Source organism: Protopterus annectens, chromosome 9.part0 (genome assembly GCF_019279795.1).
Source record: "Protopterus annectens isolate FY-2018-M chromosome 9.part0, PAN1.0, whole genome shotgun sequence".
In the NCBI taxonomy this organism is placed as follows: domain Eukaryota; kingdom Metazoa; phylum Chordata; order Ceratodontiformes; family Protopteridae; genus Protopterus; species Protopterus annectens.
The window spans coordinates 1,031,064,959-1,031,137,047 of record NC_056743.1 but is presented as its reverse complement, the minus strand read 5'-3'; the positions used below and the strand labels follow the sequence as shown (position 1 = coordinate 1,031,137,047).

The following is a 72,089-nucleotide window of genomic DNA, read 5'->3' as shown; positions in this document are numbered from 1 at the left end:
TTGCACAAAGACCCTTTCGCCAACAGCAAAAAACAAACAAAAAAACAAACAAAAAAACCCCCCACCAATATAAAGAATGCCACAAACTTACTAATTTTATCATAGATACATTTAACCCGATGCTCTCCTCAATAAACTGGTCTTTTCACCATGACCTCCCCTTGGAAGAAGCTGTCCTAAAATTCAACAGGATCTTCCTAAATACTCTCAACTACGTGGCCCCCTCTAGGAAAATCAGGTTAAAATGCCACTATGCTCCTTGGTTAACTCAAGCCACTCATACCCTATCCTGATGTACTGTAGGGATACTGCCTGGAAAAGCTGGAAAAAAAAACAACTCATCTTCTCTCCTTCAAATCTATAGGGAGCTCCACAACGTAAGCAAAAAAACAGGTCTTCCTACATAAGAAGATTTTTTACCAAAGCCATTCAATAACCCACACTCCAATCCCCAAAAATTCTGGCATTCTGTAAGCAAACTACTACATCCAGGTAACCCTTCATCACCCAACCCCTGCCCCAGCAGCTCCTGCCTAGAAACTGCCACCTTTCTTAATTCCTTCTTTATAGAATCTATTCAAAAGCTAACCAAACAAGGCACTAGTATCTTCCCTAGTAACCCCACAAGTTCCCTCTCAACTTTTTTCTTTCTTACACCTGTCCCAACTAATTACATTAGGCCACTTCTCAGTAAACTGAAAGCATGCTCACCATCAACTGACAGTCTACCCCCATTTCTGAAACATGCTGCTAATTCAATTGCTTACCTCATCTGCATATTTATAAATAGATCTATCCAAGAAAATACAGTTCCAGACATCTGGAAAAAAATTCTATGTTTTACCCCTTCACAAAGATGGTAATTCCACTGAGCCCTCAAATTTCAAACCTATTGCCATCCTTTCTCCTCTCTCAAAAATACTTGAAAAGTGTATTCACAAACAGCTCCTCAATCATCTGTTACATAAAAATATCCTGATCCCTACCCAGCATAGATTTCGTTTTAAGCATAGCACATCTACTGCACTAATATCTTTCACACACAGTATTGCTAAAGCTTGGGATGATAATAAATTAGTCTCCTGTCTATTCCTCGACCTCTCTAAGGCCTTTAACACTGTCTCCCATCCACTACTGCTGTCCAAACTCACTAGCCTCAATCTCTCTAAATCTACTATAAACTGGTTCAGAAGCTACCTGTCAAACAGATGTCAATCTGTCAAATGACTATCATCATTTTCTCCCTTCCTAACTGTAAAAACTTGGGTTCCTCAAGGCTCCATTCTTGGTACTCTTCTGTTCAACATCTTTACTAACTTCCTCTGCACCTCGTGTCCCCTCTCTACAGCAATACAATATGCTGACGACTCTACCACCATCTCCTGCTCCAACAATTTAGACAACCTGCACACCCTCACTCAGCAGTTTCTAAACTCTGTTGAAAAATGGCTAACATCTAACCAATTACTGCTAAATCCTAAGACAACCAAACTCCTCCTCTTTCTACCAAAAATACTTGAACCGCAAAAATCTAATTTCACAGTCACATCCGTAAACAACACAACAATCGCTGTTGAAACTCACACTAAACTTCTTGGTGTGACAGTAGATGAACTCATATTTGACCTCCATATTCAACAAAGCATTAAAAAAACACCAGAAATTAGACCTAATATATAGGCAAAAAAATTCCTATCAGTCAAATCCAAACTCACCCTTGCATAAGCAGTCCTACCTCCCACTCTTTTCTATGCTGCCCCTATCCTCACTAACCTGAAATCCAATCTCATATCTAAATTGAAGCTCACATACAACACAACTGCAAGATTTGCTGCTAATAAGCCCTATCATTCTCACCACTGTCTATCTCTGAAAAGCCTCCAATGGATAGAGTTCTACCATCAACTCCTTCTACTTCAGCTGTACCTAACTCAATCCATTCTTAACAATCCCACCTCTTCTCCTGCTCTCTCTCCTCTGATCTCCTACTACTCTCCAAATCAAGTTCTTCCAAGCTCACAGCAGCACCTTCTAGAGATATACATGCCTAAGAAAAACATTGGCAAACTCCTATACAGCCACCCCTTAGCCAGTGCTTGGAACACACCACCTCTATACTTACTCTCTATTACCAATACTAATTTCTTCAAAAAGAGCTAAAAGCCCACTTGCTTAACTCATGGTCATGTTTATGACATGATCCAACTTAAAACTCCTACTAATTACCAACTTCCTAAACTATTCCTGGTCTCTCACTTTCATAGGTTAAGTCTACTTGCTTTGTTTTCTAATTTGTACACTGTAGAATAATGTTGCTTAGTATTTGTATATAGTATTTTTCAACTAATTTATTTTACTATATATGATAATCTCTTTCTAACATTGTACCTGTACTTGCTCATAACTACACTGAAGTGTATCAACTTTGTGTATAATATCTATTGTAATTTGCTAAACTGGAGCTTTTCTCCTTGGGCCTCCGTTGAAAAAGTTCTTCCTGCCCATTCAGACTAACCTGGTCAACAAATGTGAAAAGTAAATAAATAAATTAATTAAATACAGTAATTACACAGGGGAGCAAGGCAGCTTTTTGATGCAGTTCTTGACACTCAGAAGCCCAAATTCTGAAGTGCAGTAGCCTTGTTATATACTAAGTTTGAGTTGCAACATCTTGGAGAGCTCTCCCCTCTCTGAGGTGCAATGATTTCTGAGTTAGTATAAATAAGTAGAAGGGGATGGGTGTTCAGACCCTACATTGTGGGTGCAGAAGGTGTATGGTAACTGTGGTCATAATTTGGTTACTTAGTAGAGAAAAATATAAAGAATAGTTTTGTTCAGTATTGTTCGCAAAAAAAAAAGTAGTAATTATACTGTCTCAAAACAGTACACTGCATGTTTTAAACACAAACTACTCACTTTTGCAAAGATAGAAAAAAAATAAGAAATATAGTGCTAGTCCGCTAACAGAAAACACAAACATACTAGAACACAGAGGTAATAAAATACCATTAACTGGGCCAACATAGATTTAGCAATTACTCAAGCTATGGGTCTAACAGGACCATTTCCTCAGGAGTTTGCAAAGTAATTGTGAATAGTAATATGCAACATTGCACGAAAGTATCTTTAGCATAAGTGGCAGTGGTTACCTATTACAAAATTGAAGTTACAGAACTTTGAATACCATATGGTCGACACCATATGACTGAAGTTCCGTAACTTCGAAATTAAAAAAAAAAAAAAAAAATACAACAAAGAAAACGTACCCTGACGGGTTAAAAGCAGGGTGAAAGCCCCCCTGCACCCCCCACCCCCCGCTACTTAAATATACCAACTCCGATATCGCACTTTAACAAACCACAGTGCGGAAAGGGAAGATTTCCCTTTCCTACACTGCAGCGCAATGTCGGAGTTGGTATATTTAAGTAGCGGGGGGTGTGGGGAGTGCAGGGGGCTTGTCCCACTGCCTACACCCTTTACTTTTTATTTTTTTTTTTTTAATGTTAATTTTGATGAATTCGAATTTCCAATTGTTCGATCATTAAAGGTCGACCTGTAGTTATTCGAACAATTGGAAATTCGATGTTCCAATAGGAACCCAGTGGCAGTATAAGGAAAAAGAGAGTACATATAATAACCAGGTATTCTTTTACACTTAATCTGATATTTTTGAAAACATTGTAGAAAATAAAGCATCTAATATACTGACAAATATTAGTCATTTAAAAGTAGCCTTTTTCCATATTCTTTCTTTCTGTGTCATCTGTTGTAGACCAATAGTTTTTACAGCAAAGAATATAGAGCAATATGTGTATATCTCTCTCTGTACACACATACACACATATGTATAAATATATACGTGTGTGTGTGTGTGTGTATGTGTGTGTGTGTGTGTGTGTGGTGTGTGGTGTGTGGTGTGTGTGTGTGTGTGTGTGTGTGTGTGTGTGTGTGTGTGTGTGTGTGTGTGTGTGTGTGTGTGTGTGTGTGTGTATATACATATATATATATATATATATATATATATATATCCGTGTATACATATATAATATACATATATGTAGGTAATACATATACACACAAAAACACGCACACGAGAGTGAATGTGTGTGTGTTTAAGAAAGATACCTGATTTTGTGCTAGCCTTTTTCTCATAACATTTTTGATTTTCTAACAAATTATTGAGGATTGCAGCCACTAAATAATAACAGATGTGTTGGTTTCAGACTTCATAACCTTTAGAAAATGCATACTAAAGCAAAACATGTTATTCCTCCTTCAGCTTTATAAGTATATGAAAGCAATGCTTACACTCTATACTAAATTACATTTTAGTCCCCGATTTTTTATTTGTCCCTCCCTGATTCTTAAGCTAAGAAATTGAGAAGTATGCTGTGTGTATGTGTGTGTGTGTGTGTGTGTGTGTGTATGTACGTGCATGTGTGTGTTCTCCCGTGTGCATATATGTGTGCGAGTGCATATGTGTCTGTTTTATTTCACATTCACTTATTTCATTTTCATTTTAATTTTATCTCTTAACCTTTGCTATGAAGTTAAATGTAAAATTGAACATTGTTTTAGTGAATAGAATCTGATACAGCAAGAGTAATCGTTATTAGCTTGCCTGATACACAACAAATGTATAGACAAGTATTTAGGGGATACCCCATTTAGCATGCAGCATTTCCATCATTTTTGGGTGGGTTAGATACTGTTAAAGTAGGTTAATTGTTAACTGCTTGCCCAATACTTATATGCCTGTTAACATGTCTGGTATTTGCCAAAGCAGATCGGTGAAAACACTTGAGAGAGAAAAGCCTAACTGGGTACTAAGTAAGCACAGAAATTAAAAAGACAGGAGAGATATGAATGGTACAGGAGGAAATGATCAATGGAAATAAGAGGAGAGGTAAAAAAAGAGAGAGGTGGTTAAGGTTTTCAGGGTTTAGGGTATGTGTTTGGTTCAGACTTTTGGGTACGTGTTTAGTTCAGGGAGCATTAGGATGGTAGAGGATGTGTGGTCTGGAAGAGAATGTGGAGCTGTTGGGGACAATATGGGAGATGGATATGTGAGATAGTTGGCTAGTCTGTTGCGAATGGACAGAGATGGATTGGAGATGTGTAGATAATAGTAAATCATGAGACATAATGACACAGAAAAGGATAAGAAGGAAACAAACAGGAGTTAGGAAAATGTTGTCAGAGGGCATTAAGCCAGAGGGCCAGTACAGAAGTGAACAGCTGAGGAAAGCAGGAGGAAAGGTAGTAGGTAGGAGACAAGGTATGAAGAAGAAGTGAAAGATGCACCCAGGAAGAGACAACAAGAAGAAAAAGAAAGACAAGAAAGAAGGACAGGGGAAGGTAGCAGTGACAACTGATGAAGGGATGTCAGATCCAGGTACAGTCAACATATCAGGGGTGGGGGATGGACTTGATGAGCACATAGCCAGAGAGGAAACAGGAGGGAGAGCCAAATGGTACAGGTGTTCAGGGTGAGAAGCAGAACAGGGAGACACAGGCAAGTAGACATAGGATAAAGCACTGGATGTAGGTAGAGCCTAGAGCAGTGGGGGAATTATCAGGGGGGTATCAAGTGGGCAGGGAGAAGGAAGAGTTTAATGACAGCAGGCAAATGGGAAAAGAATATGGTAACCAATACAAGGACATCATTGAGACGGATCACCAGGAAGATGAAGAGATGTGGAGAGGCAGAAATGCTAAAGGAGCAGATGACTAAAGGGAATACGAAGAGGGAGAGAGAGGGGGAAAAGTGAAGAGAGAGATAAAGAAGTGGATAACATTTGTTAGAACTTGTAGAAAGGCAATAGGAAGGATGGGCAAAAGATGCAGGGATGCTGGGGGCAAAGTCTCATACAAGAGGGTAATAACATTGAGAAGCTATTGATGCAAGAGAGGTGACAAATTACAGAGATTTTTATTGACTGGAAACTAAGTTACCAAGTGAATTAAGACTCAAGGCAAGGGAGAAAGATGAGAGTAACTTAGAAAGAAGCGTGTTATCAGGAATAGACTTCATAATATGTAAAGAGCTGACCGATGTGTTCACAAAATGGGAGTAGTAGATGCGTATTTTGATGCACATGTTCAGGAATGAAATGTCAAAATGGCATCTTGGGTGGTAGCAAGGGAGATGGCAACCAGATGTTAGTTTAAAGGCCTAGAAGAAGCATTTTCAGAATTGTTACTTGTGCCAAAAGCCAGCACAGTGAGGGAGGGAGGGAGAGAGAGGATTGGATGCACAATAACTGGCTGTGGCAGTGGGTAAGGAAAGAAGAGATTCAGAGAGGTAGGAAAATGTGAAGATCTGAAAGAGACATCTGTGATGCCAGTGCCCTGGCCCAGCAGTCAAGGAGCGTCAATCCTCACCACTAACACCGTAGAGGGTGTCTCATATATAAAGGAAAGGATAACAAATACACACAGTAAAGTGCAATTTCCCTTAAGAGCACACAGTGATCACAGTCAGTCTGAGACTGGTAGTTCCCTTGTTCTCCAGGTCCCCAGTAAGACTCCCCGCTGGGACAGCTATAGGTTCAACACACACACACACACACACACACACACACACACACACACACACACACACACACACACACACACACACTTTGAGATAAGAGTTTATACAACCACACAGACACTCCTGGGAAAGGCTGGCACAGGTTCTCCAGCTGTGCCCCTATTACCCAGACTATACGGTAGTTCTGCCTGCCACCACCCAGCTAATATTTATCAGCTACTCAAAGGCCCTTAAAAGGGTGTCCAATTATTGCTGTGCAATATTATTATCCAATTGGTAGTATAACCAAACAGTCAAGGCTTATTAGAGTGACTTGGTACAGTAATCACTATAAATATGCAATGTACTCTAGAGCTTAAATTATCTGTACACAAAACAGCCACAGTTGAAAGGTTTTAAAATATTTAATAATAAATAATAAAAACACAAGACAATACTTCTTACTACACAGTGCTAGTCAAGAGTTCAGAGATCACAGATAAATACTTAAAATAATTCAGTAGTACAGTTCTGACATCACAGAAAAAAGTACAGTTTTGTACCTACCATAAATGTAGATGTTCGAGGATCTCCATTGCTGCAGTCCTGACAAATGGGTACTCCGCTGCCCACCATCGGCCCGAATACCAAAGGGCTAGATCCGGCGTCGGTCACGGGCGCCTGAGACTGACGTAAGTACTTGTCAGTACAAATGCGCATGACTGACGCCATAACCTCAGTCTTTCTTGCCTCAGACGTCAGAATGCAAAAAAGAAAACACCACCCAAAAACCCCGATCCAAAAAGAAAAAGGGGGAAGGAGGGAGGGAAAATAGGACTGCAGCAATGGAGATCCTCGAACATCTACATTTATGGTAGGTACAAAACTGTACTATGTTCGTCGTCTCCCATTGCTGCAGTCCTGACAAATGGGTAGAATCCCAGAGCAACGGAAAAAGGGGGGCTGGCCAACTAAATAGCAGGAGGAGCTGCAGACATGCCCTGTAAGACTGCAGTGGCAAACCCAGCCCTAGACCTAGAATAAAGAGGCAAATGATAATGCTTTGTAAAGGTATGTACAGAACTCCAAGTAGCTGCCTCTAGAATGTCTTTAGTAGCTACCCCTCTCAAAAAGCAGTAGAGGTGGCCGTAGCCCTAGTAGAATGAGGCCTGATCCCAACTGGAACCTCCTTACCATGATGAGAGTAACAAAAAGCAATACAATGGCCGATCCACTTGGAAATAGTTTGTTTCGAGACAGCTTTCCCACTTGAAGCCACAGCAAACGAAACAAATAACTGTTGAGATCTCCGGAACTCATTGGTTCTGAACAAATAATACCGTAACTGCCTATGCACATCCAAAGAATGCAAAACTCTTTCCCCTTCATTTTGGGGGTTAGCATAAAAAGTAGGCAAATGTATAGATTGGTTCAAAGCCACATTAGAAACAACCTTAGGCAGAAAAGTAGGATTAGTACGCAAGGAAACTCTGTCCTGGTGAAAAATCAGAAAAGGTTCCACTGCCATGAGAGCCTGTAATTCAGATACCCTTCTAGCAGAAGTAACAGCCAATAAAAAAGCAGTCTTCCAGGACAACAACTTCAATTCAGCCATAGCTGCAGGTTCAAAAGGAGGCAGAGTCAGCTTTTCCAAAACAAAATTAAGATCCCAGGCAGGAGTAGGAGCCCTTCGTGGGGGTCTTATATTCTTTGCCCCTCTAAGAAACTGTTTAAGCAAAGGATGTGAAAATAAAGGAGGATCACCATCATAGTGAGCAGAAATAGCTGCAGCATGCACTTTTATAGAAGAGAAGGACAAACCCTTGTCTAGTAACATAGTCAAATATTGCAAAGTACAACTCAAATTAGGCAACGTGACATCAAGGCCTTTAGCCGAACTCCAAAGAAAAAATCTCTTCCATTTATCAGCATAAACTTTTCGAGTACTAGGACGCCTGGCCTCCAAAAGATCATCCAAAACTTGTTGAGGGAGCTGAAGGCCCTCATCCTCTAAAACTGAATGCGCCAGGCTGTCAGGTGTAGGGATTGCACCCTGACATTGAGAAAATGATTGTTTTCTTGAGACAATAAGTGAGGAATCCGTGGTAATGGCCAAGGTGTCCCGTGAATTAGGCTCCTCAGCAGAGGGTACCAATGTTGACGAGGCCAATCCGGCGCTATAAGGATCATGCAAGGTTTGTCCCTCCTGACTTTCAACAGGACCTTTGGAAGAAGAGGCAGAGGAGGAAAGGCATACACGTGAAGGTTGCTCCAACTGAAGGATAGTGCATCCATTTTCCAGGCTTTCGGATGAAACAGCCTTGTGCAAAACAGAGGTAGTTGGGAATTCAGAGGAGAAGCGAACAGATCTATGTCTGGAGTTCCCCAAGCCATGGTCAACTGACGAAATATCTGAGGGTCCAACTCCCATTCGTGAGGATCCACCATCTGTCTGCTCAGAACATCTGCTAACGAATTTTGTGCTCCTGGCAGAAACTGTGCTCGAAGAGTGATGTGCAGATCCAAAGCAGTTTCCCATAATAGCATTGCTTGTCTGCAAAGAGGGTAAGAATGAGTTCCCCCCTGCTTGTTGATGTACCACATGACAGTTGTGTTGTCTGTTCGAATCAACACCAGTCCCGGTCGAAGTAGATCCTTGAATGCTTTCAATGCAAATTGAACTGCCAGCATCTCCTTCATGTTGATATGCAAGTGAAGCAGCTCCGGGGGCCAAAGGTCTTGAATCCGTTTTCCTTTGAAATTAGCTCCCCAGGCTGACTCCGAGGCATCTGTCGTTAATATCTGACTTGCCTCCGGTTGGGTCACAGAGAGTCCCTTGTTTAGGTGACATTCCTGAGCCCACCACACAAATTCTTTCTGAATGCAAGGTAGAATCCGAATGACAGTATCCAAATCGTGGCTGTGTTGAGTCCAAATGCTTTTGAGATACCACTGTAGCTTCCTCATATGCAGTTTGGCATTGGGAAGTACTAGAATGCAAGATGCCATGAACCCCAAGGCTTGAAGGACTGTCCTTGCAGTCAGCCTGGACATTACGGATAGCTGTCGGAAGTATAGGAGAAGATTTCTTTGTTTGTCCGGGGTAAGAGATGCCATCTGAGTAGCTGTATTCAGTCTCACACCCAGAAAACACATCTCCTGTGACGGTACTAGACTGGACTTTATTTCGTTCACAGAATACCCTAGGCATCTGAAAACTGTCATCACATACTGCAGATGTCGAAGAAGTTCATGCTTGCCCTGAGCCAGTATCAAACAATCGTCCAGATAAGGATAAATTTGAATTCCCCTGAGCCGGAGAAAAGCTATTACTGGAGCCAGGACTTTCGTGAATACCCTGGGCGCAGTAGATAAGCCAAAGGGCAATGCAGAGAACTGATAATGCAAATTCCCAGTCCGAAACCTCATGAATTTCCTGCAACTGGGCCTGATAGGAATGTGAAGATAGGCCTCCTTGAGATCCAAAGTCACCATCCAGTGATCTCTGCCTAGCATAGGCAACAGCTGCTGCAGTGTCAACATCTTGAATTTGAATTTCCAGAAAGGTGTTTAGAATGGATAAATCCAGAATGGGCCTCCAAGTATTTCCCTTCTTTGGCACTAAGAAAAGACGGGAATAAAACCCCGTGCCCCTGTCCACAGAAGGAACTGCCTGTATTGCTCCCAACCGGAGCAGAGAAAAAATCTGTGCCTGCGCTTCCAGTCTTTGCTGATGAGGCACATCCGGCATACCTTTGAAAGGAGGGAATGTGTGAAAATAAAACTTGTAGCCACGAGTTACAATGTCCAATACCCATTTGTCCTGGGTAACCAAATGCCAATTCCCTTTGAAAAGTCCCAGTTTTCCTCCTAGAGGAGCTGCCAGCAAAGCAGAGTCCGGCAGCTGAAGACACAGGTCATTGGGACTGCTTCCGAAAGGACTGACCCCTGCCCACCCCAGCAGAAGGGGTAAAAGAATTCAAAGGCCTAGAAGTAACAGGGCCCTGAGAGGAAGCCCTACCTCTACCACGCCTCGACCTGCCCCTAGAATGAAAATCCGAAGAGGGAAAAGACCATCCCCTAGTAGGCCAATTCCTACTGAACTTAGGGGGCTGAACCTGTAAGAAGTCCTTTACCGTCTGCATAGACTTAGCTTTTTCCTCCATTTTTTCAAAACTGATTCCACTGGAGGGCCATAAAGAACATCAGATTGCAAAGGAGCATCCATAATGCGAGCCTTAACATGCTCTGACAAGGACTGATCTCTAAGCCAGGCATGTCTGCGAACAACAGAACTAGTAGCAGCCACCCTGGAAGAAGCTTGTAAAGCATCAAAACCACACTGCAAAGAATGCTTACCAACCTGGACTGAAGCATGCACTAAATCCTGAAGCTCCTTACAGTCAACACCTTCAGACAAAGCATCCACTTTACATTTCAATTGACTTAGCAAATAATTCTGATACCTGAGCATATGAAATTGACAATTTAAAGCTCTCATAGCCAAAGTAGAAGAGGTATACAGTTTTTACCCCACCTATCCAGGGCCCTAGCATCCTTGTCCAGAGGAACCGGATTCTTAACCACAGAAGCCTTAACACCTTTGGGGCCTTGAGAAATAGTTTCTGGATCAGCCCTAGGACTCTTATACAAGTACTCGCGCTTCCGAACCCTGTAGTATCTATCCGGTTTAACTGGGGCAGGGGCAGAGAATCTGGGTTAAGGGCAGCCTCAGAAAATGCATCCTGAACAACATCCAGTACAGGGGAATAGCCAAAGGCCTGTGCTGAGGTAAAACAAGAATTCCCTCAGCCTTTTACGAGAATCAGAATAATCCTGGCCATCCCACTGGAAATGTTCCCTCATGGAATGCAAAGTTTCAGAGAAAGAAAAATCTTCTGGAGGGGACGAGAGGAGTCGCGTCCTCAGCCTCCGAATCAGAATAGGGAGGGAAATCCTGAAGCTCTTCCACAGAGGAATCTGACTCATTGGAAGACTGAACCAGACCCTCCAACTCTGTGTCTATCCTGGGCCTCTTCACAGGGGGGGGGCATGGAACCCCTAATTAAAGTAATCAAATCTTCAGCCATCTTTAACATGTGCTTCCTAGGAGCTGGACCCTGGGGATTAGCACCAGCAGGGATAGACTTAGATTTAGAATGGCCTTTGCCTTGAGAAGGAGGAGGTCTAACTACCCTATAAGGGGAGGAAGCCACTGACAACAAAGAAGCACCCTCAGCCTGGCCTAACACAGGAGAAGCCACTTCCTGCAGTAACAAAGGCTCCCCTAGACACACTGGTAAACTGTCAGAAGGAGCCACTGAAGCAGTCAGTGGTTCCACAGAACCGACGTCCGGAGTGGACGCCCCATCCTGTTTGGACCGCAAAGACTTATCTTTGCGCTTCTTAGAAGAACCAGTCGTCGGAGAATCCGACGGCATGTTATAATTACAACGTTTACCAAACACCAGCCTAGCACAGTCCAACCGACGTTTAATAGTACGCTTGTTAAAAGTAGCACAAAAGCGACACCCAACAACGTCGTGCTCAGGCCCTAAACAAGGAATGCAGAGTGAATGGTAATCCCTATGAGGAATCTGTTTCCCACAAGAAATACAGTTATTAACTTTTTCTGACATCCGGCAATACTGAGGCAAGAAAAAGACAAAACATGTTCCCAACAGGGTACTTAGCCAACTTGGTATCCGGTCTGAAACTCGAAAACCGACAGTTCCAGAACGCCGAACGGCACTTGCAAAAACTGCTTCTGCTGAGGACCATGCGGCAAGAAAGACTAATGTTATGGCGTCGGTCATGCGCATTTGTACTGACAAGTACTTACGTCAGTCTCAGGCGCCCGTGACCGACGCCGGATCTAGCCCTTTGGTATTCGGGCCGATGGTGGGCAGCGGAGTACCCATTTGTCAGGACTGCAGCAATGGGAGACGACGAACGTCACTTAGTCTAATCTTTCTAGTTCCTAGCTATTTCTAAAAGAAAACACAAGTCTAAGTTAACTTACATATGAAACAGGCAGAGTGCTGATGAGTTGGATGGTCAAGACAAAAATGCTTAACCCTCTCTGGCTTTCTCTGTTTAAATTGAAATTGCAGTTCTGATTCACGTTACATCATTCTTCGCACTTTCCTCGGGTTTCCAGGCTACACATTACAACATTTTTCACACTTCCCTGATTTCTCAGGCTAACAGGAACTGCATTTACATTCTTAACATCTCCTTTTGTTATCTTGCAGCTGGTCAGGAAGCAGAGCAATAAAAATGCATTTACATGTTTAAATCTAGAAATTTAACTTTTGGTTAAAACAATAGAAAGAATGTCTTTATCTAGACCCTTCGGCACCACTGTCTACATCAAAGGGTCACCACATGCTTTACTTTGGTCAGTAGAGTGCACTGTTGTCACATTTTTTTTCAGTTCCACATGTAACACTATTTCTTTACATTTAAGACAACAAGCCTATAGTTTACATTCATATTTACAAATGAAAGAATTATCTGGAAAATTATATCTGGCTAGGCTGGCAGCCTTCACAACATCTATACCTAAAGGTCATACTCCAACTTAAGCCAAAAGGAAGAGTTGTTCACAAAACTCTGCTGGGAAGATACATCTTCATTACTGTACATTTAAAAGAAGAATTAAGGTGGCAGGATTGTCACAGAAGTAGAGAAGGGGGAAGACATTGACACCTTAGGCACTGAGAAGAATCTAACACACAGTAACAATCGAACAAACAAGGATGATTTAGACAAAATCTGGGTACTACTGTGCAGTCCAATGAGTCAGGTTAGGAAATAGGGAATATTCATAAATATAAAAAAGGAGTTCAAACCCAAAATAATATCAAGTATAAATACATAAAAATATAATTAGAAATCAAATAATTCAAATAAAGCATCCCTTCCAGCTCATTCCTAAGCTAACATGTCAGTACCTTTCTCTAACCATTTATTCCTTGGAAAAAAGGCAACAATCAGAAAAAGAAAGAAAACTAATTCATAACAAGAAATTTTTTTTAAATTAAAAAGATATCTCATATTCATTATTTACCGCTATAATGTCCCATCCATCACTGTCCAGGTTTCACAAATAATGCCCCAGTTTATATCCCATACCCTGTACACCTCATTTTCATGTGTAATATATTTCAAGCAGTTCATATTCAATCTGTCCACAAAAAAGAAGTCAAGAAATATTTAGTAAAGGAAAACTCAAAGGGTTAATGAACAATAATTTATTTTTGACATAACCAGCCATGCCTACTATAGTTCCTTTTGTCCAAAACTATTTGTATTTGAGAATAGCTTTCATTGGAATATTTTCATGATTTAGTTTATATCCAACATACAAAGTGGAAGCTTTGCTTCCTTCATCATTCCTTTTATGCTTATCTTTAGTTCACCAGACCTCCCATTAATCTGTATCAAAAGAAAATACTTTTACATCACTGTTGCATAAAGTTTTTTTCCTGTTATTTTCTCTCAACCCCCCCCCCACTTTCACCTTTCATACCTTAACATTCATCTACAATATTTTCCTTTAACCTTCAACATTAAACTTCCCCCCATATTGTATCCATAAATACCATAATCTTCAACTCATCCCATCTTCTTTTGTTGATCAAATATGTCTCATCACACATTGCAGCACTTCTACCTGCTTGCTAAATTTCAAACAAAAAAAACATTGCAAAAACACTGGGCTTGTCATACCAAAATTCAGTGCTAGATAAGGGTCTATATCAGCTTATCAAAAGCTGATAACACTGAATGCTAGTTGATCGACCACAAAAGGTCGAACAATCAAAATAGCGAAGACATGGAACAGCGATTATTTCCTCAGGGAAACAAATTGCTGTTCCGCAATAAATAAATAAATAAATAAAACACAACATAAAGTGGGGGGCTTTGCCCCCCACCCCCCTACTTAAATATACCAACTCCGAGATCGCACCGCAGTGTAGGAAATTGCAATCTCCCAACAACTGCCCAGCGATTTTTATTCTCTAGGGAAAAAAATTGCTGTTCCGTGTCTTCGCTATTTTGGTTGTTCGACCTTTTGTGGTCAATCAACTAGTGTTCAATGTTATCAGCTTTCGATAAGCTTATATAGACCCCTGGATATAACATCAAACTCCATAATGCCATAAAGAAAACAAGCATTAACCTCACCCAAACATAATGGCCGGGATTCATTAAGTTACTGCAAGATGTACACCTCCATGTACACATTGCAGTACCTTTTCCCGATTAAAAAAAAAACCCTAACATGGTGCTGCATTGTCCTCTACCATGAAGATTTACCTTGTCATGTAGGGCTGGCCCTGAAGCTGTGCTGAATGCAATTGAAGCATTCCAGGGGAGAGGCATACGCTAATTAGCCGTGTGATCTCGATCCCAGAACCACCTTCAGGAAGGCACCTACATGCTGAGTGGCTCAAGAAATATCTCAACGTTGGAGATCAGCACAGCCTTTCCCACCATGTTGTGGTATTGAAGACAGCCGAAAGGCCACGTTCAGCTATGTACAACAATCACTGTACAGGATCGGGGGTGGGGAGACACGCTAAAACACTAGGTATTGCCATTAAAAGTAAGTGGTGTAACAGCACCAACAGCAGTATGGGGATAAAGGGGTAGGGGGATACACTAGACCACTGAGGACTCATCTTAAATGTAACTGTCATAATGGCACCAACAGCAGTAAGGAAATCTGGGAGGGGATACACTAGGCTACCAGGGATTACTCTTAAATGCATGTACCATAACTATTATGAGTGTGGGGAACCATGGCAGGACAAAAAGGTTAGGAACAGTATGGGGGCTGTGGTTTGTGTGTGTTCAGGGCTGGTGTTATCATTTTGGGGGCCCCCAGCAGATGTCAAGTTGGGGGCTCCCCCAAGTACTTCAAGTCTATGCATCACCTTGTCACTGCCACCCTTCCTAAGCAACATTTTAGTTCATACTGCAAAGTTGTAGGAATAGTACACACAGACTCACCTGTAGCTAACGTACTCCTACATTACAACAGGCCTGTGTACCACACTATGTTGGACCATCTCACAAAGGGATATTTACAGTTACTGGCATATAGTTGCAACAATGAATTTTAGAAAGGGGGGATAACAATAGGCCTGAATTTGGTGGTTTCAGAGTTTTTGCCACCTTTGTGGAGGGGGAAGATGTAAGCATGGCACCAGATAGGGGGACCATATGATTCTTGAATGAATCTATTTATGAGAACTGAGATACGATAGGCGATGCTATCTGCTGATTGTCTGAGGAAGGTAGGTGGGAGGTTGTCAGGTGCATTGAGACAGGGCTTGAGTTTGAAGAGAAGTCTTTTAATAGTGGTTGTGGAAATGGGAGAATGGCAGAAGGGTCTGGAAGGGGATAGTTGATTAGGGTGGAGGTTGTGGTGGGAGGGGCTGGAGGAGGGGGGTGGGAAGGAGGAGGATAGTTTGGCTATGCAGTCTATGAAGACTGAGTCAAAATGGGTGGCTGTGTCAAGGTCGGAGAGGGTGAGATTAGGACAGGAGTTATCTTTACTACCAGGATGCAAAATGGATGATATGGAGTCCCAGAATTTTTTGGGATTTGTTGAGTGCAAGGACTGGAGTTTGGATTAGCAGGCTTTGCGGTCTTTAGTTATAAGCTTTTTGTGTAGTTTCGGAGTTGCTTAAATTCTAGGAGGGAGTTGGGGTTTTTATGTTTTTGATATTGTTTCCATTTTTTGTCCCTATGTTGCATGGTCGGTTTAGTTTCATTTGCTAACCATGGGGAGGGATTGGTTTTGATGCATTTGGTTCTGGGGGAGCTTGTTGGTTGAGGAGGATCAGGAATGAGTGTCTAAAATAAGATACGGCATCATCTAGTGGAAGGGTTTTTAGTGGGGACCAGTCAGTGAGCTTTAGGCATTGTGAGAAAGTTTGAGGGTTGAAAGAAGAGAGGTTGTGGGTTTGAATGTAATGGTGTTGTTTTTGCAGTGGAGATGGGAGCCGGTCAGCGAAGGCAGGTAAGTGATCACTGAGATAATCTGGTATAATTCCTGCAGAGGTGATAAGACTTAGGTGAGTTGTTAGTATCCAGTCAATGATGGTTCCAGAGGTACCATCTTTATTTGGTCTGGTTGGTGAATCAATTAGTTGGGAGAAATTGTACAGGTTGATAGTGTGGGATGGGGCATCAGAGTTTAAAGTGGCCCAGTTTATGCTGGTGTCACCCAGGATGTAGGTTTCATTATTTATGTGAGAGGAGAACCAGGATAGGATGTTTTCAAGTGTTTTGATGTTATCACCAGGGGAACTATAGAGGGCAGTGATACAAATGGATTTGTGGTTGTTTATTTTTAGAAAGTCGATTGTAATTTCAGCATTGGCAAATGTTGGCATTTTATTGGTGTAGGGATTTCTTGTATGGGAGGAGGGGTAGATTATAGCTACTCCACCTCCATTTTTGTGGGCTCTGTCGTTGCAAATGATTTGGTAACCAGGTGGTAAGATTTCGTTATCTTTTATGCAGGATTTGAGCCAGGTTTCAGAAAGGTGGTTATGTCAGGGTGGTTATGGGAGAGCCAAGCATGGAGGTTAGGGATTTTGTTTCTAAGACTTTGTGCATTAAGTGTAATGAGGTGAATGGACTTGGATTTGTTTGGCAGGGAGGAGGGTTTCGTGACATTAGTGATAGAGGTGGGTCCGGGGTTAGGGTGGATGTCACCGACAAGTGAGAGACGGGTATGGTGGAGGAGCAGAGTGAGGAAATGTAGTGGGGATGGGTAAGATAGGTTGTGTGAGACAGTGATTTTTGGTGTGAAGTATGAGAGATGAGTGGAGGGGGAGTGGGGAGGGGAGTAGCTTAGGTCTGAATAGGTGTGTTAGGTTTGAGGAGAACAGTTCATGAGAGATGGATGAGTAAGAAGGGGAGTGAGGAGGATGGTATGAAGCCGTGGAGTGTGTGAGAGTAGTATGGTAAGGGTAAGGAAATAGTGCGAGATAGGTAAGACAGGAGAGAGAGATTAGTAGGGCAAATGGAGTAATAGTGGTTGTAGATGTGTAGAGCATTGTAGGAGGGTTGTAACATATGTGGAGAGCCAATAAGGAGTGATTGTCCAGAGAAAATTAAATAAGTGGCTGGGACTCTATAGCGGGATAGAGTTATATCCAGAGGGTAGGTTTTATTATAACTCTAACAAGCCTGACTAAAACATGTCAATACTCAGCAAGGAAACAGTGTTAGATCCCTATAATGTCTGTTAGCCCCAAACAGTGGTCCAATAATTAACACTTTAAATGTATGCTACTATTGGCACAATATCCTGTAAACAAACCAAAGTTATTTATAATGTCAAACATCCCTGAGATTAAGAACTATAAGGCTATGGTAAAGAAAGACATAGAAAGGCACATGAACTAGAGAGAGTATACAATAAAAATATAATTTTCATGGAATTCAAGGCAGAAGGCAAAGCATTTATTTTAGAGTGCATGGCTGAGAATAAGTTCCTTTGAGAGAGGCAAGGACTTTTTGAAGTTATAGAAATGGATAAGTGAAGTAAATTACAGAGTAAGATGACTTCAGGAAAGGAAATCAGAGCAGATATACCACATGAATGTGATGAAACCTTGAAAAGATACCAAGGTTTCTTTAGTAAGTATGCTTCAGAAGAAGTGAAAGACCCCATAGCATGTCCTGATATCAAAATATGCGAAACATTATTAGTGTCCCATAAACAAGACATTAAGGAAATTGTGCTGCAGGCAGGGACATATTATCAGAGTTTCATGGCAGAACCACTTTAATCCAGTACAATAGTTAAACTGTGCCTGTTGAAAAAGTTAATCTGAAGCCATATCAGATACCAGAGTCCCACTGCCAAGTTGTTAATGAAGTACAGAAGATATTTGGGATCATAGTAGAGTCCCAGTGTGAATGGAATAGCTGTACTGGGTTATCCTCTAAGCCCGATGAGTCAACTAGGTTTTGCAACCACTTTGGAAAACAAAACAGTTTTTTCAAGTTCAGTCTGGCAGTTGATGCAGAGGGGTTAGACTATGAGTTGTAGTTACTGTGATACACTGTTTGATTCCCTAGCTCTTGTTTGCCTGCTGTGTGACCTGGAGTATGTCACTTAACCAGGCATTGCTACTAGATTGCCATGAAAAGAGATTGTGCGTCAAGTGGGCCTACCTAGCTAACAAATTGGTGTTATTCATATCCCATGCCTTAAATGGACAAACTCATTAAAAACCTGGACAGGGCTAGGTTTCTCTTCACTTTGGATCATACCAAAAGCTACCTTTCAGGTTGATAGGGGTGGGGGGACACTACTTTGTGGATTGTACAGTGTGCCAATTAACCTAGCTATGGCTCTAATTAAGTAGGCTGTCACTACACTTTAATACTATTTCTTAGGAAGAGATTTTCTACAAATACCTGACCATCTGATCATGCCCTGGTACAGCGGCTATACAGACAGATATACTGAGATGTAAAATTATCTGTGTGGGAATTGTACCTTTAACCTTTTAAATTCTAGATTATACACAGTCTAGGCTGCAGTCACCTAAACGTGGACAAGTTGCCTTATCCTAGGGCTACACAACCTCCACTGGAGCTAGAACTGCAGGTGTTATATAACATGGTGACTGCGTCTGGAAAGTAAAGTGAGGCTGTAGCTGCTGCTTATACTCCCGATGGAGTGGTATCTTACAAGAGGCTGGAGAGTGAAGGGAAATGCAGATATATCCTAGAGGAAGGCAGGCCAAAAAAAGAGGCGAGTTTCCTTAGTAACTAATTGAGAGTGTTCTGTTGTAAGGACTATAACTGGAGTACCAACATTAAAGTTTAGCTGTTCGATCAAGGGTAGAGGAGTTTTACCGCACAGTTATATGGATTTACAGTGTCGCTGTACAAAGTAGCATTTATTCCTCACCTGGATCTTAAAGTATGCTGGTGAAGAAATCAGAAGTAATATTTGTACTGCTATGCTAAGTTTTGTTGATTATCCTAAAGCAGAACTGTACTGTTATCCTACAAAAGTAAGAATTAATAGTATTACATTAAGTGTTTTTAAGTAAGATTTCTTTTCTAAAACCAAACTTTGTAACCAAACAGACTTGGTAGAAAGAAATTGAAACACATGGACTAGAACCAGTGAACATGAAACTGTTCTTTTCTTTTGGTTTCCCCCTCCCAGTCTCACTGTCCATTGAGGAATGTTTTCCTCTTATGTTTTGCAGACAAATCCACAGTTAAATACTAAATTACTGGCTGCAGGGAAGGTTTTTATTGACTCAAGCAGAATGCCACTGCTACTACATCTGTATCTATCTATCTATCTATCTATCTATCTATCTATCTATCTATCTATCTATCTATCTATCTATCTATCTATCTATCTATCTATCTATATACAAACACACACACACACACACACACACACACACACACACACACACACACACACACATATATATATATATATATATATATATATATATAGATCATCACTTATGTCTTGCACCTTTGTATTTCAAGTGTTACCCTTGACATTCTTCACCTGTTTAGCAAATGGGACACAAATGGCAAGTTATCATGTAATTAAGAATATCAGACAAATACTTAGTAGTTAAATCACCTTAGCAATGCTTTACTTATGAAGAGTGAAAAAATATGAACCTAGTAGTTCTTTATTTTAAATAAGACATTCTTTATATTGAGTATTTTTGAGACATAGACAAGCAATTTACACTTGTTTCTGTTCAGGTATGGAGACACACACAACACACACAGATATATATATATATAATATATATACACGCACATACTGTTGGGGCCTTTTTTTCCGTCTCATCTGATTTTATCCTGGAATCCTGAAAACCTCCCTTGCAGGTGCATGGTTTTGACTGAAAAAAACTCAGTTGAAAGATGTCTGCTTTGAATGGAAGAAGAAAGGCTATTCTCAAAGCAGAGTCCAGCAGACATTCTAGGAAAATCATTCTGTGAGAAGGGATGAGAGACGAATTCTGAAAATAGATTTGAAAACCCAAACTGCATAGAAGTTCCTGAACAATTGCCAAAGACTTTTGACAGCCGAAAGAAGAGTCTGCAAAGGTAAGTCAAGCATGCAAATATGGAAAATGTGAATGCCTTGAAGTTTGTAGTAAGTAGTGACTGGAGCTAGGCATTTTGTGAATAATCATAGTGCAGTGGAAACTCCAAAGGATAAAAAAAGAAATGATAATGTGAGCCAGATACAATAAAAATTAAGAAATGTGTGAAATGCTCCGTAATGGGGATGTGATGATAGGATGATAGACATTCTTTAGATCAGACTTTACCATGAAAGCTGAGGGGGGGGGGGGTCAGAGGTACAAGAGACTGAACAGATAACATTGTGAACTTTGGAATCTTGATAGCAAGGTTTAAAAAAAGAGGGATCCAGTACTGGCCTCCAAGATCCTTCTGTTTTGGGAAGTAGAACAATTGGGGGCACAGGTTCTATGACTCCCCAAGATACCCATTGTTGCAGGATGGGAAGGAATAAAGAGCTCTGGTTCCCTAGGCAAGAAGGGTCCCTTGGAATGGAGGGAGGAATTCCCATTGCCAAGTGTGGCACTACTGTATTACCTTCAGAGCCTAGCTGTCTTAAACAGTTTGATGCCACAACGGAATGTGAAGTCTTGAAGACATGGAAAGGTTGGCAGAGTGGGAGGAGTGTATGATCCTGAACAGGCAGATAGTAATGTTGACTCAGTGGACTGTTCTTGATTTTTAGATGATTTGCCTTTCTTTTTTTACAGCCTCCTTTCCACTGACTTTTAAAACCCTGTTTGCCAGCACCCTACTACTTAAATTGTTTATTAAAAAGGGAGCTGAGGAGAAGGGGAAATTACTATTTACTCTGTAAAAGTTGGGTAGGAAAATCTGAGTTATAAGAACCTCAGTTGCAAAAGACCCAAACATAAACTCTTTATGCCAGGGAGAATTTAAAATCTCAGACTTAACATCATCAGGAAGATTTTCAGAATGAAGCCAAGCAAATCTTAAAACTGATCCAGAAGAAGCAGCTCTGAGGACAGAATCAGCAACATCATACGGGCACTTTAAAATATGCTTAGTCACTTGTGAAACAGCTGTCAGAGAAGTATTTGACTTTAAAATATGCTTAGTCACATGTGAAACAGCTGTCAGAGAAGTATTTGACTTTAAAATATGCTTAGTCACATGTGAAACAGCTGTCAGAGAAGTATTTGGTGAATTCTTTACCTTAGAAGGAGTGAACACCATTAACTTTTGCATGTTCTCAAAAGATAACAATATAAGCTTTAACATATGACCTTGACAAAAACTTCCCGGAAGTTAAAGTAGTAGATTATATATATTCTTCTCCAATGTGTCCATTGTTTTTCCATCCTTATCAAGGAGAATGGGGTTAGCAGCAGTAACATGTTTATCAGAAACAGATTTAGTTAAAGAAACAACTGCTGCATCTGCTTTTGGATTAGAAAGCAGGTACTTGTGTGCCTAATGTGTCTTGTTTAACTTGTCAGACTTTGCAGGAGCAGGAGGCTGAGAAAAAAGCAGTTAAAAACATTCAATAAGGCAAGGCAGGAGGATAGCTGCAGCTGTAGGCATATCTAACTGTAAACACTGAAATAATCTCTTTCATCTTAGATAAAGTATCAGCAAAATAATTTCTTAAGCAGGAAAAAAAAAAAGAATCAGATTGGTCAGACTAGGAAGAAACTCCTGAAGTACAACCATCCCTCTGCAATGTCTTCTCTTTGACTGAAACTTCTAGTCAGAAAGAAAAGAACATGTTTCATTTTCTTGCCTGAAGAATCAGAGGGCAAGAAAAAAAAGCATTAATAAGTTCCTTGGCAAATTCCAGTTAATCTGCCCTATCCATAAAATAGTAACAGCAGACTAAAGTTTTTTCTTACTAAACATACCCCCTGAAAAAGTTCTGACTCTTAGTAGGCTTGTTAGTGCCAGGTTTCACATCCCTGACACCAAGTGAAGACGCTATACCTGCCCCTTTCCCTGACACCAGCAAAAGTGTCCCTCCCTTGTCCACCAAGGCTATCCTTACAGCTGCAGATGACATGGTTATCCCCCAGTATTTGATGGCTGAAAAAGCAACATCAAAAGGACACGGGGGGGGGGGGGGGTTGAGGAATGACAAGCATCCACAGCAGGGTCACCCAGCAGCTGCAGAGGAGGAATAGGAGCTGGTCTCACACCTTAAGATTAATTCTAAACTTTCTTCTTTTTGTATGTAGGGGAAGGGCACTACCGTGGAGACTGGACACTACTGTGGAGACTGGAGATTGTGCTATAGATAAGCTGAGGGAGAAATGTCGAAATCAGAGAGGTCAGCTTGAGTCAGTAAAGAGTAAGGTAAAGAACAGATGCTTCTGAGGTAAGCAGACCATTAACAGTCTCCCTCAAGCACAGCATAATGCCTCAAGCACAGATGCCTTTCAAATCTAAGTAAAATTTTACTTAAAAGTAAAACTTTTCTTTACGGAAAGGTCACATAAGCATAAACATAACTCTGTTACAAATGTAACAGTCCCAGAACATTGTTTCCCAACTAAAAATACCATAATTTGACAGAAAACACCAGTTTCCCTCATAAAATAATACATGGTGGAAGGCTTTCCCCAACAGGGACCTATTTGCCCAGCTCATGAAGATCACTGGTTGACCAACAGTCCCATGACACCCATCGAAGGTATGCTGTCTTTGGTGGAAAAAAAAACACCCTGAAGCATTTTGTGTTCCAGATATCCTTTTATGGATCTCTGCTCAAGCTTTTGATAGTTGGAGTGCATGGACGGTTCCCTTAGCTTTGTGAAGCTGGCTGTTTGCAGTGAAGTATGACCCACAAAGCTTAGGCTTCTGCAACAGTGATTTTTTTCCACTGAAATCTGCTGAAAAATAAATATTTTTAAAACCTACATTGCACTTTGAGAACAGTATTCTACTGAATTTTGCTTTATTTAAACTGTTTTTCGCCATGGTGATTATGATTTTCTGCACTTTGAATTTCTGGTACTTTTGCATTTTCTAGCATAGGCTAGATTCAGACTTGCTGAATCTAGATTGGTATCACTTGTGCACTAAAACCAGACATTTTACATATTGAAGATCCCCTGCACCCTTATGGCAGAAGTGTGCAGCTTAGGACCCCTCTGAGTTGGGGATTGCTGGAATAAGGCTCAGTCTTGGACTTTCCCATTGGTTACTTTGTTTTAAAATCATTTAGCTTCACTTGTATTTAAGTCTATCTTTTGCACATAGCTGTGAGTTGTGCAATGGGGTTTAGCACAGCTGTGTATAGCCATGCACAGAAGAAAACACCTAGAAAGAGAATTTTCCATAGCTTTCTGTTAGGGATCCCTCATAATCTCCCTTGCTTCAATGTGCTCAATACAATTGCACACTGCTGTCCTGTGACCAACTCAGTTGTGCATTGTGAAGTACTGATGCAGTTTTCTTCCCCTACCCTCCATAGAATAGATGCTTTTTGTTAGTCTTACAGCAAAACCTGGTCCATTTAGCCCCCCCCCCCCCACTAGTTACTACAGTCTATACCTGCCATAATGGATGGACAGTTTCCCACCATTTCTCCAGCCAGCTTAATTGACATGGGCATCCTGAGGCAATTTAACAATTGCCTAATGTATACTGACAACCAGTTACTCCTAAAATAAATACAACATGTGAGAGATGTAGCTATACTATGAATTTGAAATCAGTTCTCTCACATAACAAACCAGATATCAAACAGGTTGTCAGCACATACACTTCATCTCTTGCACATAACTAGCTCACAACACATAAGCCCGCATACGCGGAGGTACTCACTAGAAACATACCTAAAGATCAGAGACCTCCCAAGTGCAAACCTACTGCACACACTGCAGATCCAACAGAATCCACTCTACATTATAATACACACAACAGCGACTCAGCCAATAAGCCTCTAAGGCAAAACACCTCAAAATCAAATGTCTTAGTCATAGGCAACTCCATAGTGAAAGACGCAGATGTCCCCCTCACCAGGCTGGAAAAGGAGAAAGTCACATTCACAGTAAAATGGATGGTGCTCAGCAAAACTAGTAAACTTGTAGAAAAGCACCTTGTGTCAAGTTGGAGTAACACAAACAGCTTTTAATAACATAATAATGGGTCTGTTATTAAAAGCTGTTCGTGTTACTCCAACTTGACTCGAGGTGCTTTTCTACAAGAAAATCACATTCAGCTGCCTGTCAGATGCCAGGATCCATCAGAGCATGCATGCACTCAAGTCTCTCAACAACAAGTACCATTATGATTCTGTCATAGTCCATGTTAGAATGAATGGCTTGAGACATGTCATTGGGCTACATGAAGACAGACATGACTGAGCTGTCAGATTATGTGTCCCAGGCAGGTATGTCCCTAGCCCTAAGCAGCATTCTACCTTCACTGAGGATGATGCCTCAATATAAACAAAAATGATTGACTTCAACAATTGGCTTAGCTTCTGGTGTCAGTCCAGGGAGATCCAGTATTTTCGGCCTGGGAAATGTGGTTGACAGACTGTGCTGCTTTGCCAGAGATGATCTTTACCTGTTGACTCTTGTCGTTTGGTTACTGGCAAAGATACTTGCTTTCCCCATAGTGCCTTTTTTAGGCAATGCTATAACAACAAAATTCCTTAAGTAAAAAAATCCACTAGAGGCAAACTCAAGATTATGCTGTTAATGTTGCTGTTGTTGTTGTTGTTGTTGTTAGGGGTCGCCACAGCGGAACTCCGGTCTGCTAATGATTGGTAGTTGATTTTACGTGCCGAGTTACCAGCCCTGAAGCACAACCTTCAACGAAGGTACGCCCATTCACGCATGTCTCTACGCAGAAGACGCTCTAACTGAGAATCGAACCGGACAGTGTCTTGGTCTATATTAGATCACCGAATACTTAAAAAAGTGAATGGTGATTAATCGACCCTATGTAAGCGAAAGCTTACAATTTCGAACTGTCAGAACAGCGATTTTTTTTCCTAGGGAAAAAAAATCGCTGTTCCAACATCAACGAAAAAAAAAATAAATAAATTACTTTAAACATTACATTAAGTGTGGCTGTGCCCCCCACACACCCCCTTAGTTAAATATACCAACTCTGAGACCACACTATAGTGCCGAAAATGGCAAAGTAACGAAGTGGCCAAGCAAATTCTTTCCCAGGGAAAGAATTTGCTTAAAAGCCGCTTCTATATTTTGCCATTTCAAGCTTTTGAGTTCGACCAAGACGCATTAGAAAGAATGCATCTTTGGTCTTCTAATAGGGAACCATTAATGCTAGGAGTCTAAACTGGAAACTGCACTCACTGGAAGCACTCCTTCCTTTGGAAGATGCCGATGTCTGCAGTCACAGAGACATGGTTCAAGGCCGCAGAGAGCACTGTAGCCGTGCAAGGCTATAATGCTTTCCACACATTCAGACCTCAAAATGAGCATGAAAGAAAAAAAGGTGGAGGTGTATCCTTTTTCTTTAAAGACAAATACATTTCAAGACTGGTCAAACAGTATGACTCCCTAGAGCTACTTTAAGTCCAACTAACTCTAGGTAAAACCCCTTCCATATTATCATTAGCTATAGGTCCGCCACCATGAACCACGAGAACCACTCTGCTTACCTGGATCTACTTGTGTCACTCACTATATAGCCAAACACCTTGATCATGGACAATTTCAACTATCCTTCCATCAATTGTTAGTCATATATGAGCACAAACACACTTGCCCTAAGGTTCCTGGACTTTGTTAATACAAATGCTCTGGAACAGATAGTCTGCACCCCTACAAGGGGCTTGAATGTCTTCGACTTAATACTCACCAACACAGGGGGGTTCTGCACTATCCTCTGTGTGTTGCCCTCCCTGGTAAAGTCTGATCATAAACCAGTCTCATTCGAAGTGGCGATCATACCCCCCCCCCCCAAGAGCATAAGGATGAAAAATTTCTCCAAAGCAAACTATAGCCTCCTAAGCGATGGCATAAATAGTTTCAAACCCCCTGCTACCACTGTCAACAATGACTCCTATACAAAGTTGCACACAAATGCCCTGTATAAACATCTATAGAAATGTATAGACTCAGCTGTACCTGAATGGATCAAGACAAGGTCGTCAAAAAAACAAGTCACCCTGGTGGACATCAAGCATAAATAGGTTATACAACAAGAGGAAGAAACTAATGTTTAAGAACAAGAGGGAACTGACTTAGCAAAGGAAGAACACCTTCCACAGCTTGAACAACCAAATTAGATATCTTGTAAAGCCCTCTAAAGCCAATAACAAACCTAAACTAGCATCCTTAGCTAAGGATAATTACAAGAAATTTGAAATGGAAGGCCCAGCTTTGTGCTGAACTAATAGTGGATGGTACCACTCATACTGACCCTGAGGACATTGCCAACCTGCTAGCAGACAGATGTGGCACAAACTTCACTCCCCTGTCCCCACCAGACATACCCCAAGCATACCTATCACCAGTCCTCTACCTAGTATCTCCAAAGAACAGGTCATAACCGCACTCTCCACGGCCAAAAAAACAGCCTCTATGGGACCAGATAACATAAAAGGCTGTGTACTAAATGGTCTAAAACAGGACCTAGTGGAACCACTTGGCATTCTCTTCAACCACAGTCTAAGTACTGGCTTTGTCCCAGCACAGTGAGAAACAGCAAAAGTAATTCTCTTGCACAAAGGGGGTCCATCAGCTGACTCTGGGAACTATAGTCCCATAAGCCTAACCATCCTTATCTGCAAGGTCATGGAGAGAATCATCATGGACCTTATCAACAAAGACATAGGTGACCTTTAAACTCTTGACCCAACCTGATTTGGCTTTGTTAAGGGCAGCTCAGGCTTATTAAACCTGGTGGACTTCTTTGAGAATGTAACCAAAGCCCTGGATGAAGGCAAAACAGTTCATACAGCCTATCTTGACTTAGCCAAAACTTTTGACACAATCTCCCACACAGGCATTATTGAGAAACTCACCCACCTGGGAATTAACCCATATGTCACTAGATGGGTAATCAACTTGCTCACTGACAGAATGCATGCAGTCAAAGTTGGGGAATTCCACCTCTACCAGCAGACTAGTAACCAGTGGTATACCACAAGGATATGTGCTGGGCCCCCTACTCTTTGGAATCTATTTCTCAGAAGTCCAGGGAAAAATATATGGCCTGTGGCTTACCAAGTTCACCGATGATTGCAAACTGGGTGTAATCATTAATTCCCCCAGCGATGTTGCCATATTACAAAAAGGGCTTGGACATAAATGATTGGTGCCAAAGCCATGCACTTAAACTAAATGTAAAAAAATGCGTTAACAACCCTTTTAGCAAAGGGGAAATCCCTGCAAATTACAATATTAACAGTACCCCTCTTAGCTCAAAACCTGTGGTGAGAGATTTGGGAACATAGGTTGATAGCAACCTTAACTTCGATCACCATGTGACCACAGTGGTAAAGAAGGCCTTCTACATTGCACATCTTATAAGTAAGGGCATCACATCCAGAGTTAAGGATGTTATAACTCCCCTGTACTCATCCCTAATCAGACTACTAGTAGAGTACAACGTTCCCTTCTGGGCCTTCTGTATGTACCTCAACAGACACCTGCAGCAGCTAGAAAGACCACGGAGGTTTCTCACCAAAAAAATTCAGATCCTTAAACACATGGCCTTCATGGACAGACTGAAGGCCCTGTCACTGTACTATGTATCTTATAGGCTGCTGAGAGGCGACTTGTACCTGGCCATCAGAGTCTCGGACCCTGCCATAATGGAAATGCTGCACATCCACAAGTCAAATGGGACAAGATTTTGTTACTCTAGGGATCTTAACCTAGCCTGTGACATTAAAGGGACAAGATGGAGAGATAGTTATGTCTCCCAGAGATTGCCACTCCTCTGGAACAAACTCCCAGTTCATGTAAAATAGAGCTCCGCAATGACCCTATTTAAGTGTAACTTAGACAACTGGATGGGAGACCATAAATTTACCCCGGGGGTGTCACCTATGTCCCTCTTGGATAAGGGCAGTTGGTGCTGATCATAGACTCATACTGCAAATATAGACCATACAAGTTGGTCAATAACAGAACAAGGGCAAAACATGGCAAGACTTATAAAGGCCCTAGGGTCAATAGCCTAGTAACCTCCTATGAGCAATGTTGTCCTATAGTAAAGTACTAAATAAAAGAGTAATATCCCTACTCAGTGCTAAAACAGCAACATTGGAGTAATCTCTCTCTACCCAGTACAATGACAGTATCATGAAAATAACATTGCTACTCAGTGCAAAAGCAACATCATTGGAGTAGCACCCCTACTCAGTGCAAGAACAGCATCATTGGAGTAACACCCTTACTCAGTGCAAGAACAGCATCATTGGAGTAACACCCCTACTCAGTGCAAGAACAGCATCATTGAAGTAACACCCTTACTAAGTGCAAGAAAAGCATCATGATTAATACCCCTACTCAGTAGAAGAACAGCACCGTTGGAGTAATGCCCCTACTCAGTGCAAGAACAGTATCATTAGGTCTTATCATGTATGTCCTCTGTGTTATGTAACAGCATTGCCTAGTCTATGCATGCAATAGCAAATCATTTTGTACTTTGTATTACCAACTGTGGTAAAGCAGATTTTCTCTAACTAGAATTAGCAGGCAGTGCTTTACTGTACTGTTCTGAAAGCAGCTTAGTTCAAAAAACAAATTCAAGTAATGATTGGTGTTTCATTCACTGTGCAATAAAACTACTTTATGGGAAATACTCAGTTATACAACACTATACTACGATTACTTTGTTTATTTTAAGACAACTTGACATTCCAAGATCCTAGGCCCATGGATGCACAGTCTGACTTATTTTGGTGGTCCTTTCATTGTGTCAATTAGTAAAAAATGAATACTGTACTAAACATCTGCTGGTACAGAGAAATAAGACACCAATAGTCAAGTGTTTTTACATCTCCAGTGATCATTTATCAAGTCTGAACTTATTATACATAGAACATAACTGGAACACAGTTTTAAATCAAAACAAATGTCCATTAGTAGAAAGTTAATTAATTAATTAACTAATTAATTAATTATATTAATTATACTTACAAAATTATTACAACATAATTATTATTAAAGATCCCTTCAGCTGAAACATCTCAGTCAAACTGTTGCATAGTAACAAGCAACTCCCTTTGAAATGAGATTTTATAATCTTTTTTCACATTATAGATCCTTTTCATCCTTGTAAACATGAAGCTGTTTCCATCTTGGAAAACTGAAAATATTCAGCTAAAGTATTTTACTTTAACATATATTAAATGGTTCAATATTACCCATTTACACAAAAAGCAGCAAGGGATATAGGAAATTACATTTACAGTATATGTCTGTATACAAAGCGTTGGAAAAGCATGGGTAGCAGACTCAGGTTATTGTACATTTAGATGAAGCAAGATACAATATGGTTACACAGGTTGTATTTAGTCTGTTTTGTTACAAATGAAAAGGTAAAAATAGCATTTTTCAGCAATAAACATTTTGCAAATCCCCAGTATTTGGGATATTTCCTTATTACACACCTCCTTTAGAGATATTTTCTCCAAAATACTATACACATAAATGGACTTTTCTGTTTACGCATTATTGCTTTTTTTCCAAAGGAGAAACATGTCTTTATGTTATGTACAATTTCACATGGAAGGAATCGTGAATTAAATAATTCACATGGGCTCTTTAATCTTCCATTTCAATACTACTAAACACATTGTTATTATTAGTTCATGAATGACTTGATTTTATACCAAAATTAATTTAAAACATTAGCAATATTATCTGAGAATTCATCCCATTGACAGCTATGTAACTACTACATTGCTTCTTCTTGGTTAGATGTTATAAATCTTCTCGGCATGAAGGCATAGGCATCTGGATGTAAAGGCTTGGCTATATATTTGAAACTGAGTGAAGCAAAAGTAGATGTTTTTAGCTTGACTGTTCACTATACGCATTAGAAAGTAGAAAGTACTGAAATCAGAGAAATCCTATGCTGTGTATATACATTGCACTTTATATATAATCAATATTGCACATTGTGGAAGATCTTTTTAATAGCCTACAAAAAACTGATGGCAACTCTGCTACAGACAAATATGAAATTACAAGTAATTCTACAACACAAACATTGCCTCCTACCCCTTTCAGTAGAATTTTTGTAATAGTGCACTAACCCAGTGCAGTGATAGCATGCCCTATGGCATGCTATCACCGTGACGCAAGGTGAATAATTTTGGCTACAGTGTTTAGGATATACTATTTCAGAAGTCCTTGTAGAAATCCAATCATATCAAAATGCTGCTTAGATACTAGTTTAGTTATTTATGCAATTTCAGTCTATTATGACTCCTGTTTATGTTGCCCCTGAACTTAGCACTTAAGCATTGTTAAAGGTTGTCTATAAACTTCTTAGTACTTCACCCAAAGAAAGGAGAAACAGTTTCATTTTCTTTTTTATCACATACAGTACATCATGCACTCTATCACATTCCCAAAGATCATTTTGCTAGAGGGTTTCCTTGTTTTTTTTTTTTTATACCTAGCAAATTAAAGTAAGTAAAGTGAACAATTCCATCTCTTCCTGGTATAAATGGCAGAATGTATAGGTAACAATAATACTGTATAGCAATATACAGTATTTTAGTGCATAAAAATAGGAAAATTGTACTGTACAAAAATATTCGTTCATTCATTTATACATGCAATGATACAAACACTTACACATTTGGGGTGCCAGCCCATTTCAGGACACACACACACACACACACAAACTTGGTTACATGCGACACACACATCTACAGCCCATTGGAGGATTGCCAATTCACCTACAGCATGTCTTTGGAATGTGAGAAATATATATAGCAACATGCACTTAAGACGTTTTCAAACAGCTAACTACAGTCACAAGGGCATAATATCTCAAAGAACTGTTCTAAGACAGAAATTGTCACAACTGAGATATATGCAGATATTGCAGCTTTGGAAACTGTCCCATAGTACATGATATATCCAGCTTCTCTTTGTAACTGAGCAGAAGTCTTGTTTCATATCAACAAGCATTAGACTTCAGCACAGGATTTTGAAATGGAATGTGAGCGAAGTTCTACTGTCTGTTTAGCATTCTCCTGCCATGTATCCTCTGGCTCTGGTCGCTGGATCCCCTTAAGCACTGCAAGTCTCTCAGATCGATCCATTTTTCTTGGGAAGAGGACATAGTTGTACAGCAGAGTAGCTATTGTGGCACCTGCCAATGGGCCTACCCAGAACACCTGTAAAATAAAAATATATAGAAAAACTGGTTAGTTAATTGTAAGAAATACACAATTCTGAGAGGTACATTACGTAAATTACATTTCTTAAAACATCTTATTTTAAACACCAAAGCGCCTGTATATGTATATTCTGTGACTATAACTTCTTGTGGAAGAAACTCTTTTTGCATTAAGAGATGTAAATGCCAATTGTATTATGGTGACAAAAGCAGCACAAAATATATCTGATGAGTACTTTGTGCTTCTACTCCATTTATTTATAAAATTAGTTACTACGCAGTAAATTTTGAAATAACCAGATTTGCTAAAAACAGCAGGAGTGTTTGAATTTTCAGAAAGTCTATTCCAGTGTTCATTCAAGAAATTATAGGAATTCTATCTTTCCAATTTAATGGGCTGGTTTCAGCTTTCAGTCACACATCTTTGACTAATGTATATGCCAGCGGGTTAGTACAGCTTGTTAAAATGTACATGTTTCATTTGATTATGAAAACATGCAAACATTTTCTAGTTTCATAGAATCCTACCAAGATTTATACTTAACATAAATTTAGTTTTTTTTATTCATTTTTTTTTATTCGGAACTGCAGCAAGACACATCCCTGAATATGACAAGAGAAAGAAATGAGAAAATAATTTGCATGAAGGGTAGGCTTCCCTACAGGTGATAAAGGACAAGTTGATGAGGTTCTTACAGGATGAACTAAACTTGATTGGAATCACTTATTGTTGGAAATTAAATACTAGATTCATTAGGCATAGCCAGATCACAGCTTGTAGAAAAGTACTGCATACTTTAATGGGGGGATGATTCTTGGCTTCCTCTTTTGTGCACCCCTGGATTGAGGTTATATGTGTTTGAAGGGTTATGATATATTGTCTCTATGTGGAGGGTGCAGGGCAACTTCCCCCTAAGAAAAAAAAGCTTATTTTGATTTGTGTGGGTGAGATGAAGGAGAAATAGTTTGCCATTACTTTTGGAAAGTAACGAGACATGTGTGGAAATATGGATACAACTTTTATGGGCGCAATAACAGACGTAAGAAAAAAAACAAAATGAGTCGATGAAAGCAATATTTGTCAGTGCTGACTGCCAAATGGTCTGGTGGTGGATTGTGTCATTTCATCCAAAAGATTAATCATCAACACAAAAAACACAGGGCAATTTTTGTTTTTTGTTATTTTTCTGAGAAATAACTACATGGCTCCAAGGTCAGGGAAGAGCAGGATTCTGTATCTCTAGGTAGTAAGTGTAGGTAGCAAGGGTATAGGTGGGATGGACAGTGGGTTTGCAGTAGGAAATCCAGAGGAAGGTTTGTGGAAGATGGTGACATAATTGTTTAAACGCTGGTAGATTAGGCACCTGCTACTACACATACATGGGAACTGAACCTAGGAGGAACTGAATACCCCCCCCCCCCGTAACTTTTGTATGTGGATGAAGATTTGGGGTAAGTAGCTAAGCAGACTAAACAGCCTGAAACATGTTGCATTATTATTACTACCACCACCACTAAATTACATCTGCAGTGTTCAGGCAGGATGTTTTTCTTTTATTTAGAGTCTAAATGCTAATATATTAAGCTAATATATTAAGCACCTGTCAGTGCCTATAGATGGCAATTTTGTCCCTGGATGGTGCCTTCTGAGGACTAGTGACCCCCAATTGGAATTTCATTTCATATGTGGGTGGTATGAGCAGGTGTCATAATAGGTAAAGTGAGAGGGTTTTCTTATTTACTTATTAATTGATTATTTAAATACCGATTTACTGTTAAGTAACAGCTCAAGTGCTATTCTCATTATTTTACAGGTTCATATGTAGTTAATAGGCTATCAGCCCAAGGGCCATTTTAAGCCTAGTGAAGCTTAGCCCCAAAACCAATCACTGAAGGGCTAAAAAATCTCCCCCATTTTGTTTTATTTAAATTTGAAACTATTTTTATATGTTTGTACTCTGGATCTGAACAAGTGTTGCATAATGCAAAAACACTTATCCTGGATTTATTAAATATACATTTTTTTTTTACTTTTTATATGGTCGTGGTACCCTTGCTGTTCTTTGTTTTTTATTTATCTCAAATTTACTAAATATTGCTGATATGTCAATACCCCAAGGAATTTTATGGTTATGATACAGGCTTGTACACATCAAGTGTTCAGAGGCTGCCCCTGTCCAACAGGGACACAGGTACCAAACTAAGGGATACATTTGCGATTTCCCATCCATTGGTCCAAGTTACATTTGAAAAGGGTTAAGGTTGAGCTCTGTGTCACATGAATGCAAAACCTGTTTCAGAAGAATGGTAATGCTTGAGACACATACCTGTCCCTCCAACATGTCCTGTTTCTGTTAGACAAGGTTTAGGTCTTTAGAATGGATATTTGTGATGCTATTTGTTTTGAAGATGTATAACAAATACATCAGTGTGATATCAAAGCATGTCTTGCAGGCTTGACACAGATCACTGTCCAGTAGTATGTAGGTGACCAAGTACAGGGATAGGGCTATGATACTATCTGCTTAGGACTTGTTTACACACTGTATTCTTTTTTGAGGAACCTCTGTGATTTCTCAGGCTGTTGCAAATGTCCAGTCAAGCACATATTGAAGGGTGTGATGTACTCTATGGCTTGTCTGATGAGAGGTGAGTACAGCTGAACAATGACTACCTTGGACCTGGCTACCATGCCCTTACTTATAAGTTGTGCAACTGAGAATGATGTTCTTGCCACAGTTGACAAATGGTAATCAAAGGTAAGGTTGCTGTTAACATGCATTTCCTGATCTCTGACCACTGGGTCTACTTTTAGGGGTGTGTCATCAATGTGGATTTCCAGGGATGGCCATCTTTCCAAAGGGTACTACTATGCATTATTTGCAATGAGTTTTAGTCCATAGCCCTGGCATCAGTTGTTTGTCTGCATTGGGCCCTGTTCAAGGTTATCTGTATCTTTAGGGGATTCAATGATCATGCCTAGTTTGCAGTCGTCTCCAAACGTGGTCAGACAGAGGTCGTTGATGTCTGGGTCATCCTCAGAGAAGTACAGAAGTATAGATTTTCTAGCAATTAAGACGTGACAACTGGGTAACACCAAGTTCACATCTGTTAGGTAAATGCAGTAAACTGACAATATGTTTTTTATTATTTTCAAGATCAAAATGTAATTGCCAATGAAGACATTTTTCTTTATTTTATGGATCATGTGTTGATAGACTGTGCACCCACCAGTGTTCATCCTAGAGTTAGACTCTGGAAGACTAGCAGGCCTCAGAATCACTGTGTGATACATGTGAGGGCTGGGAAAGGAAATTTAGTTGTTAGACCAGAATTGTTTAAGTAAAGCATACTTCTCACATTCAAGTGAAAAGTCTTTTCTTTTCCATTTACAGAAAGTTCTACTGAAAAACTGGACACCAACAAGTATCACAGCCAGGGTATACTTATACATCTGCATGCATGTATGTGTGTGTGTGTGTGTGTGTGTGTGTGTGTGTGTGTATGTGCGTGTGTGTGCGCGCGCACATGTGTGTATATGTGTGTGTGCACACATGTGTGTGTATGTGTGTGTGTGCGTGTGCACACGTGTGTGTGTGTGTGTGTGTGTGTGTGTGTGCGTGCATGTGTGTGCGTGCGCGTGCACATGTGTGTATATGTGTGTGTGCACATGCATGTGTGTGTGCGTGTGTGCACACGTGTGTGTGTGTGTGTGTGTGTGTGTGTGTGTGTGTGTGTGTGTGTGTGTGTGTGTGTGAGCGCATGCGCATATGTGTGTCTATATGCCTTTAGGAGGAGCAATACTACATCATAAGATTTTTGCATTTTGGTGTTACAGGTCTTTTACCTATAAAAGCACCATGTCACACACATCTTTGTTGATGCCTGCCATGATGCTGCTGGATAAAACATTCAATCCATGCAGCACATTCGTTCATACAGGTCATTTCTTTGTGTCTGTAGCTGTGCTAATGCAAAAAGTACTTGCATGTGACTGCATAAAAGGGGGAATAAACAAGCTGCAACCTTCAAAATCCCAGTAAAGGCACTCAGTGACTGAATGTAATTTATGGAATACAGAAGTTTGCATCAGATTAAAAGGTAAAAAATAAACACCCAGAAGCATGAAGAGGTAGTTGATGGTTATACAGTTTTCTCATCAGTATGGAGTGGATGACCAGCAAGAAGGCTGCAGCATGATCTGTGAAATTATTATAACAATGATTGAATAAAGGAGAAAGCATACAGTCCAGAAAAATAAGAACTGCAACAGTAGCAGTACTATATATTCCAAAAACTTGTATGATGGAATGACTGTGGCACACAGTTATTGGTGTTTCCAAGAATTGGAGTTTGGATATTTCAAAATAAATAAATAAAGAAAGAAAGAAATAAAGAAATAATGGCTAAGGTGTTTGACTCACACATTTGCTGCATTTATTGATTTTGTTGAATTTATCACTGTTTTCCAGCTTGCACTTGCTAAAGAAATTCCATCTGTTTGTAACTGTACTGCTCTTAGGCTGTTTTAACAGTTTTCTGCAAAAGTTGTTCTGAGTTTGCCAAAGTTCTCCTGAGTTTGCCAAATATTTCTAAGTTTTGCAAAGTTTTTGTTTGTTGTGAACATTTCTGAGGGTTAGTGAACTTATTTCCTAGGATTCCTGATATTGCAAGAATTCTTACTTCTGTTGTAAAGTATTTGTTACTGCACTTGAGCTCAAAGCCAGTTTGTTTTACATTGGAAGGGTTTTTTGCACTCCGGTGGGAGCAGAGAGCTAAATTCAACTCATTCAAGGCGGGAACTACTGGTAGATAGCTTATTGTGTTTTCATCTGATTGGCCTGAGGGTTTAACTTTATAAAAGTCTTTCGATCTGCCTCTCCAGTTTAAGATCCTCTGTAGGAAACACTCTCCATAATCTCCCACTGTTCACAGCTACTTGAAGAGCTACCAGTTTGTGCAGAGGGTGGTACCATTGGAGTCATCTAATAGTACACTACTAAACACTCTCACTTTGACCTTTAAGTGAATTTCCCTTACTCCTTCCCATCTAGAAGTTGTGTTTGCTCGCCTTACATAGCACAGGCTAGATTCAGGCCTACTGAATCTAGACTGTTTGGTATCACTGTGTTCATAAACCAGCCATCTTAAATTAAGAGGGCCTACCTGCACCCTTGTGGCAGAAGTGTGTAACTCAGGATCCATTTGAGTTGGTGATTGCTGCAGAAAGGCTCATTTTTGGGACTTTCCCATTAGTAGTTTTTTTAAAACTGTTTACATTTGCCTGTATATAAACCTCACATTTGCTCGGGTTTGTGTTCAGTTTACCTGAACTGCTCAAAGTTTGGCAACTTTAACCAGAGGTCTGGAGTGCATCTGTGCTGAAATCCAAGGCATCCACTCAAAAAAACTTGAAAAATAAGTATATTTTAAGCCAACACTGCACTTTGTTAGCTGGATATAATTGAATTACAGCTTCATTTTTGCTGTTTGTGAATAAGTCCAGCTTACCTACTTCGTTCCCAAATGCCACATTCAGAAAAATCCTACCACAATAGATGGGCATTTTCCCAATATTTCTCATGCCAGCTTTATTGATATGGACATCCTGAGGTAATGTAGCAATGGCTTCATGTATACTGGCAACCATTTACTCCTAGAGCAAGCTAACACTCTGAGCGATGCAAATACACAAGGAACTGGAGTCAATTCTCACACATAAAAACAAACCAGACATCAAACAGGTTGCCAGCACACACGCTTCACTTTCATGCAACTCTCACCTCTCACACAAAATAAGGTCATAACAAATAAACCCACATAAGTGGAGGTGGTCACTAAAAGCCTACCAAAAGAACAGAAACCTCCTAAACGCACACCACCGACACTCACCACTAAGCAAAAGGAAACCACTACACATAACAACACAGACACACACAAACACACACACACACACACACACACACACACACACACACACACACACACACACACACACACACACACACACACACACACACACCAGTGTCTCAACAAATAAGCCCTGAAGGCAAAACACATCAAATGTCTTGGTCATAGGTGACTCCACAGTGAGACACACAACTGTCCCCCTCACCAGACTGGACAAGGAGAAGGTCATGATAGGAAACACCTATCAGGTGCCAAGATCCGACAAACATACATGCACTCAAGTCACTCAACAACAAGTACTTTTATGACTCTGTCATAGTCCATGTTGGAGTGAATGTCTTGACACATATCTTTCTGGACTATATAAAGAGAGACATGATGGACCTCTCTGGACTATATGAAGACAGACATGCTGGAACTCTCTGATTATGTGTCCCAGACAGGTATGTCCCTAGCCTGAAGCAGTATCCTACCCTCATCCAGGATGATGCTGCAATAGAAACAAAAAATGATTGACTTCAACAACTGGCTCGGCTTCTAGTGTCATTCCAGAGGGATGCAGTATCTGTCAGCCTGGGAGGATGTGGTAGACAGACCTTGCTGCTTTGCTAGAGATGGTATGCATCTGTTCCCCCTAGGCTTTCAGATATTGGTAAAGGCCCTTGCCTCTCCCATAATGCCTTTAGACAATCTCAAAACAACAAATTTTCCAACATAACAAAATCTTATCAAGACAAAATCAAGGTTGTGCTGCTTAATGCTAGGAGTTTAAATACAAAACCGCACTCCCTGGAAGCACTCCTCACCTTGAAGGATATGGTTCAAGTCCACTGGCAGCATCCTGGCCATGCAAAGCTACAATGCCTTTCACTCGTTCAGACGTCAACATGAGCATGAAAGAACCAAAGGTGGAGGTGTAGCCATCTTCATTAAAACCACATACACTTTGAGCCTGGTCAAACAGCATGACTCTCTCAAACTACTCCATGTCTAATGAACTACTGGGAAAGGAGCATACCACATCATTGCTAGCTATAGATCCTCCATTATGAAGCAGGATAAGCACACCGCCTACCTTGATTTATTGGAATGCTTCGCCGTACAGATCAACACCCTAGTCATAGGAGATTTCAACTGTACTTCCATAGACTGAGGGACATGCATGAGTAAAAACACGCTCACCCAGAGGTTCCTGGACTTTGTTAATACAAATGCTCTGGAACAGATAGTCTGCACCCCCACTAGGGGCTCTAATGTTCTGGACATAGTACTCAGCAACATGGGGGTCACTTTACTTCCTTGTGAGTGATGCCCTCCCTGGTTAGATAAGACCACAGATTAGTCTCATTGGAAGTAACTACTAGAACGGATATACTCACAGCAACAAAAATTACAAAAAACTTTCCCAAAGCTAACTACTGCCTACTAAGCGATGGTAAAAAAAGCTTCATACCACCTGCAATCACAGATATCAATGATCACTATGCAGAACTGTACGCAAATGCCTTTTACAAACACTTAAGTGACTGCATAAACTGTGCCTTACTTGGCCAGATCAATATCAGGTCTTCCCGTAAAAACAAGCCACCGTGCTAGACTTTAAGTATAAACAGATTATATAACAAGAGGAAGAAACTGTTGTCCAAAAACAAGAGGGATGCCACTCTGCAGAGAAAGAGTTCCTTCCTAAGCCTAAAAAAGAAAATCAGTAATCTTGTAAAGGTTTCTAAAGCATATTACAAAACTAAAATTGCATCCCTAGCCAAGGATAATCATAAGGCATTCTTTAACTACATTAGAAATCTAAAAGGGAATACCCAGCTATGGGCCAAACTGGTTGTAGATGGGATCATTCATAATATACTGGAAAATATCACCAAGCTGCTAAATGACAGATTCAGGACAAACTTCACCACCCCTATCCCCACCTACCATATCCCAAAGCATATTTGACACCAGCCCTCTGTTTAGTATCTATAGAGAACAGGTCATCTCTGTTCTCGCCAAGGCCAACAACACAGCCTCAATAGGACCAGATGATATCCCAGGTTGTTTACTAAACAATCTAAAAGAAGAGCTAGTAGACCCACTTGACATTCTGTTTAATCATAGCTCAAGAACTGGCTGTGTTCCTGCAGAATGGAGAACAGCAACTGTAATTCCCCTGTACAAAGAGCGGCCATCAGCTGACCCTGGGAACTACAGACTCGTAAGTCTACTCAGCCTCATTTGCAAGGCCCTGAAAAGAATTATCATGGACCTTATCAACAAGGACATAGGCAACCTAATCTAGTTTGGCTTTGTTAAGGGTAGGTCATGCTTATTAATGCTTATTAAACCTGGTAGACTTCTTTGAGAATGTCATTAAGGCCATGGACGAAGGTAAGACAGTGTACACAGCCTATCTTGACCTTGCCAAGACTTTTGACACAATTCCCCACTCTGGCATCATTGAGAAACTCTCCCAGATAGGGCTTAACTCTTAGATTACTAGATGGATAGCTAATTGGCTCACTGAAAGAACACATTCTGTCAAAATTGGTGATTCATAAATTTGTTCTGCAAACTACCCAAACAGAACAAATGGGGATACTTGGGATTAACATTCTAGGCTTGTAAAGGCTGTAGGGCCACTAGCCTAGTAACCTCCTATGAACCCATGAACCACTGAACCAATAACTATCACAGAAGTTAACTTCTCCAAAAGACTTTCTGAGCCCTATCTTTGTAGCTAACTAGGGCTGTTTTATATTTTTGATTCAATGCCATCATGGATCTATGTTTTCTATTATATCTTGGGTTATAAACTTGTTATTCACCTTATAGGTCATCTAAGCTAGCTCAGAGTTCTGCACCATTTTCTCAGTGTCTATCAGTATAGCAGCCACTGAATGAATTTATCATTTTCACTGTCATTAGTCTTAATTGCCCGAGACTAAGAGTCCTACCAAAAAACAAAGCCATAATGACTTGATGCAGACGACACCATTGTATTTACTAAAACATGCAGGATACCTACAGCCAGCCTATAAATATAGAAAGTCTCTTAGGAACATACATATTCATATCTTAAGTGTCACCTAATCAAGCACGTTTCATTAGCTAAGTATGAAAACAAGCAAATAAGTTTAACCACAGTTCATAAATCAAACATTGTAATAAGCAATGCATCTGACTACTGATCTCTCTCTTCCATCTCTGACATCTTTAAGGCAAAGAAATAAGTAATTTTCAATAACTTTATATGGTATATTCACAACAAAACTATACGAAACATTTGTAGTACAATGCTTTCTCATTTTACTGCCACAGTATCTTTGTGCATAGGAATGACTAGGAAATGTAACAAGTTACACTTGTAAACCACAACGTGCTGCAGTCACTATACTGATATTTATAGGCAAAGGACATAACTTCCTAATTCCTGTATCTTCCTTTCCTCCACTTGATGCAGTCTACTTTCCCACAGCCCCAGAAAAAGATCTGTTAAATTCCTCTTTAAGGTTTAAAACAATGGATGTGCATTCCTTAGAAATGAGCAAACACTTCCAAGTCAGTGACAGCTGTCCTTATGTACACCTCTCAAACTGACTTTCAGCTTTTGTAGTGGGGAATGAAGCACTGAATGGCTAAATGAAGCCAATTTGCACTATTTTGCCATAATGATGTAACCAGGTAATAATGCATTGATTTTATAAAGGTCTAAAGCGCCAAGAAACCTATGAACAATGTGCATACAAGCTTGAATCGATAGAAACTGATAAAGGCATTAGAAAAAATATTGATTTGAACCCTAGCCCAATATACATCACTCTTGCCATTCATTATAAGGCTGATTTATGCAAGCAAAACAATGCTAGCAGGAGTACAGATACTGCCTTATCCAGTAATGTAACAATGATTCTGAGACTACCTTATCAAGTAATGTAACAATGGTTCTGAAACGACTCAGGGGCATTGCCAAAATGAACAACACTCTAAGGCCTCAAAAGCTCAATGTACTCTAACATAGTGCTAAAACTGGTGTTCAATGATTCATAGAAATGCAGATGGCAGAATAGCTGTAGCTTTTCCCAGCCATGCTCTTTTCCATGCTTGTTCTGCTTCTTCTTAATATATACTGCTTTGTCTTTCTCTTGCTGGCATCATTTTTGATTTCACATCTGTGGCAAAGTATAGCAGAAATGGGTTCCTGTTGGAAACATCAAACTGCCATAACATGGAATGGCAGAATAACGCAACACAGAATACCAAATTAGCTTTTTATCAAATTATGGTAGTTCTTGGAATAGGGTTTTTGCCCTTTCTCCAATGTGGTGGGATCCCATATTTGATATACATAATATTCTGGCATGTGGGAGTGTAGGGGGCATGTTCCCTTGCAAAAAGCTGGTTTTCTGTCTTACTGGCATTTCAATGAAAAGCTGGTTTGATATTTTTGGTTGTGATATTCTGCCATTTGATATTATGGCAGTTTGATGTTTCAGCATAGACCAAGCAGGAATATATCACACTCTTTCTATGTCACATCTGCTTAAAAAATCCTATTATTTATTTATTTCCAGTTTGATGACCGGGGAGGTCCACTGAGCTCAGGGAGCCCATTGTCAGTGGAGGCCCAGGGAGATAAGCTCCGCATTACATAGCTTAGATACAAAATGTTTGCTTTACATACATTAGTTACAGGTACAATTGTGGAAAAGAAAAAGCTTTTACAATTTCACTTCATGCAAGAGAAACAGGCATACGATCGTGGATACATAGTACAATTTAGTTATTTACAATATTTACATTTGTGATAGGCTAGCTTGAAGACAGAGGTAGTCAGGTGTTAAAACGGTAAAAGTGTTTATTAGGTAAGGGGGGGGGGGTGCAGTTGCATTTCCTGTTAGAGTAAAGATAGGAATGTAGGTGAGTTTTAAAGGTTTCAAAGTTTTTGCAAGTCCTTAGATAAGAAGGAAGAGAATTCCATTTTTTAGCTAAGGAGAAAGATAGCAGAAGCTGACCTGTAGTGCAGTTGGGTTTGTGGACAGAGATTAAGTTTTGGTGAGTAGATCTGAGAGTTCTGTGAGGGGTATAAGGTTGAAGGATGTTGGTTAGTGCAGGGCACTTAGAAGGATGAAATATTAGTCTATGTGCTGTGGTGATTTGAAGATAGTCTAGGTGGTTGGAGAGTTTAAGCCAGATTAACAAATGTAGGGAAATACAATGGTGGGAGGAGAATTTGACATTGGTTGCAAATTTGGAAATTTTATTGTAACAGATTTCCAGTTTGGAGGAAAGGGAGGCAGATAAGTTTGTTAGAAGAGGAGCCCTGTACAGTAGTGAGGGGAGTATATGCCCATTCTCCCACGATTTTCTGTGAGAAGTAGTATTTCTTCCTATCTGTCTTTAATGCATATCCTGTCAGTTTTCCTGCACGGTTCTAAGTTATTATGTGTCTTTTCCAAAAATGTTTACCTCATCTGTATTATTCTCTACCACAGCATGTGTAAAGGAGGTCCATTACCTGTGTCTTGTCTGTGGATGAACTGCTCCAACACTTGATAGACAGTACATTTTGACACTGTATACATCCTTTTTTCATAGTAAACATAGAGATTAGGAGCTACAAATATCCATATAACTGACTAGTACAAAATTAGGGCTATGCTATATTACCAATGTGTTTAATAAGTTCAGTTTTTAGGTTAATATGCTGCTAAACATTTCTGGAAAATGTGTATGCAAGGCATTTACAAAAAAAGCCCTACAACCTAGCATTTTTAATTTTCTCTAGTCCTGATCCTCAAGTTTCCACCCAACAGATCAAGAAGAGTACACTCAGAGCTGAATATTTTCTATTTATTAAGGGAAATTCTAAAGACAGCTTGTCAGCTTTATATTAAGAAAGAATGATGTGTGATAAAGTTCATACTTAAAGTCGCTGTATAGACTTTTAATACCTATTAACCTGTGCCAGGCACAATGGTTCCTGGATGTAGGAATACATCAATGAAGAGCATGCAGATTATAAAACCTTGTCATGCTTTTTATCCTAATTTCTATATTGGAATCAATTAGTCTGTGTGTATCTACTGTAGTATCTGTTCCAACTATTTCTCCTAATATGGAGTCTCTAGTGACCCGCCATGTGGACATGGTTATTATTCTCTTGGAGAGATTAGTCATCAAGATATTTTTCTTGAATTCCTTCCTGGACAACAAATGAACTGACCAGGCACTCGATGGAGTTGCACTTCTTAGATTTATGTGCCTTGTATCTTTACATTACATGCAGCTTTCAAAAACTAACTTCACCCTGTGGCTTCATATCTATTCTTCTCCCTAATTTCCCCTGTCCTTCAGCTAGGATCAGTAAGGGATCAGACTTAAGACCAACCTTTATTCCTCAATGGGGACAGTAAGGAGCTCCTTCAGATAATGGATCTTTATACAGCATCCTAAATCCCTTGACTTGTTCTTTGACTAAGGTTACCTTCTGGCATATAGTGCTATGTTACAAAAAAATATGAGGTGAATCTCCTACGTCAAAATTGCTAAGAATATTAATGCTGAAACATAAGTAATACTACACAGTACACATGAAAGCTATTATAAGAAAATGCTTTAGCCCAAAGTGCTTCACAGTCAGTTATATCTAGTTTTTGCAGGTATGGTGCTGCATCCTGTCATTGTATTTTACAGATTTCGTAGCTTGTAGCACAGCTACAGTTTGCTTCACAGCTGCTACCATTGTCATATCGGTAACTTTTAAGGACTAATTTAAAATATTGTTAGACAACAAAAATCACTACAACACAACATATTAATGTGTTATACTGACATATATTTTATGCCGTCATAACTGAATAGCTCTACCATTTAAAAAACAACAATTTTGCTGTTGTTTTTGCCCTATTTTCAGAGCAAAAAGAAACTACAGCACAGAATGTCTGGCACTAATTTCTGAGTTTGTGAAATTCTTTAACTGAAATCCTTTATTTCCCAAAGTAGCAGCGATGTAAGTCTTGCTTATGTATTCCATTTCCTTAAAAGCTTATATTGAACTAATTTCCTTTTCTAATAGCCTCATGCCCCAAGGAAGTTTTAAAGTCTTACCCAATGATCAGTGAATTTTCCAACAATCACTGCGGGACCAAAGGATCGAGCAGGGTTCATGGAGGTACCAGTGAAAGGAATCTGAAATAGAACAAACAATGAACATCTTAGATATTCCCCTTCTAAAAATGCATTATGGCTAAACTGTGAATTGCAGCTTTCTATTTCATCATGCCTTTTGATAAACAATTATCTAGAAAAGGATATGCACACTCTAGTTCCTTTCTTGACTCCATCTGTCTCATTCATTCTCACATTGTTCACACTTTTCCCAGTTCCTGTTTGTCTTTTCTTTTTCATCGTTTAACCTTTAAATTTATCTTTCAGTTCCCTTAATCTGAGTTGGGAATTAATGGGGGCATACTCAAAGTAAGCTGTTTATGCATTTTGTTTCCAAAAAATGTGTTAGAATTTTGCCACTGATATTGTTTACTTGGTTAGATGTCTGTCCTACTGCATAAGCAGTTACTAGGCATGCAGTCCAGAAGCCCATTGAAGAACCTAGTCCAGTTTCCCAATTGATTCAGAGCACCGTCTGGTTAAGTTACTTATTCAAGGTCACATAACAGGCAAATGAAGGATAAAGGAGTCAAACCCTGGACCAGAGGAAGCAGCTTCTTAATAGCTCCTGCCATTAATTCCCTGCAATAGCAGTCAGACAAAACCTTCCTCCTACTTGATTAGCAAAAAATGATTTTGATCCCTCAACCTATGGGTTATGGGCCCAGCATGCTTCTGCAATGTCAGTCTGCTGCTAAATATGCTGCCTACCAGTGATGTCATACGTGTAAGCTCTGTTGTAAATGAATTATATATCAAACGAATATAAAACAAAATAATACAGTATTATGTTTGGAGTCTGAATAATACATTTGAAAGTTTCTACAAAGAATTCATGGATGGTGAAGAAACACCAGCAAAATCTGACTCACAGCTAATTTTAGTTATGTCTATACACATGATCATGTCTATAATTTATGGTTTGCAAAATGTTTAAAGCTCAAGTGTGTTAGTAGAACTCTGTGCGGAAATATATACAGTCTATAGTGCACTGACACATTTATTCCATATAAGTGTAAAATCCAACAAAATCTGAGTGGTGATGGGCATGGGTTAGTTATAAAAGATTTACTAATTCATTTTTTAATTTAATCTTTATTTGTTAACTGGGTAATTGAACCAGTCTTCCTGTGACCCATTTCAGCCATTATCTGGACCTCAGGAAGAAATGCAATATAATATAGGGATAGTTTAGAATAACCAACCATGCATTGTTACTTCTACAATTATTTGGAAGGTAAATATCTTAAGACAGCAGAACTCAAATGAGTACCATGACTGATTGGAATGCCTGAAAATAATTAGACTTGGAAAATGTTTAACAAATGTAGAAAACTGGGATACCATGCAGAGGTTTTGAACCACAGTAAAAAACATGTCTTGTGGATTGATCTATCTATCTATCTATCTATCTATTGCATTTGTTTACCGGGAAGGTCCACTGGGCCAGAGAGTGCCCATTTTCGGTGCAGGCCCAGGGAGAAAAGCTCCACAGTAACATCTATAATACATACAATTAGATTAAAGCTCAAATAAACAATACAATACATACCATGTTATAAAAAACACGGATAGCTCAAATAAATAATACCATACATATTTTTGATAATAACAGCATATGTAACATTAATCTGTGTAGGAATTTTGGCAAAGAGAGAAAGGAAGGCAGTGCACTTGTGAGTAAATGTGACAACAATGTAGTTAACACTGCAGTTGTGTAAGAAAAAATAGCAATTGTCAGTACATTTGCACAAGGGTGCAGAAGAGGATAATGTGTCAGGAGTAAAGGTGAAGGTATAGGGGGTGGTAAGGAAAGGTGGAAGTAGTAGAAGGGAAGAGAGAAAGCCAGGTTATGGGTTGTGTAGATTTCATTCAGACTGGTAAAAGTCACTGTGCCAGTTTTCACGGCTTTGTTTTGCTTCATTTATTTTTAAACCAAATATATTCTGCAACTATGGACTGAGTTTTTCAATTTCAAAGATGTGCGATATGTGTCAGAACAGCATCGGTAACAATGCTGCACATCTCATGAAGTTATAAAGGAAGGAATAACACATAACTAGACAAAAATATATGCACAGGAAGTGTCAATGTTGAAGGATTACAAATGACTTTAAATGAGTTTGATATTAGAGCTTAAACTAGTACATACCCCAACAATATGACCTAAAGTCACAGACAGCCCAATGGACAAAGCGGGACACCCAAAACATGGTTCTTTCCTTTCATCTGTTGCTGAGAGGATGCAAAGTACAAGCTGGAAAGTGAGAACGATCTCCAGTGCAGTTGCAGCCCCAGTACTCAAATCTGCATGAAGCTGAAAAGCAAAATGAGAAGCATTAGTTGCATTTTGCTGCTATCAAGCATCCAAATAACACAATGGTTTTGAAACATTATTTGTTAATTTCTTATATATAGTAAAATACCATGCGTAGGAAGATGAAACTGACAGAACAATGCATATCTCAGCCTTCTGTCAGGCTTTCAGTGATTTATTATTAGTGGACAGTGTCTCCTAACCCTAACCCCCATTATGATTTGCCCACCTTAAGTTTAATTTATTGGAGGGGGGGGGCAATGCTTTAATCTGCAATTCTGTTTTATGTTGACCTGAAACATAGGCCTATTCTCCATCTTAATGCTACTACCCTCCTTAATTAGATATGCCATTGAAAGTTAATGGAGAATCTTAAAGAGGTTTGCACATTATGGACTTACTTCATGGCCAACCACATATTTAGGAAGCATTCACGGTACGTGCTGTGTATACAGTTGGACTTGTGACACTGACGAACTGAACCTGTAGACGGTTTTGAAACTAGTCATACATATAGAGGGCAAGATATGAAACTGTCTTGGAACATAATATTATATCAGTTACTAGACTATAAAGTCTGTTTTCTTGGAAAAAATCATTCAGTTTTTCCTTTTCATCCAATTTATTCTTTGTCACAGCTTTTAGCATAACTTTATCAAAACAACAAAATGTACTGGTTTGTAACAGCTATGCAACACAGGAGACATATCAGAATAACTTTATTTTATAGCAGCACTGTTAAAATAAAATAACATAAGATGGACTGTTCTTATTGTGTTCTGGTGCCTTTTAAAGTGTAGCAGACTTGAAAAAAAAATGGATTACATCATGGTTAACCCTGAGCATACCTTACTGAAGACACTTTCTCAATTATTCTAACCATACTGATTAACCAGACCTGTTTCTTAACCATTTAAATTTATAGAGAAATTGAGTTAGCAGGAAAATACTTACGGCCACTACATGGTTTGAATAGAATTTGTGGAAATATTAAATTCTTAAAACATTTACAAAATGTTTAATGAAACTCTACATGGACTATGCAATGCAACACCCAAATGAAAATAGCACTGTCATCTGATGAAAGCTGTCACTTACAAAATATTACTTTGCAAGTGTGTTGCAGTCACAGGAAGCTACAGGCAACCTTGCACAGTTCAAATAAAAGCACATGGTATGTGTTACATTTTATGTACCACGGTTGAGCTCAGTATTCACGATGAGACATGGCATGCATTCAGTAAAAAAAAAAAGACATCTTATTTTTAGAGTGTTTCTTATGTAATGTCTTTTTACAATGAAAACAAAAGTTCAAAAGCAGATGTACGAGGAGGATTCAAGAAGAAAGGGCCTAGCAAAGTGCAGAAGTGAGTGTAAAGACATTTACAAATCTCCTTTTACAAGGTATCATGGAGGAATTGTGAATTATCAGTGGTGTAACAATGCACAATGTTACACAGCTTATCAGTATTAGTCAAGCCAAACAGCTAGAACATACTAAATATGGTCATTCATTTAGATATTATTGCAATACACACACACACACACACACACACACACCCTCACAATTTTCAAAGACTTAAAAGAGATTTTCTGTACTGCAATTCTCAGTGGTGGAAGGCATCATTAGATACTTGTGATTTGAGGCAGTGAGAAGGTATGAGCATCCTAACTGTCCATTTGGAGTAGCCAGCTCAGTGGTACACTGGCTGCGATTCTTTTGCCATACAAGGTACCACAGTATGGAGTTATCTCATGGCCAAAAAAGTACTAGACAGTAAGAGAGGAAGTAAGCTTTGCATGAAATACTTTAATTCTACTGAAGGTAAGTAATTAAGACGTAAACCCTATGAAATACTCTGAAAATTTGCTTCTGCATCACATTCATTAGTCTGACACAGAAGCTAAACAACTTAATGAAGAGAACCTAAAAATGTTTAGTCTGAAGCATTAACAAAAGTCAAGCATGCTACGCCTTCGCATCCAGTATACTGGGTCAAATGAGACACACGAGCAACAGATGTGTGTATCACCAGTAGAGTGCTTTGTAGATACATTTATGAAAATGGTGATAACACATAGTCCAGCTGGGGTTAACACCACCACTTTTTTCAGTGATGAGCTGTAGGAAAGGGTAAAAACATCTGATACTGTAGTGGGACTAAAGCCATTTTACAGTACTCCTGTGACAGTGGGCTAGCTTTCTGTGTACAGCACAAATACTTTAGCCACATTCATTAGAGTGACATCACAGAGAGAAATCAGTAGGCTACCACTAGATTTATTATAGTAAGACTCCTCTGTGAACTAGGGAGCAGTAGCAGTATAGTACAGGGAAGAATAATTTAATGATGTATGACACAGTTTCTATGATCTTCTAGGCAGCAGTTTAGATCTTAGTGACCAGCCATGTACTTGAATAATGAATATTGGCATCATTAGATGGCATACTGGGTCAGAGGGAATCAGACATATTACTTTGACACAACTGAATAGGGGTTAGCAGAAGCCCTGAATGACGAAACTATACTGTACTCTACATTTACACTGAATTGTGTCTGCTGTGTACCCATGTACAGAAAGATGTTTTATAAGCTTTTGGTTGCACTTATGCAATATCATAAATTTGCATTTCTTTGTTCATTGGGCTTCCCCAGTTCTTTCCTGAAAATATGAGTGAAGTTAGACTTATCTTTCTAATGAATTCAGTTAAAAAACATAAAAACAGAGGTGCAGAGTTTAATTCTACAGACACACTGTACTTAGCTTTATCTTGGGCCTTGTGAGTTTATACAGTTAGAATTATTGATGGTAACACATTCAAGAAGAGTATTGCCGATGTCCTGTAAACTGTGGGCTTCTGTAATGTTAACGCAGTTACTTTATTTTGAATAAAGTGGAACCCCAAAGTGCTTCTGTTTATGCAGTACCTTGCGATGAAACAGCATTAATGACTATTGGTATTTCAAAGTTTTTCTTTTTTTCCTTTCAATTTTACATGCAAGTGTTTTTTTCCAATGCCATGATTTTGAGAGGAACTCTCCAACCTTCTTAGAGTACTTACTTTAAGAATACTTTAACAGTCAATGATTCATGACTTTGGGATTCAGCAGAAAAAAAACACAACTGTAACAGTTTTGTTCTACAGATTTAAAATGTTGCAAAGCAATACAAGTGTAACCAGCTCTGTTTGAACTTCACAACTCTTATTGTTCTTAGACATTCTTTATAAAAAATCTGCTAGTATATTACATTATCAGTTGCAAAAGGACTCTTGAAATACCTATGATAAGGCTGCACCACTAAATACACTGCATATCTGAAACAATTCCAGCAAAATAAGAAAACTATTTCTCTTTATCACACACAGAACTGGACAGACAAAAGGAAAATAAACTTTATAACTCCCAAAGCTGGTTTGATCTGCAGAGAGAGAGAGAGAGAAAGATTGCCCATATGCAGTCCTTAACTGCTAAAATGTTAAAAATAATAATGAAATCCTTTTGATCCTGACAAGACAAATCAAACATAGATATTAAAACAAATCTTGATACTGCCAAGGCAGTTTTGAAGAGTGTGCCATTCAGGCATAAATATAGCTTGCGTACTTTTATTATATTTTTTAATTGTCAGTCTTATTTTCATGTTTCTAAGGGTATTGTAATGAAAGAAGTTTATCTTTGTTTTAGCTCATAGACTACATCTGATATGTACCACCGATTTAACATGAAAATAGATCACTCAAGAATTCTGAACAGAACTAAAAATAATGGGAGGCAAAGGCCCAAAACCAGGGACATTTTTTAAATATTACACTAACTCACTTAAAAGTTACCAGAACAAGTTTTACATCAACAAGCATTTTCTGAACAATAAGAGGTATGAAAGCTTAATGTTTAGTGTTAGTGTTATTGACTGACTGTTATCCTCAGCAGTTTATAAAAAAATCAAAAATGTATGAGGAACAAGGCAAAATATGAAGCAAAATCAGGAACAGATTGCACAATCTGGGACATTTCATGGTATTCCTGAAGAAGGTAGTGATGTAATTATGAGAAGTTATATCATATTTGGAAAGCAGCCAATAAGAACATTATTGTTTTTACATTCAACAAATTTTAATTGGTAAACTAAATTAATTGCAGCATATGTTGCAAGCAATAAAGTTAATTGGCTGAGAGTCAAGTATGAACTTTATTTTGACTTTTTTTGTTGTTGTTATGTTATCTGGAAAACTAAAACGGTTTAATGATTTTTGTATAAGCATTTATCATGTGAGGTGATTTATGTTGACTTCCCTGCTGCTTAATTTTAAAGAATTTATGTGGTGTGACTTCAATAGTGCTTAACTTACTTTTCAATTGAGAATAAGAAAGTAACACTAAAGCTCTGTATTTACTAAGCATGGTAAAGCGTACTATTAAATTGAATCAGTCTGTTATGAATAGAAAAAACACAGCATGAAATATGCAAAAACACATCATCGTAAAAGCAACAGTTTATATGTGTTATAGCATATATTATTTTATAATAGCAGAAGTGTGTTTTGTAGTAAATTAATGGACAGTGATAACATTTTGACTTTTTTATAGATGTTGTGTCTTTCATTAATTTTACATTAAATAGTGCCAAAGAATGAGGCCCCACACTGTAAGTATTGTAGCCCAGTGATAACCTCTCTACCTCACAGTACCTGGGTTCAGGCCTGACTTTTCTCCACTGTATATATGTACTGTGTGTGTGTGTGTGTGTGTGTGTGTGTGCATTATACATAAATACACACACGTGTATATATATATATATATATATATATATATATATATATATATAGATATACACAAACATATATATGTATATATATATATATATATATGTGTGTGTATATATATATATATATATATATAGATAGATATGTAAACACACACACACACACACACATATATATATATATATATATATATATATATATATATATATATATGTATATATAAAGTACACAACCAAGTCCAGCATAAAAAATATATATCTCCTCGCCCTTTAGATAAATATCCAGGCAACTGTAGTAAACAAATAAAGCAGAACACCCAAGCTAAATAGATATGTTATTTAATGAAAAGTGTAGGATTCATCCAGGATTCATGGCAGCTTACAACACAAATGGTGAACAAGTAAAAACCAAACTGGTTTCTCTCCCTGACATCATCAGTGACGTACACCATCCATACATTGCTCCCTCTTAAATGGCTCAAATTTAAAGTAACACAATCAAATTAATTTAAGTGTAGCTACCAAAACATAAATCATCTCTACTTACATTTTTATACAAAAATATATATACATATATCAACAAATGAATGCATATAAATATACTCATTTGGGCAACCATAATACCTATGCAAAACATACTACCTAATACACAAATGAATCTATCAAAATACATATATTAATATATTCTTAACCTATATATATATATATATATAAATAATGTGTACCTAACATGCACAATAAAGTGGATATAAAACTCCTTTAGAACACACATATAAATATAAAGTGTGTGTAGTGAATCATTCATTGAAACAAACTCACCCTATGCAAAAACACAAATACAACACTAATATAAATAATAAATATTACATACTTATTAATTATAAAACTAAATATACACTCCAACACAAATACAACGCTAATATAAATAATAAATATTACATACTTATTAATTATAAAACTAAATATACACTCCCACATACTTCCATGAAATCCCAGCATATGAACATATAAATCACAAAACATTCCAATAAATTCAGTTGTGTTTCACGAATGTTCATTTAAACCAGGCCTACACAAAGCACCCAAATTAACTATCCATAGCATCTCCTTTCTATCCAAAATCCTGTGTTTATCAATATCAGACAAATTTCTACCCCAAACGAAATCTATTCCAACAAATACAAAATGTGCTAAGGCATGTTCCATCTTATATTTAAAGAGAGCACTCCTTGATCTTTTACAGTTAATATCGCTAAGATGCACCGCTATTTGATGTTTAAAGGGTCAAGAAAGTCTGGCCAAAATAGAAAGCCCCACATATAGACTACCCATATGTGTGTGTGTGTGTGTGTGTGTGTGTGTGTGTGTGTGTGTGTGTATATGTGTATATATATATATATATATATATATATATATATATATATATATATATATGGGTTTATGTCATATTGTCGAGTTTTTGGAAACTCAAACTTCATGTGGTAGAGACTATACATTTGAGTTTCTGAACACTTGAATGTAAAAAGAGAAAATATGTTTTTGCAAGGTAGGGCTGTGCCCCCCCACCCCCTGCAAATTATATAATTACCAACTCTAAGATCGCACTACAGTGGGAAAAAGAGTAAATTCCCTGTTAAAGCATTTATATGTAGATTGTTGTACAGTGGGGATCAGGGAATTTACCCTCAAGGGAGGGACAAATTAATGAGATTACTGGTCAATAGAGGTGGGGTGATGGCCCACAGGGGATGGAAGCAAACGACTAAGAAAAAAAATATTTTAGTAGTGATTCTTGTGCATGTCAAAGTCAAATTAAAAAACCCAAACTTAGCAATCAAACAATATTGCCAATTTAGCCAGTCTTGTTGTTAATGGACAACAACAACAACAAAATATTCCTAAAGTTTTATTGCAGAGGGTCTATGCACTTCTGAACCCCTGATGATGTTTGGTCTTAGCCCCATGTCTAAATTTCTAAATCTGCCTCTGAGGTTGCTTGGAGAAAAGGGAATTTACTTGCAACTTCAGAAGTAGTACGGTTACATTTGTGGATATCAGGGGTGGAAAGACACATCCCCGCATGACAGATACAGCAGGTGTAGTCATTGTGCAAAGATGATAAAATTAAGAGCTGAAAAACTAATGAACACTGTCACTATCTAACAGCAGTGGTAACACTGGTTCTGGAAGAGTGTGAACAGTATATTTGTGGTTGGTATGTCGGATCAGGCCCTTAATTCTAAAGCTGAGAATTAAAATGGAAATCTATATCAAGTGTTAAGTATGCCACATGGAAGCAAAAAGTCTTGAGTGCCTAATCATTAAAGTTGTTAAAGCAAGCATATACTTTTGTATGCTGCAAGCAAAACACATTGCTTGGCTTTTTCTTTAAGTTCCTTTCAAAGCAGAGCCTTCTGTCCTGCATGTGAGTATGATGTACAGTATAAACCCATGCAACTCTGACCTTGAAAGGAAGAAGAGATAGCATGTGGCTGCTGAAGCAAGCCCTCCACTGGGATGTTAGCCAGACTTGGGGTCACCAGCCACCTGGAGTGACTCTGTGCTCTTACAGGCTGGCAAGAACACCACCATTTGTCTTACCAAAAGTAATTTTCAGGTGATAATATCATCAAAACAGCACAGACCGATAATATACAATAATATACAACAAAAATATCTTCAGAAAAAAACTTTGAGTTTCTTAAAAGGAACCCACATTGTAATTGTTATGTCAGGTACTAGGTTATGGTGAGCAAATGTAAGGAGCATAGCCGGCCTTGGGTGTAGGCAATTTATTTGGTGTAGGTAGACCAGGATGGGGGCACCAGGTGGTGTTGGGGGACCCTTTTGCCTAGGGCACCAGTTGACCTAAGGCCGCTCCTGACAAGGGGTGGTTCACTGTCAAACTGTAATGACAAAGTTCTTTGTCATATGTTACATTTCCCTAATTTGAATCATACATTGACATTACTGCCTTCACCTTATGATGTTCTTCAAGAAAAATATCACTTCATATCTGAATGCAGAGTCGGTACAACCTGGAAGTATATGCTGAAGCTTGCGTAGCAGTTTTTATTTCACATACATGTTAATATTTTTTACATTTTTCTACAATGTAATTGTTCTCTAATGCTTTTTTATGAATCTGGCATTGCTATTGCTGATCAATCATTATTTCATATTAATAAACAATATTTGTATATGAAAGTTTGTTGATGTATAATCCCTTACCTACAACTGGAATGTACCAGTGTATGAACAATATATAACAATCACAGACAGTCATGCTCCACACCTAGTATGCCTTGGATGTTTACAAGTAGGTATTTAAAAATAATGAACTTAGTCTACATTTAGTTGACATTTTATGTACTAATGATTAGATCTACATCACAATGTTTCTGATGCCTTTATCATGTCAATAACTGGAAATATCATGGATATTGAAATTGCAACTAATTACAACTTAACTGTGATACCATGAAGTCCACCTAATGGTGGTATTTTAGTATTCATATGGGACAGATCAGAATGTGTATGTCTCTGAGCTGTTGCTTAGCAAGAAATGTTTTCCCTGACTTCTATTTCTATATGATTATGGATGCTATTTGCCGGATCCCTTTATTATTAAAATGAACTCTATGAACAGTTTCCTCAGTCATATAGACCTAGAATATGGGCAAAGCTCTTTTGGAAGTAGTGCTTCAAATCTTCCCCAAATTAAGTATCATCAATGCATTCCCAGGATACCCTCTCTACAACATACTTATGTTTCACAGATCTGTCCAGCCACTTCCCCAGCCATCTGAACCAATACATTATCAAAGTGGTGCCCAGTAGACAGTTTAGGACTTCTCTATACCAGAATTTCCAGACACATCATGGCCTCAGGTTGGACCTAGTATGTTAGCTTGAAATGCATGAGCTTTAAACACAACCAAATGCATGTTTTGAAACAAAACCTAAACACTCGAGCGGAAAAAAAAAAGCTTATTTATATATATATATATATATATATATATATATATATATATATATATAGATATAGATATAGATATTATATGCAGCAACACATATTCATATCAGTTTTGCAAAGCTGCACAACTTAAAAAAATTTGCACAGGGCAACCTTAACCATCTGTTAGTGATAATTTTTATATATAACACACACATACACACACATATAGGAGCCGTTTATAATCTCGAAATACTGAAATGTCGAATTTCAGTATCTCGAGACTATAAACCCAAATGTTTAAAATAGCGAAAGTTCATAATCGCGAATTTGAATATCTCAAATTCGCGGTTATGGCCTTATGCTATGTGATGTCCGGGATTGTGTGTTTATGGTACACGGTGCCGTGTGTGGATCTAGGTGTTTTGTCAGGTAAGTGAAAGTTTTGTAAGGGATTTGAGTGGGGGTTAGAGTGTGTTTGAGTGTACTGATATGTTTGATGTGTGTGTGAGGGACTGGAGAATGTGCGTGTGTGAGTTTGCATTTGTATCCTGTTTGTGCGATCTCGGAGTTAGTATATATAAGTAGGGGGTGTGGGGGGATGCAGCTTATGTGCATATGAGTTGTGTATGTGTGTAGTTTTTGTTTGTTTATGTTGTGATGTGGGTGTTGTGGTGTATGTATAGTGTAGTGTATGCGGTTTGTTCAGTGTTTTGAATTTTGCGGTTTTGGGCTTGGGGTTTTGTAGTTTTGGTGTTTTGTGGATTCGGTTTCATAGTTTCAAAATATTGAAATTCATTGTTTCAGTATTTCGAGATTATGAAGTGAATCTATATATATATATATATATATATATATTAACCTTGCAAGATCACTCCCACTCAGGCAATGGGTGATCATCTGCAAACCACATAAATAGTGATTGCCCATTTTCTGCTACTTGTTGACCTTGCAGAGGAGTGAGCTACATAACTCTGAGCCATTGTGCATCACTGAAATAATTAGTGTACAAACACCTCACAAGCAATGAGGGCTTGAATAAATACAACATGAGCAACAAATAATCAAGCAGGTCTATGCAAAGTCCTTAGGTCAGATGATATGACAATAAAGTCAGTTACTGACACCTTGACTGGAATGCTTTGGTACCAAATACAGTTAATAAGCATCCGTATATGTTCAAGCACTTGTATTTGTTAGGGCCAGTTCATGATTAGCATGGGAAAATGAAATTAATTCAATACTCAAGCTAATAATCAAGCAAAGACTTCCTGCCATTTAAGCCTTTCCAGGTAGCTTAATCAGTCCCCACATTAGCGCTGAAGTCTCCCAGCTAAAGTACATATTCTGTAGAAGATACCCTATCAAGCACTGAATTCACTGCCTTTAACAAGGCTAAATAATATGCACAGGATACATATGAAGTTTTCCTTTCTGCAGCGTGCAGTCACATTGGAGAAACCCTCTCATTTATTTATTGGTATAATCTTCATCTGAATGGCACCCATTTGGAGATTGTGAATATCCACACAACCACCTTGAGACTTTCTTGTGGGTAAACTCTAGAATAAGAGAAGGAGAGAGAGAGTGAGAGAGAAAGAGGGACAGAGACAGAGAGAGAATAACCCCTTTTTGAAAAATCTGGTTTTACAACCACAGCTGTGTGTGAGATTTGTAAATTTAGCTGGCACTTTTAAATGTCTCAGACAGCCACAGTCATTTGCCACAGACATATATAAACTGCTCTTGAAAAATGCTATTACTGTAAAATGTCTCAAAATTAGGCCATGATCTTTAATATTATGATCAAGCATACATGTGTTGCCCACCAAACAGAAAACCAAGCTCTGCTCTGAACATCTCACTTATAAAAATAGATATTCTTATGTATCCCATGGGATGAAGGTATCATACAAGACTAAAAAATGGAAGCAAAAAAACAAAACAAAACAAAAACCTCCTGAACAGACACACAGGATACTCAGAAATATGTGAACAAAAGCATTTAGAAATCTATTTTCCTAGGTATCATGAGGCATATTAACTTTCCTTTGAATATACAAATGCTTTAGAAGATATGCTCAGTATTCACAATGTTTAATGTGACATATCCTTAGTAACGCAATCAATCCAAAATACCAAACTGCTGCAGAAATAAATATCTATTATTTATTTACTACCACAGCTCATGGGCACACTCTAACCGGAGCCTAGCTTGTGCTTTGAAGGTATGAACATGCACAATTTAACTGGATGAAATCCTTCCTGTTAACAAATATTACATTTTCATGTGTACAAGTTACAAACAAACTGAAATATAATTAATAGACCTTTGAACAGAATTGATGTAAACAACCAGTTCACAGATACTTGCACTGCACACCATGTTTAAAATACACTTCAGTGCAGAATGACTGCTCTTGTTGTACTGTGATATAAATGACTGCTTATGTAATAACAAAGAAGAGGGTGCATGAGAAAATAAGCCACGCAAGATGGAATGTTTAGTAATACTGACATCATAATGCCAATATAGATAGATGGATTTAATCTGTAAGGCACATTTTACATTTGTATATTTCTGATCTGCATATAGTTGGGGTACCAGTACATTTTGATTCTTCAGTGCTCTATGCAGGGGTAGATCAGTGACACATAATTTGGGGTTAATGTTTCCTAACACTCCGTTCTTTAGTTTAATTCACAGCTAAGGTATCTCTCCTACAGATTCTGATTGCATGTCCTCCCATCTTATGTGCACGTTTTTTTGGGGTTTTTTTTACTCTGGTTTCATTCTCACATTTCGCAAAATTAACAGTCCTCTAAACTGGCCATCAGTTATGTTTACCTGTCCAGCAATGGAATGGCACCTCATCCACTATTAGGTTCTCTGTGTTGTGCCCACTGACTACTAGTATAGCTTCTGACTTCCCCACTGTGACCCTCACTTTAATTAAAGGGGTAACTGGAAAGAATTAATGTTTTTATTGAACACTTTGCTTTAAATTGATGCTAAAGGGTTTGCAATTTAGTACTGTGATAATACACTGAAATTTGCAGGGATGCTCACTAATGACTCACTAGCCAAGATGCACACAATACTGCTTGAATATCAAGCTGTAGTGTGATATTTGTGTGGGATATCTGTGGTTAGCTCTCTGATGCTAGAATGTGTCGAAAATTGTCTGCCGAGTATCTTATTGCAAAAAAATGACAATCACCAGCCTAGCACCAAAATCAAGATGCAACATCAGTAATTATGTGAAGTGGGGAATATTATTAAACAATAAGGTTCTATAAGAAGTTAACATTTATCATTAAACTTTTTACATTGTTCATTATAGGTAGACCGCCTTCTCCAAGGTTTAATTCCAAGCAGCAGTCACACATATTTATGAATTCCTAACTAGTGCTGTGTAACTAACCAGTTTAATATACAGCAAGCCAATGACTTCTTTGAATTAACACTGTATTTGGAACAATGCATGCAGAGATGAGCACATAATCTTTTTCACTAAATATTTGAGTTAATAAACACAATACAAAGGAATGGTCTTTGTTGCGACACAAGTATCACCCCCCCCCCCCAGATAACATGGGTGCAACAGTTATCCTTGTTTTTGGTGGTAATGTTTTAACAATGTAGTTCATGTACATGGTCTACTTCAGTATTTGTATATAGTGTGTGTGTGTGTGTGTGTGTGTGTGTGTGTGTGTGTGTGTATGTGTGTGTGTGTGTGTAGAACTTGTTCAGACACCTCTAGAATGTGTTAAAAAAATTAAACAGCTAGCAGCATACAGCTCAACCTGTAAGCACATGAAATTGGGATTAAACCAAAAATAATGGGGTGACAAAGGTAAAAATTAGGAAAATATTTTAAATACCGCTGTTATAAACTTAGTTGCTATAATGACTGGTTTTACATTAACATGCATTTTCTGAAGGATATAAAGTCTGAAACTCAAATGTATGTCATTATTCACTGACTTTGATCCTCGATTCATCATATTTATATGAGGAACAGACCTAAAATATGTGGCAAAAATCTGGATATGTGGCAAAAATCTGGACAGTTGAGAGGTATTCAATACCTCTCAAATGTCCCTGATTTTCATGGAAGTCCCTGGTTTTGACTCCAGTTTTTAGCTGTCCCTCTTCTAAAACTGACAACTTTTGGAGACAAAGTTACAGACTTTTGTTACTTCAGAAAATGTATATTAATTCACATTCTCTTAGTCTATCAATGTCTCAAGTTAATTTTTCTAATATTTGAAAAGTGTCCCTGATTGTCTCTGATTATGTCTGGATTTTTCCCTGATTCTTTTCATATTTGGCCCTGATTAATTGAGAACAATGAACATCAAAACGTTTGTGCATTTTCAGTGAATCAAATATTCCAACTCAAAGGCCTTTCTGCAGTTAGTCTTCTCTTAGGGACCATTTCAGGTGGTTTGCACAGTTGCTGTTAAAAATGTTTATACATCAAGAGTAAAACATGCATCTATGAGGGGAAATTATTGTTTATGAGTTGAGCAGTTAAAACTTCCTAACACCCTCAACATGCAGAAGGAGCTCTTTATCTTTTAACCTATTAACATTACAAATGTTTGGTTTATAAACACATCACACTCACCTGTAGCACAATGCTGGAATATATTAACGGAAGAAATGTATCAGGTCAGCTAGAGTTTTATTAGTTTGTAGCAATGAAGGGAATGGAAGAAAGAAGAACCCCTATAACAGACTACAGTCTAATGAAAAATGACTGCAAGCACCCATCACTTCGCTCACACACACACACACACAGTTATTAGTTTTTAATTCACTCACAAAGTTAGCACGGTAACAGGATTTGTATTAACGGTACATTTTCTGAGAAATAACTAGACTTCTGATGGTTGACTTTTAATGGTCTGTCAGAAAAATCGACGGTTTTACAAACTAAACAACAAGAAACAGGCAAAAATCATGAACAGTTGAGGTAAGTCTATGACTGGTAAGAAAAGATGCCTTAATTCAAAGTAAAACTCAACAAACTACGGAGTTAACGGACTCCTTAGCCACTAGGTAAATGACAGCTGCTTTTAAGTGGACACAAGCTGTAAACAAACCGTTAGTACTACCAGTGTAAAATAAATGTTAATAAATGCTAATAATAATAATAATAATAATAATGCTAACAACAACAATAATAATAATAATACATGCTCCTACTTCACACACGCTGCAATTGAATGCCAACTTACCGAATTAATGCCGAGGTTACCTCTGACTGTAGACGGAGTGATCCCGTACAGCAGAGCAGCCCCAGCCACTGCTCCAAGCACCTGGGCAGCCATATAAAGCATCGCTCGCAAAAACGACACTTGACACCCGAGCAAAAACGCGAAAGTCACAGCCGGGTTTAAGTGGCCCCCACTAATGTGACCAACGCACTTGACTAGTGTAGCTATGCCTAGCCCAAAGGCTAGTGAGACTGCTACAATGTCCATGGGGGTATCTGACCACTTCAGAGCGCTCCCTAGTCCGAAGAAGACAAAAACTAGGGTGCCTAAAAATTCAGCAAAAATGTCACGGGAAAATGTCCAGGAGCACACTTCCCACATCTTTTAACTTAGGTAAAGCTTTTAGAAAGGCAATGAATGCAATCGTCTCGGACTGTTTCCTTTTCTTGGTCTAGTGTCCATCCAGGCACGGGCATTATATAAGCATCACTTAGGGTGAGGAAGTGGCCCCCTTCCTTGAAGATCTGGGCGTGTCAACAGTTAGTTGCAGAGAGTAACGCCTTCAGCATCCGACTTCAACATCATCTTGAAAATTTCCACACAAGCACGTGGACAAAAGTTGATGCCCGCAGAGTTCACCTTGGGGTTTGGTGTACATGCGTGTGTGTGCACGCGCCATTTGATCTAAAAGACAAAATATTTCAACACAAAACTGATCCAACCCGGGATGTAGACAGTTTTTTTTTTCAATTTATACTCTTATGGTCTGGCACTGCTACCCCCCATCCCTGATAACCCGCCACCCCCCCAAAAAAAAACATCCATGCTGCCCCACCAAACCGGAGGTATAGACAGTTTTTGTTTCAATTTGTACTCTAAGGTCTGGTACTGCTACTCCCCCCCTACATGCATGCTACCCCCATGCATCCATGCTGCCCCGCCAAAATTCAGTCTTTTGAGATATCCAGGGTCACTGTTAACTGGCATTTAATAGCAGTGATTCACTGGAACAAGCCCTGTACCATATCAAGGTAGCCAGTGACATACACACCACTCACACAAAATGCATGTTAGTATGCAAGTTATTCCAGCAACTTTCTAAGTTTCTAAGAGCAATATTTAAAATATTTAAAATCTGTCCCTATTTTGGGTATTTGTCCAGATTTCATATCCTCCTAAAATGCATGCCAACAGAGACAGTTGTTCCAGCAACTTCTAAAAGAACAATATTTAAAATCTGTCCCTACTATTGTGTCTTTTTCTCTCTTGCTCCCTGTCTCACATGCGTGCACTTGCTCGCGCGCGCGTCTCACATGCGTGCACTTGCTCGCGCGCGTGCACACACACACACACACACACACACACACACACACACACGCACACACAATGAATGTTAAATAAATACAGTTATTCCAACAACTTTCTAAGTTTATAAGCGCAATATTTAAAATCTATCCCTAATTTTGGGTCTTCTCTATGGCACACACATACACACTCAGGTACATGCATAATACACTTTTTTTAAAAACAGTGTATTAATTTTGGGAAATGAGATGTGCTAGAATTTATTTACAATGTCACAGTTTTCATGGTATAAGATTACTTATTTTGTTAAACGCATATTGTCAGGATTCCGATTCCCAGCTGTCTAAAGTATTTTTTGCTTGTGCCTACACATTTTGGAGTTGGGGAAGGGGTGGCATTTCAGAAGACTATGTATAATGCCAAAAATTATGTTTCCATCTCTGCCTTTCACCAACATTAAAAAAGGGAATATTATAAGGTGTACAAAAACTTAACAGCACCATCGCCTGGTAAGGTTGTTGTGTCTTTCGCCTTTTCCCGGTTAGGGGTCGCCAAATTGGAACTCCGGTCTGCTAATGATTGACAGTGGATTTTTAAGTTCCGAGTTGCAAGCCCTGACGCACAACTTTCAACGAAGGTACGCCCATTCACGCATGTCTCCTCACAGAAGAGGCTCTAGCTAAGAATCGAACGGGACAACATCTTGCTGTGAGGCGATAACGCTACCGCAGCACCACCACTGCAGTTAAGTACACAAAACCACATTACTGGGGATTACATTTTTGATGAAGTGTCAGAAAAGGCCCCTGTTGTAAATGTATTTCCTTCACTCTAGAACTGAGTATATCATTCCATTTACTTTGTTTGGTAAGTGCTCCTGCTTTGTTACATGCCCAAAACATGGTGTTGCAGACATTGGATTTTAAGAATTCAGTAGTGTAGTGTTGCACAGCTGTCGATAGCTGTCAGAGCATGTACAGTTTTAACTATTCTGGTTTGTCTCTGAAAGTGTCACTACAACAGAAGACAAATACCAAAAAAGAAGAGGCTCTACTACAAACAATTGAGTCACAATAACTCAAAAAACCTCTGTGCTGAAGCCACGGACATGAATGTCTTGTAGCTCCTGTAGGCTACTCCTCATGCTTGAACTTAAATGAGTTTGGACAAACAGTTACAAGACCTTAACAAAACACAATATTTGAATCTGAGTGAGGTAAGGCCTGCAGCCATGAGGAAGAAGTGGAGGGGGACTGGGAGTGTTGATTAGGGCAGCAATTGGGAAAGAGATTTAGGTTTAGGGAGGGGGAGGGGGATTTTAAGATTAGGGTTCAGGAGGAGGATTTTAGGGTTAAAGAGCAGGAGGGGAGTTTTAAGTTTAGGGAGTGAGAGGGGAGTTTAGGTTTAGGGAGGGGGTTGGAGTTGTTGATTTAAGGAGTGATCAGGGGACTTTAGGGTGAAGGAGAGGGTGCAGAGTTTTAGGATGATAGAGTGAGGACTCAGGATGGGATATGGATGGGAGTTATAGGGTTAGAGTTTGGGCACTGGTAATGCTATACAGTTTTCAGGGTTGTGTGTTGAGAGACTATGTAGTTGCAGGAGATCAAGCTAGTGGCAGTTAGAAAACTTTTTTTTTTTTGTTTTGTGAGTATGTCATGGCCTACTAGCATGGGAGCACCTGTAGTAGATCCAAAAGAAAACTATGTGCCCTATATACCATATGACAGTGTTTAAAAATGAATTTTATCTAGTTGTATAAAAAAATCAGAATATAGTAAATTTTCTACTAGATACTAAATGGTGTAAGGTCTGTCTGTTCTACTTATTGGTTGCTACATATTACCAGATATGGGTACTGTTGAACTAAGTAGCCTGACCAGCTATGATTTTTTGGTATTAATTGTAATAATGAGTATGTACTTTAACAACAGGCTATTATACATTAATTAAAAAAATAACAGCAAAGCCAGAAGAGTGTTTAGGATTTGCATATGACTTTGTGTGTGTGTGTGTGTGTGTGTGTGTGTGTGTGTGTGTGTGTGTGTGTGCGTGTGCGCATAACCTGCAATGGGCTAGCTTTCTATCTAGGAGTAGTTCTGCGCTTTATGACCACTGAAAGCTGTGACTGACTCCAACTCCCTTCAGACTCTCATTACGATAAATCTCATATTGGAAAATGAATGAATGATGAGCGGATATAGTGTTCTATAATAGGGCATTTTAGCAAAATTCACTTTTTTAATTTACTATTTAAGTTCCCACTGCTCTTTTTTATAACAGAACTGTATTATAAAATGTATATGATTCTATTATAGGCATTAATACCCTCTTTGCAAAGTTAAATAGTGCTTAATAGGAAGATGTGTGGTCTGTTCTTCATCACAAAATCTAAATAATACACACACACACACAAAACTATCTAGCTATCTATTTATATATAGAGTGAGATATCTCTCTGTCTCTCTCTTTATATCTATCTATATATAACTATATATATATGTTAATTTATCTGAATGATTATGCCTTGATCTTTGCTTTCTTAATTTGTTCAAATGATGTTTATGATGCATGAACACACTGTAGATTGTATGTTTATGGTGCATTCTACCTGAAGTTGCAGACAGAGTACGTTTCTATTTCCTTAATGTATTCAGATGTTGTTTAGAATGAATGAACACATTGTAGATTTTTGTTTTTATATATGCGCTTTTTATGCATTTTATTTGAAGTTGTCGGTAGAGCATATTTCCTGTGTCATGTCTGTTAGCTATTATGTTTTTAGATGGATTCTTGCAGATTTATGAAAATGTATTTATCGTAATCATGTTGCTACATACATTTTTGATAGTTAGATAGGTCTTAATATGTGTATTTTTATTTACATATTTTAATAGTTGAAGTATTTATATATGTTGGTTTATATGCTATATATGCATCTTTGTAACTTTAAAACGCAATAATGACAGGAAATGATGTTGTTCATTAACAGGAAATGATGTTGTCCATTAACAGGAAATGATGTTGTTCATTAACAGGATATGATGATATTTGAAATTTAGTATTTAAAGCTTTGGCATTAATCTAATAAATTGCAACGTCTGAGGAAGCGGAATATCCGCGAAAGCGCTAACGTTAATAAAGAGTTTCTTATACATTTGAAAAGGAGTCTTTTGCTGAATTTTGGATATATTATCACACTGGATATACTGCTACAAGGATTTTCTTTGTCAGACTTGGAGTGAATCTTGAGTGTGATACTCGACTGGATATACCTTCCGACTGGGTTCAGTTTTTTGTATAAACTACTTTGGGGTTGCTGGTGAGTTGTTTTTTTGATATATATATATATATATATATATATATATATATATATATATATATATATATAGATCTATATAGATATATATAAATTATAACCATCCTTGTAATTGTGGATATAAGGAATGTTGTTGTTGTGTCTTTTGGCTTTTCCCAGTTAGGGGTTGCCACAGCGGAACTCCGGTCCGCTAATAATTGGCAGTAGATTTTTATGTGCCAAGTTGCCAGCCCTGATGCACAACCTTCAACGAAGGTACGCCCATTCATGCATGTCTCCACACAGAAGATGCTCTAACTGAGAATCGAACAGGACAATGTCTATCTGTGAGGCGACAATGCTACCACAGCACCACCATGGTATCATAAATCAAAATGGCATTTCCACCATATGTACATAATGGACTGAGAGACTATAATTGTGTTCTAGTTTGCATCACAGTGAACTCTGATGTAATATACCAGACCCTACCCTTTGTGCTGGTAGATTCCCATGTTTTGGACTGGGGATCATTACTTCTGGAATTTTGATAATTTCTGAGGTGTCCGTGTGTTCTTACCTTGTGTAACAGCTAATGCATATGATCTTTTAAGCTAGTTATCCATGACAAACAATTCCTTCAACAGTTTTATTCTAATCCTAAAAATGTTTAAATGGTGCTTCTTTTGTCATCCAGTATCAGATCATTACAACATTGTTTCATCTCTATACTACCTTCTGAGTGGAAACATACTTTCTCTTTATCTTTTGGAATTTATTGCACTTATTTTTGCATTATCTTTAAGATAAATAAATATTGCAAGCCGGTACTGCCACCAGGCCTTTTCAATCTGCTCACCTGCCACGCAGTGTGCTTTTGTGTTCTCATGCCCAGATGCATGTGCAGTAAGTATATCTCCACATTAATTGCCTTTAGGTTTACAGAGATCTTACAGCTGCTAGCTCCAGGCCTACCATTGTTTTTGTTTTAACATTTAACCATTTGAGACTTTTTTGGTAATTCAGATATTATAAACAAAGGGTGCTAAAGTAATTCTTGAATAATAAAGAGATAAATAATTATTGTTACTGGTTGGAAGAATCTAATGTGCAAGGATGAGGTAAATGACACAATGCTGGCTTACCTAACATCAACAGTCCTTAGGCTGAAATGGCCTCTGTAGAAAAATATATATTGTCAGACCTATGTCTGTCCTTTAGCCTGTGATTAATAAAATCTTGCAAAAAAAAATTATATCTGAAAATAACATGGAATGAATATTTTTTTATTTTTAGAGAGAGAGAGAGAGAGAGACAGAGAGCTATTTAATAGATGTTGCTACTTTTACCAAGATTTCAGGTAATTCTTGTGCAATACTTTTAAAGTGACACTATGCCTCTACAGCAGTTTCTCTAGTATCTGACATGTGAATTTATGTCATTTGGAAATTATGCTTTTTCCAAGATTGCACAGTGGAACTCACCTGATTCCTTCCTTAGAAAAAAGGTTATTCAATTCATCATAATATCCATGCGCAGTGGAAGATGTGTAGTCGGAGATGAATCCATTCAGTCAGTAACCTGAAGTACTTAAAGTTAGAGTATGTCAGTGTTATTTCCTCTTATTTGGTTTTCTTTCATGTCAGTATCTTTACTGGCAATCACGTATACTTGCTGTTCATGAAAAGGCATCAAGCATTTGATCTCAGTGGATTTGAAACTTTTATTTTGACAACACTGAACTTTAAGCCATAAATATAACTTAGTCCTTTCATTACCAATGATTTTCCCAGTTTTAACAACTTTTTATTAGTTGCATTATTAAGTCAGTACTAATACTCTTCTGATATATATATTTTTTATCTTGATAACTGCTATATTACCCAAAGAATCTCTGGAAAATTATGACTGTGATCACTGCTGCAGTAGCCTAGGCTATATGGGTTATATCCTGCATAGGATATAACAACCAGCCAGCTTCCAAAGCTTCAGGGCACCTTCCGCACACCCAAACTGTTAGTCAGCTTGAACTGACCAAAAGACAGGTTTGGGTGCTAAGTCCTTCAGAACTTTCTTGACTCCAAAGAAAGTGCTCCTCTGTGTTCTTTCTAGGATTGATGACCACCTAAACTGTTCCATTGCTGGATAGGTAAGTTCCCTTTGGGAGAAAAAACTTCCACTTTTCTTTTTCACAGAAAAGTTACTTTTTCTGTAAAATATGTACTTTAAAGCTGGGGAAGAGTACATTTGCTCTGTCTCCTGACTTTTATGTACTTTTAAAAGAGAATTCACTTTGTTACTTTTATGGTAAGGAGCGGCCTTACGTCAACTGGTGCCCTAGGCAAAACAGCTCCATGGCGCCCCCCTCCACACTATCCAGTGCCCCCATCCTGGTCTGCCTACATCAAATAAATACTGGAAAAGCGCCCCTGCTAGAATGGCGCCCTAGGCGACCGCCTAGTTGGCCTATGCCTAAGGCTGGCTATGGGTAAAAAGTTGTTTAAGGCTACATTTTCTGAGGAGAAACTGTCGTTATTTTACTTTTGGGGTTAAGGTAAGTGTTTAAAGTGTTTTTTTATTGTGTTTTTTCCTGGGGGAAAAGTTACTTCTTTACTACCTACCTGCTTTATCAACTACTGCTGCTAAGCTTTCATTGGAATCTGGCACAATTTTCAGCTTGATCATGGAATAATGTATCGGTTTCTTGGCTGATCCTTCTTCCAGCCACAAACAGAAAAAGATTGTTAAGCAGCCTCTGCAATCACAGCAGGCTGGTATTGTAATTTAGCCACAGGTGGCTGGCTCTGCTGTGGCCAAAACTGGTTCCTCAGACCACTCATCTTTTTCTTCTGATCTCTCTGGTATAGTCCTGGCAGCCACCATGGACTGCAACTGTTGAAGTCCCGTTAGCAGGCAAGGAAAAGCCACTCTTGTTGGTCTTGGGAAAAGGGACAGTGAAAGTGCCTGTCCTTAGCTAGAATGTCATACCTATACCTGGAAATTATTACTGGCAATACTGGATCTGCTTCTTCAGAAATTCCTTTAAAAAAGAAACAAAAAAATACAACATATGGCTTCTCCTGTGTCAGTTACTCTGGACATGAGTAGCTTATTGGGCTTGGGTCAGAGTCTACTGCAAGCTCTGGATCCTTTTTTTAAAGTTGTTTCTGGTAAGAAAAAAATAGAGTTCTCTTTCTCTGAAGATGTTCAAGAGACTGCAACTGTGTAAGTATGTGAAGGGACAGATGCAGTTCTTTCACCACAGATTTCTGATTTAGATTCTGAGAAGAGCATGATATCTGATACTTCTAGTGAAGGATTCTCTTTCTCTGAGACTGTTGTCAGGATGAATATTTTTTTTTAGTGGGAAAACAATAAGTTTTTGAGTCCCTCAAGAAAATATTCTGATTTGTTACAAGCAGAATTTCCAGAAACTTCTGCTATTCCTCCAGTTTTGTCTGCATTGGAGGATTCTTTTGTCACAGTCTGCAATTTCTCTGACAGTCAGGCTGATGCCACTAAAACAAGCAGATAGACTACACAAAATTCCTTAGTCTTTTAAGTTTCTGCATACTAATCCAAAACCTGACCCAACAGCTATTTATTTATTTTTATTTATTTAACATTTGTTTATCGGGAACGTCCGACTGGACACAGGTCCATTTTCAGAGGAGGCCCAGGGAGAAAATCTCCAACAATATGGAAAACAAACAAACATTATACCACAAGAAAATTACAGAGTACAGGACAACAATGAAAGTACACATTGCAATTTTAACAAAATATGTACATCAAAGAGTATATGGTATTATACAAACTGGACTAGCATATATATGAAAAAGCACAGTATAACATTTTTGAGGAAGACTTGAAACGATTTGAGGTAAAAGAGTAAGTATGTATAAGGGAAGGAAAAAGGTATAATAGGATAGTATTGTAAAGTGTAGATCTAAAGAAAGTCAGAGGGTATGTATAAAACGTGGAGAATATAGAGTTAGTCAGGTGGGTAGCAAGAGCAAAGCCAGGATTTTTCTAAGTGGGTAAATAGAAGATTTTAAAATTGTACTATGGTGCAGATGGAAGTGATGGAAGTGGGTAGTTTATTTCATATTTTAGGAATGATGTTAGAGTATAAGGCTTCTCCAGTTGAGTTGTTAGCTTTGGTGGATTCAACTAGGAGTTTGTCACTGGAATGGAGTGTTCTAGTGGTGGTGTATGGTTGTATTAGATCTTGAAGGGCTGGGGTTTTATCTGGTTCATGGGGGATTTTATGGGTGAAGGTTAGTTGCTTGTATTGGTGGAGTTGAGGAAGTTCTAGCCAGTTTAGTTATTTAAGGGCTGTGCAATGGTGTGTGTTTTTAGGGGGTTTGTAGTGAATTTGGGTATTTCATTGTAACGTGTCTAGTTTAGTAAGATCTGATTTGCGTAGGTTGGTTAGTAAAGGGGAGGTGTAGAGTAGGGGTGACGGAGATGTGTTTGGGCAGTGGTAGCTTTTGTAGATCTGATTAAAAATTTCTTGTTTCTGTAAAGGAGACCTATTTTTTATGAACTTTTTGATAGTTTGGGCTATGTGGATATCAAATTTTAGATTGTTGTCAATTTTGACCCCTAGCAGTTTGGTATGTGTCACAGGGGTGCTAATAGTTTTGTTTTTGGACTCTAGGATGAAAACTGGGAGTGTTGTAGGTGTTCTTGATGGCTAGAAGAAGAAGAGTTTGGTTTTATTTGGGTTTAGAATGAGATGAGAATTTGTAAGCCAGGATTCTACTGATAGAAATGAGCTCTGGGTTATGGTGTGGAGGTCCTGTATGGTGGGGACAGAGCATATGAGGATATAGTCATCTGTGTATTGTATCACAGATGCTTGGTGAGTGGAAGTGTGGAGTTGGTTGGTAAAGAGGGGCAACAATAGTGGTCCTAAGATTGAGCCTTGTGGGATACCTAGGAAGACTGGGAGGAGAGTGGACAGGTGATGTTGCCACAGTACAGCCAGTTGTTGGTCTGATAGGTAGTTTTGGAACCAGGTAACAGTGGAAGCACTAAGGTTTAGGAAGGAGAGGACTTTGATCAGTTTGTTGTGATTTACCATATGAAATGCTTTGGACAGGTCTAGAAATATGGCGGATATGAATTGCCCTGAATTTCTAAGTTGGTTGGATGTATTAGTAAAGAACATGAGGGCTGTAGTTGTATTATGACGGGGTGAAATCCATGTTGTGTGATTGATAATAGATTGTGGGTGTTAAGGTAGTTCATGAGTTGAGTATGGACCACGCTCTCTAGGATTTTGGATAAGGGTGATAGAATAGAGATTGGGCGGTAGTTGCTAAAATTGGTTGAGTTGCCTCCTTTGTGAAGGGTTATTATATGGGATTTTTTCCATATAGCAGGTACTATGCACTCTGACATAGATCTGTTTATGAGTATTGCTACTGGGTAAGCTATTCCATCAGCAGCTACTTTCAGATATTCGGCTGGTAGTTCATCTGCAGCTAAAGTAGTTGGTTTTAGTTTGAGCAGTAGTTTTTTTTACAGTATTTACTGTTGCTGGTTTTAGTGTAAATAGACTGAGGTTGTTCTGAGGTTGTTTTCTCTACTGCTTCAGAGAATCCAGCTGTTGCTAAACATTTTGTTAATACTAATCCCTCTCCTTCTGATAAGGATGGGAAGGTTTTTCGTAAGTTTTGGGGAGAAAAGTAAATGTTTCTGATACTTTAATTTTTAGAATTCTGACTTACCAGGCTCATATGTTGAAATTTCTCCTGGCTAATTGTGAAAATATGAGGAATGCTTTAGCTACAGTTTCTTTCTGGCTTCTGTTTCTTCTTGTGAAAAGAAATCTGCTTTGTGTAATTTAGTTTCTTCTGCTTCCCAAATAACTACTCAGCCTTTAAAATGTGTTTATGATTCTGTGGATAATACTTCTAAGGCTGCCTTCACTAGAACAGCTTTGAGGAAGCTTGCCTGGTAGCATGCTTAGAACATCTCAGAGGATGTCAATAATGAAAATGTGAATTCTCCACAGTAAAGAGATCTAGCTTTTGGATCTTCTAATGCAGGGGTCATCAAATGTATGATGAAAGGGAAAAGGTGATTCAGGGACTCTCTCAGATTTTTCATCCCTCCTTTATTAAGTTTTCCAAGGGGTTCTTTGCTCCCTCATCTAAAGAGCAAAATAAACAGCCCCAGCAAAATGCTGGTAAGCAAATGTTTAAAAAGC

General features: G+C 38.7%; 1 protein-coding gene across 1 annotated transcript; it reads right to left on the bottom strand.

Annotated features, from left to right (window-relative positions):
- Positions 1 to 29,564: 29,564 nt before the first annotated feature.
- Positions 29,565 to 61,739, bottom strand: LOC122811768 (aquaporin-2-like). Its single transcript, XM_044083823.1, has 4 exons — positions 61,291 to 61,739; positions 47,157 to 47,321; positions 44,945 to 45,025; positions 29,565 to 31,931 (listed from the first exon to the last, which is right to left on the bottom strand). The coding sequence occupies exons 1-4, from the start codon at positions 61,648 to 61,650 to the stop codon at positions 31,722 to 31,724; spliced, it is 816 nt and encodes a 271-aa protein (XP_043939758.1). The 5' UTR covers positions 61,651 to 61,739; the 3' UTR covers positions 29,565 to 31,721.
- Positions 61,740 to 72,089: the final 10,350 nt, after the last annotated feature.

What these genes read in the sequence shown, in the direction of transcription:
- LOC122811768 (XM_044083823.1), bottom strand. Translation starts at nt 61,650, where the DNA reads ATGTGGGAAGTGTGCTCCTGGACATTTTCCCGTGACATTTTTGCTGAA. An exon ending in GTAACCTCGGCATTAATTCG is followed by an intron (nt 47,322 to 61,290) that starts GTAAGTTGGCAT and finishes TTTGCTTTTCAG; the next exon opens with CTTCATGCAGATTTGAGTAC. An exon ending in CTTTAGGTCATATTGTTGGG is followed by an intron (nt 45,026 to 47,156) that starts GTATGTACTAGT and finishes GTTCTATTTCAG; the next exon opens with ATTCCTTTCACTGGTACCTC.